This window comes from Centruroides sculpturatus, unplaced genomic scaffold, assembly GCF_000671375.1.
Source record: "Centruroides sculpturatus isolate CEXI.00-Female unplaced genomic scaffold, Cexi_2.0 scaffold857, whole genome shotgun sequence".
Lineage (NCBI taxonomy): Eukaryota > Metazoa > Arthropoda > Arachnida > Scorpiones > Buthidae > Centruroides > Centruroides sculpturatus.
In genome coordinates, this window is record NW_019385135.1 from 55313 (window position 1) to 127401 (window position 72089).

Consider the following 72089-nt stretch of genomic DNA (forward strand, 5'->3'; position numbering starts at 1 on the left):
CAAAATCCAACTCCTAGGTCCTCGTCCTGGAAAGTGGAAACGTCACTCCATGTTTTCGAGTGGCGGCTAAAGGAGCTCTGGTACACTGGATATAGACAATAGTTTTCTTAATCTCCTCTGCGCATTTTTGTGAAGAGAAATATAAAAGATATTTACAAATTGGTAAAACCTATACGGATAGTTTTTTAAAGATATTTCCATTGAAAAGCACGGATGTTGTGTTTGAACTGTTTCATAAGGATGAAAGAATCATCTCATTACCAATAATTTCGACTTTGGAGTAGAGTTGATTCCTTAGATGGTTCATTTCTTTATTTTTATAGTAAATAGGAAAGACGAATCTCTTTATTGTTTACTATAACTACGCTCAAAGTAACTTGTAACACTGCAGACTTGTGTAGTGTAAATTTGTATTTTTTGTTTCCTTTCACCAGAACTTATTAACTCATGAGCATATCCATACGTGACCTAAGACCTATCTCTTGAATAGCCTCATATCGGTATTTTACTTCTATATCTGTAGCTGTATACTCTTGAAATTGTCCCGGAGGCATCGTATCTAGATAAAATCATTTTAAAAATATTTTGCGTTTGTAAATACAGTAGTTGTAGGTTTTATTCCAACAAGGCTAAATATAAATAAATTTTATAATTCCACAACGAAGTAATTAAACTTTCAGGTATTTGAGATTTTTATAATAATTTTTTATATTACTAGCAGATGAGCCTGACGTTGCTTGTTTATCATTTCGATTATTTTCTTATTGTAAATGGTATTTTCATACAAGAAAATGGCAAATGTTTATGTTTTAATACTGTAAACAAACTAGTGCCTTCTGGCACTCTTCATCCTAACTGCTCTATATTCCAGGCAGAACTCTGTGCCATTTACATGGCTGTTCAATGGCGTGAAGCCAATCTTACTGGAAGTAGAGTTACAATTTGCTCTGATAGTGCTTCAGCAATCAACGCACTTAGGAATCCCAACAACCTTAACCCTCTGGTTAGGAAGATTCTAAACCATATACCTTGTGCTCAGAACTCTTATTCCTTCGAATGGGTGAGAGGTCATAAGGGTGTGCTAGGTAATGAACGTGCAGATCTACTTGCCATGGAGGCTGCAACGATCGGTACCTCTAGCCCTTTCAAGTATTCAGTGCTATCTGCCCCTTTTCTTAAGCTCCAACATTGGAGTAGTTCCAATGTTGGAGCTTAAACTACAGCTTGGATCTCTGGCAGCAGAGATGAGATAGCTACAATGGCCTTGCCAGGAACTTTTTCCCATCTATTCATGACAACCTTTTTCACCACTGGGTTAGTCCGGACTTTGAAACCACTCAATTCTTCACTGGGCATGGGAGATTCGGGGCCTACTTGCAGAGGTTTGGCAAATCTGCAACGGATATCTATACCATCTGTAATTGCCGTGATGGAGTTGACCACTATATATACATATGTCCAATGACCGAGGATGCTAGGCATGAGCTTGCCCTTGTTCTTAGTCACAGGGGTATTAATTGGCCTTGTAAACTTCATGTCCTTCTTAAGGATAGTGACACCTACAAAGCATTCAAAAAATTGATTCATAAGTATCACATACGCTCCGTCATTCATTAAGTTGGTCAAGTATGTCATAGGCACTATCTTCATTTGCTCCCTGCACATTATTGTACACATATTCGTTCTGCTGCAACATATATCTATATAATGTTTATTATTACTATTAGTATTGTTTATTTTATACTATTGTGCATGTTATTCTACTGTCAAGTTATGTATCATATCGGTTGATTTGTATCGGTCATCTCACCATCTGTTCATACTTCTTCTCTATTCTCCATGCTGTTTGTACGTTATCTCTTTGTTATTACGTATGTATTTACCTGTGCTTTGATATATATCTGTATTTCACCCGATTATGCTCTGGCAGTAAATAAAGATAAAGATGTAGAAATGCCTTATAGAGCCGTATTTATCTATACTAATATTATAAAGAGGTAATGTTTTTTATAATATACGTGTCGATATAAACCCCACTGAAGGGAGATGGTTAGGTTTAATGCTTACAGTAAAGAACTCTGCTTCTATTTATACTATTTTAGATGCGGGTTTTTGCGTTTTTGATTGCGTTTTAATAGGGTACGTCAAGAGAATGTACACTAAGAAGAAATTTCTCGAAAAATCCCCCCACGGGGAAGTGTTATAAATTTATAATAGATACATTTTGAGCCACAACAACGCGTGGCGGGGGTCTGTAGTAATGAATATTTTGTTTGTTAGAAATCAAAGAATGCGTTCAAGTGATTAATTAATAAATATTTTATTATGTTTATTCTGTTCACTTGTTAATATAGAAATAAAAGTATTTTTACTATAATATTGTGTAATTTTAAAAATTTTAAATAGATATTTCCAATTTTCTATATAACTAAATACATATTATACGCATTTAATATATTTAACAGCATTCTTTAAGTATTTACGTAACTTTTAATAACAAATTACAAATAACAGAATGTCACATTTTACATTCTTCTACTTAAATTATGAGTTAATACTTGTATCAAGCGACTGTTCCATATCTGTTATTTCATTTAAAATATTGTCGGTTTGCTTCTATATTTATATTGTCGGAAATTCGTTTCCGTATGGCACGTTAAGTAATTGAAATAGTTTGGACATTAATAACGATATAGACAACAGTTCGAATGAAATAATAGACTAGAGTAAGTACTGTGTTATATAAATAATATAGTTGCTTATGTTCTATAACAATACAACAAAATTTAAATCGTTTCCATTCACAATGGGAGACGAATGCTTATATTGTTCTCTCTTACCTTCGATATCTTTATCCTACGTATTTGGAGACTTATACTTCGAGCCTTGTCAATGCAGGCCACAAAGCAACAACAAGACAAAGCTTTTGCGAATTTATTTTCTAATCGCGCAAGGTATTTATATAGGGCACTTCATTCTCTTAGCTATTCAGCTTTTCCCCACAGATAACAAAACAATCGGATGTAGTGCCACACATAAACTGACCGAAAAACAGAGCATGCCTTTTGTTAGATCCCTGCTTATGTCATGTGCATTTTTTAGTGCTGCCGTTCACAACGCTGGGAAAAAACAGAAAATAATGCTTAATCTAAAGCTCTCTAGTTACGCAGGCGAAAGAGAAAAATTATTGAGTTTTCAGAAAGTAGTCCACCTTTGTGTGGGTAGCGCATTTTTCGTAATGGCTACCATTATGACGATTACCATTTCGGTGTTGTCCAGTGTGAAAATCGAAGAAATCAGCGGTTATTGGCGTAGTGTAATCTGCAGCGTTTTTCTAAACACATGCGTCATATACGAATGCGGTCTCGTATTAGTTTCGTTTGCAACTGCATGCGTAATGTGTTTTGCCGTCAAAGAAAGATTCGATGCGATTTCATTCGATTTACAATTCGCAAAAGTTGATTGGAACAAGCGAAAAATAGATAATTTAATAGCCAAACATGCGGAACTTTGCGATTTCATAGATTACCTTAATGACAAGATTAGTGAAATTCTTCTTTTCTTATACGGGGTGGGCATTACGATTGTGTCGATTTGCTTCTATTCTATTTTATTCCGAGTACTTAACAGTAAGCTTCATATAATGATGATAGGTATTACAATTTTATTAAGTGTAAGCATGTGTATTATTTCGTTTGCCGTTTCGAGAGTGGCATCATCTGTAAGTATCCGTTTTAATTTGTATATTAAATTACTCGTGTTTGAGGCAACGAAATACTTTAAAACAAATAATTTCATAACACTATTGCGTAGGCCTACGACTCATTCCAAGAAATTAGAAGATTGGGAGCTTGTTCTCGACGTTTGCAAGATAAATTAAAGGTAAGAATATTCAGCATCGTTATACAAAAGACTATTCACGTTAACGAGAATATATTTCAACAGATGTTGAATTTCATGAAGAAATTTCGTGAAGAAGAAATTGGACTCGATTGTGGAGGTTGTTTTATAATGTCGAAAGAATGTCCCGTTCAGGTAAACGTAATTAATCGCATTCATACGAAGGGCTGTCCAGAGTTTAAAGGAGTACAAAGTACAATACATAAAAGAAATCGCAGGTAAAAAACATTGTGTAGGATTTTCACTTGCTCCAGGCACAGGGTACTTTTCTCTTTTAGTCCTCTTTCCATCTGGACGTTCATTTTTTTATGATTACTATTATAAGATTTTTGATTATTTTATAACTTTTATTTTATTGATAATTATTGTTTTCTTTTTTTCAGGTGTTCCAAAATCTTTACGGTATATTCGACATGCTATTACAAATCCGTGATATTTTAGCTGGAAAAACGGATAAATGTAACATTTCCAGTTATAATGTAACAACAACTGAATCCTCCATCAATCCTTAACATTTTATCTCTAAAATTCCTTACAATTTTAGTGTTTAAGCAAAAATAAAGTGAAGAACGTCTAATTCTAATCTTATATGTCTTTGATTTAAATGAAAATGTAAATTCAACTTATAAACTGTTTGTAGAGAGTATTTTACTTGTCATATTTGTTAAAATTCATCAATTTATAATGTATTTTCACACTTTGTACATGTTCAAGAACACGTGTAAATTTATTATTAAAATTGTTAATAATTTAATGTAGTTGGGCTACAATTTGAAATAAAATGTACACATAAATTCCGACTGTCGTCTGTGTGTTTGCCCGTCCTTTCGTAATCTCGAGAACAGTATTAGATGACGTCACTGGTTTCGATTTCCTGCACATCTTTTCAAATCAGTTCCATCAACATTGAATCCGTGGAGAGCCAGCATCCCCTGTTGGCATTTTCTCAAGCCATAAAGGCCCAAAATGGGTGTCCGGGTGAGGAAGAAGAGAGGCCCGACATATTTCGACGTAATGGGTGACGTTTTTGTCGGAATGTCCAACGTTCGAAACTAAGGAATTGTTCGATATTTTATTGTTGGTCGCCATCTTTAAGCGGAATTGTTGCGGAACGTCAATTTTCTTCATTTATACTTGAGAGATTATTTGTGTAAAACTCATTTACAGAAAAACCTGTGTAAAATGGAATATCTTTTCCGCTTTGGCAGACTTCCGTATTCTACAGGTTCAGGTTTCCGTTTTAGACAGGTTATTTAAACTAGCATCCCCGTCGCGGCCTGCCCGCTCTTATACAGTAAACATATAGAACTTAGAAAATTTGAACTAATTGTTCATTAATTATTTTTGAGTGATTAATGTGTAGTATTGCAGTACTGTAACATTGCAGTATTGCAGACAAAAATCCGTTGCAGTTTTATTTAATTAATAAAAAATCTGTAGGTTTGATTAATGGTAAACATTCCAGGGATCATAAAGATGCTACAGTTAAAATTTGGTAACGATTGGTTCAGTAGTTTTCACGGTTAGTGGTCACAAACGAAAAATACGTTCTCTCTTTATATAGTAGTATATAGATTATAAAAATTAAGATTTTTGGACTCAGGTAAACTGGAAATATCGATAAATGCAAGGAAAAAAAATATATTAGGGTTTTTCCTTTTGTACGGATGTTAGCGAGTGTGCGGGGCAAGATTTTCTTTACTTTTATTAAAGCTTAATAATTCCTGTGTTTTTGTCGAAAATTTCTGACATTTCGCATAGAGGTTTGTTTATTATGGGAATTGATGCTGTTAAATTTTGGTGTTAAAAGGTTGAGAGGGTGGGGAAATAATAGGGGTCGTGTGTATCTGCTATACAGTCAGATATTTGCAATTTTTTATAAAACTCTTCCCTACCCTGAAAATTAAGGTTTTTGTCATTTTATAATAGTTAAAACTGAATTTTTGAAAATAAAATATCATAACAGATGACGCTTCCAAATGATGCCGGCAAAGTTAAGCAACTGGTTTCTGAATCTTTTAGGTCAGATGTGTCAAACTCATTTAAATAACGAACCATTAATGCGACTGATAAGATTCACGCGGGTCACATCACATTTACAAATTTTCTTAAAATTATAATTTCAAGTGAGAATGCAGGAATACAGCCAAGAGAGGGCAATTAAAACACGTTATGTAGTTCTATAAATTCAACTCAACAATATATAATTGCTATAGTATTGCTTTTGTTTAAATATTTATTTTATTTAATGTGCATATTTATAAAACTAAAATGAATTGTTTTCACCAAAAACTTGCCAGCGCTATCTTCCACCTCCTAGTTTTGTAATATCTGGATTCAAAGACTGAGAACAATCTTTATTATGATAGAAAGATGTTTATCAGTTAATCTTTATCTGTATGCCGTTTTATTTAATTTCAGAGCGCGGGGGCCAAGGGCCATGAAAAATCACATCGGAGGCAGCAAGTTTAACAACCCTGTTTTAGGTAACCATACGTAACGTGTTTACTCCATTCTAATGCACACATTTTGTTTTTTCTCTAAACAGCTGGGAAGCTCGCTAGAGCCATTAAGACACTAAAAAGTTAAAGAGGACGTTCTTTCGCTTCTTTGAAGACCGCGTAGACCGAGAACATAAAACAAGTATGGGCCTTCTTCTCCGATCCATTAAAGGGTGTCCAGGGCGAGAAGTCTGGCGCCAACCAATAACCTATCTTCACACATACAATCACTCTTATCCGAAGATCAATTTCGAAATCTTTCATTCCAATTTCATGGTAGTTGGTGCTAAGTTTTTATTAATTCTAATTAAGATATATTATCACTACTAATACATAATATCACTTTGAAAATATTTTTTATTCTTGTTTATTTTCAAAGTGTTAGTTATAGAGTGGATCACAGAGAATCATATCAGCAGCCTTTTCCCCAATCATGTAAGTTGGAGTGACTAAGTGCCCAGTTATCACAAATGGCATTATGGAAGCATCCGCTACTCTTAGTCCTTTTACACCTTTAACTCTGAAAGAAAGATAAACAATAGTCTATAATGTTAGTTTTCAAACATTTCGGCATTTAGTAAATAAATAAAAACTCATTTTAAACTTATAACTGTACATAAGACATCATACGAGTGTAAATTGAACTGTATAGCTGGGATTCAATTACCTAGAGTAAAGCAATAAAAATTTTATCGTTGCTCTGAGGTTCATTCTACCTTCATTATAACGAGTACACTAACCCATCCCAAAAAACTCGTGTTTCTTTTGTAAATTGCTTAATTTTTATTCCATCGAAATCGTGGATCCTATCGAGCATTTTCCTGCGAGATGCTTATACTATGCATGTGTATTTTTACGCGATTATTTTTTATACGGCGTTCTGTGTAATGTATTTACCGTGCAAGAAGAGGAACAGGTGTACGTTTTTGGTAGTAAAAATAACCGGAAGGAGACCCAACAGGCTGCGTCGGCAAGATTTCTAGTTTTGCCGATACCATATAATATATTGTATCGGCAATGCGGCTATGCGCATTCCTTCGTGGTCTTGCGATTTCACTTTTGAGGAGTGTAGTAGACACAAAATTTTCAATTTCGGTGATCGGTTTTTTTTTTTTATGTGTAAAGGCGAAACTAATATATATATGGATTCCCACAACTACTACATTCTCAAAATATTTATTAATACAGATTCACAAATATACTAATTATCAAATATTGTAGATATACAACACCAGCAAATTTGCCAAAATCAACGACACTAACAGCATCTAAAACGGGAGGGCGTGCTTGTAGCGCATGAAGACGAAACCACATAAATCGTAACGTTATACTTATTTCATAATGACAGCTGTTTTTGAAGAGCATCAATAGATTCAAACGTTAATTAAGCATACATTTTTTGCACTTAATAAAAATATCTGTGTTGTTATAAATAATTACATGGATATTTTTATAACACATAATATATTTCTGCTGAAATACTGCACAAAAATTTTAGATAAATTTAGTATAACTTCCTATATAACGCAACCGGAAGAAGCCAGCATCCCGTACAAATTACGATGGATTTGTTATTTGATTTAGAATCTATTATAATCCGATTTATGAAACAGATAACGTTATAATGAAAGACCTTAATACCGTAAAATTAAGTAACAAGTTTTATAATTTTTAATTATATGTTAAACTAGCAGACCCCGCCACGCCTTGTTGTGGCTCAAAATGTATCTATTATAAATGTATAACACTTCCCCCGTGGGGGGAAATTTTTCGAAAAATTTTTTCTTAGTTTACATTCTCTTGACGTACCCTATTAAAACGCAATCAAAAGCGCAAAAACCCGCATCTAAAATAGTATAATAGAAGCCAAGTTTTTCACAGTAAGCCTTNGATAATTGAAAAGTCGGATAACCGAAAAGTATGAAAAAATCCATTATTAGTGTAGTATATTATTATATCCCATGTAATTAGTATATTAGTATATCGCTATTAACCTACTTCGCGTTGAATTTTCATCGATGTTAAGCCTAACAAAAATTTTTTAAAATAATAATCGTCGCTATTGTATCGTTAAAAATTAGAAAATTAAACCTCGTTTAATTAAATACTGGCTCCCTTTCATGGTCGATCCAGTGTTGCCAGCTAAAACACGTAAAAATAATATTAAACTACCCAATACATAGCCAAATATTGTAGCGATCACATCACTAGCGGACATTTGAAATTTGCCGACTAGGACGGTCGGTTAACCGAGGTGTCGGTTAATCGGTGGTCGGATAATCAAGGCTGTACTGTATTTGAAATAAATTTGTCGCCTCCTCGTTAAAATAACATTGTCGGAAAAAGAATCAAATATCGACAGAAACTTATAACTTTCCTCCTTAATATAAATATTTAACCCTCGAACAATGACATTCCTCTGCTGCAAGACAAAAAGTTTATAGTTAAAGTCCGAATTCGTCATTCTGTTTTGGTCCCGGGAACAACTTTAATCTCCACACTTGCAGGACCAACTCTACCTCTCACAATAGGGGATCACCTGACTAATTTCCCCAGCCCGAAGCTATAAAAGCTACTTCTTTCCCCCTCCTCGGGGGATCTCACATCTACGGTCTGAAAGGATTAAGTCTCCGAGAATTTTTACTTTGTGCGTCGAACTCTGTGGCTACGTTGAATCTACTAGAGGTATGAAACAGTTAATGTATACTCTCTCTCCGCGAGTTAGGAGCTAGGGACCTAAATTCATTTCCTCCCGATGTTAGATTTTGTATTCTTTAAATTTTTTCTTTTCGTTAATCTAATAAATCGTTATTTCCATTGTTAAATGGTGTCATTTAAACCATGGTGTCATTTAAATGGTGTCATTTAACAATGGTGTCATTTTAAATGACACCATTTAACAATGGTGTCATTTAAAATGCCTACGCCTCGTCGACGACCCCTCTCACCTACTCCACTCGACCTGACAAAAGGTATCCCGACCCTTCGGGACCGCATTCGAAATTTTGCCATCTTGACAAGTGAGCAGGTTTAACGACCTGTCGCCGAAAAGGGAGAGTCGACGGTTCCCGACCTCCCCGGCAGTTCACAATATCATACGATTGTAACTTGAACTGTGATTCAATTTCCTGGAGTAAGCGACTAAAAATTTATCGTTGCTCTGAGGCTCATTCGACCTACATTGTAACGAGTACAGTAACCCATCTCAAAAAACCCGTGTTTCTTTTGTAAATTATTTAGTTTTTATTCCATCGAAGTCGTAGATCCTATCGAGGATTATCCTGCGAGATGCTTATACTGTGCATGTACATTTTTACGCGATTATTTTTACACGGCAATCTGTGTAATGTATTTACCGTGCAAGAAGATGATCAGGTGTACGTTTTCGGTAGTANGTACGAGTCACTTAGATTTTACAAATATGTGAGCCGTTCACAGCCCGGCACACGTATTTGTAAAATCTAAGTGACTCGTACAACATGTAATTCAGATAAAACGGAAAAATCAATGATCTTATAGGGGGGTCGACTGTAATAGAAGTGAAGTTCTTCACAGTAAGCCTTAATCCTGTCCCTCTCCCCCCGAAGGGAATATCGAAAAATCCCTTCTTTGTGTACATTCTGTTGACGTACCATATTAAAATGCAATCAAAAATGCAAAAAACCGCATCTAAAATAGTATAAATAGAAGCAGAGTTCTTTACGGTAAGCCTTCCCCGTAAGGCTTACCGTAAAGAACTGTCCATCACCCATGTTTAACGGAATAATATACAGCCTATGTCCATCCTGAAGTTCCATTCTAAATATTGGTGAAAAAATTTTTGAAATCGGATGAGTAGTTTTGGAGATTACCTGCTGCATACAAACTAACATACATACAAACATTACCTCTTTATTATATTAGTATAGATAATGGATCTCTGTATATTCATAAAGTATTCGAAGAGAACTTACTTGAGCGTTGGATCAACCACAGTTGTAGGATCTTTATAACTTCCCATTTTACACGTTCCGCAATAATGGTATATTGTAAATGGTAGTGTTGTTGCTATACAAGCGAGATATTCGTCACTGTATTTCTGATAACCTTCGCAACCGGGAACAGGAAGTTGATAAACTCCATATTTCTTCAATGCTTCAGAATTTGCTATCTTCAGGCAGTACCTCAAAGCTAAAATTTCAGGTATTAAATTTATTTATCTTAAATAATTTAACACGTTATTAAATTATAGGCTATAAAACCTTCATTACAAGAAAATTGTATTAATCTTACCTTCGACCATAACTTTTAAGTCGTGAGGATTCGAATAAAATTTGAAATCAATAATAGGATCATCACAAGGATTACGAGATCTGATAGTAACATATCCTCTACTTCTTGGACGTGTTGGATATGGAAAACACGATATTGTGTCAGTCATTGTATATGGTGCGAACATTTCCATATACACCTGAGTAAAAAAAATGTATGATTTTAGTATCTTGAATATTAATTAATTAAGAAATCATTTATTAAATACATGTGCATCCAGTCGTCTCAAGTATATAGCAATAATTGTGACTTAATGAATACTCTCATATTTACGACTCTAAGTTAAATACTTTTGCTCTGCCAAATGGCACTACAGAGTACGAAGAGACTGTCACTGAGATGTCTAAAGGATTAAAATCAGACCGAGTTATATGCTCGGGCTCTGGTAGTATAACCCAAAGAGGATAAGATTTCCTCTCCTTCCTTGCTCTCGAATCAAACTCTGTAAGGCTGACATACAGTTTTGTACAGCTTTAAGCTGTTTCAAACGGACTCAACCAAGAACTGAGTCATACTTAATTTCTCTGGCTGCGGGGACCTTTCCCTAAAGGGCCTAATCAGCGTGTGGCTGAGTTAGAGGTCTAATGACATTCACGTATTCACAAAACACATTGTAGCAGTTATGTACTAGTGAACACTTCCGTTTTAACAGAATTCATCGTAAACAGTATTGCTAAGTAGAATTTTAAGTGTTTCCTACAATTCCCTAGACAATATACTACGAAAGAACTATATATGCCTATTGTCTGATGCAACTTTGTCATATGCTTACCAAAATTTGGCTTTGAAAACAAGGAATGTTCATTGTTTTCAAGGCCAAGCCCCGATTACAAGCAGCACCACCTTGTAAGAGCGCTGATCCGATGTAAAACAGGTTTGAAGTTTCCTGCATAATGTATGATGGCTTGTGCTCCCTCTGTTTTTATAGTCTGCGTGCACCGCTGAAATATAGTGTATAAACAAATGCAATCAATCTAGTGCATTTGTTTAAACACTAAAATCTTCAAGCATAAATATGAAATAAACTTACTTCCTCCTTTAGGTTAAACACGTTTTTTAAAACTGCGCCTTTATCAGATGCTGCTGATAAAGGAAACAACAATAATTCAATATCTGGCCAATCAGGATTGTTATTATATTTAGAATTTACAAATCCAATCGTGTCAGTTCCTCCCAAAGATGTCAGTGGACCTGAAATAAGATAATAAATATTTGAATGTATTCAGAATCAATTTTAACGATTTTTATTTTAATTTTACCTGTGCCATTAACTAAGAATTCATTATAATCCAGCACGGTGATCCGTTGTGCAGAATAAGTAAAAGTGTTTGCTCCAAATGCCATACCAGAAGTGGATGGCTGTTCTTGAAGATTTCTTCCAACTGGTAAATCCGCTACAATAGGAATCTAAAAATTTATATTGCTCTTTATATTTTTATGTAAACAAGAGAAAAATTAAGAATAAAATATTTATTACATTGAACTTCCGTAATGTATTCTTTGGCCCAATTCCTGATAGCATTAAGAGTTTAGGTGAGTTAAATACCCCAGCACATATAATCACTTCTTTATTGGCATAAGCTTCGTGCAACTGTCCACGGTGCTCGAACTTAACTCCGTAAGCTTGTTTATTCCGGATCAATATCTATAAATATAAACACCTATTCACTCTCCTTTAAACCATAGTGTAAGATAATGTAAGTTACCTTGTGAACAAATGCTGAAGTTAAGATCCAAAGATTTCTTCGACCTCGTGCAGGATTAATATATGCTTTAACCGCACTCCAGCGTGCTCCTCTATTAACAGTTCCTTGAGGAGGTTGAAACACTGAAACATTTTTTATGTCATAAATTTTGTAAATATGAATTAAAATAAGGCATATAATGCCTCCTATTTCAGAATCTTCGTCAAATTTAATAATATAGCCAACATTTTGAAAATACAATAGACGTTACTTCCATCAAATAAATATTTTATGTTTTTCCGAAAATTATTTTGTTTCTTCTACGAATAAAATCTTACAGATTTCTATTGTACGTACGCTTTCGATTTTTACACTTCAAAAGTGGTAGTATTTAAATATAAAACTAAAAATACAATAAAATATTTCAAACAGTATTTATTACGAAATGCTGTACCTGTTTGATTCTTTGCATTAAAGTCTCCAGGAGTATATCCAATTTCTATGGCTGCTTCTAAATAACCTTTCGTTATTGGTGCATGGAAAGGTGGTGTCTGCACAATAACGTTTCCACCAACACCGTGATATACTGTATTGTACTGTACATTATTGTCATTAAATCGCTATACGATTTATAAACATAATTTAGCACAATTGAAGAAAGATTTACCATTGCAATATTCTCGATTGTTTTCCAGTTTTAGAAAATAAGGATAGACACTTTTCCAATCCCAACCTATGGCACCATGTCTTGCCCAATTGTCGTAATCTCCACGCACAAATAAGTTAAAATTTAAAACTGTGGTTCCCCCAAGCGCTTTACCTTCCACAGTTAACAGTTGCTGGAAGAGAATAAATTTGAATGAATATTTAGGTGTATATGCACCCCTGGAAATTTATTATTATTGATTACTTACTCTGTTTTTAAGACCTTGAGCTATGGTTTTACTGGGTACACTTTTAAATTGCCAACTGTAATTTGTAAAAGCTAAATTTACAGGAATAAGTGGAATCTCAGAGGTTAGAGGAGCCATATCTCCTGCTTCTAACACAAGAACTGTAATATGCGGTGGTTCGGAAAGTCTATTGGCTAAAACTGATCCTGCTGTTCCTGCGCCAACTGCAATAAATAAATAGCCGGCGTATAATCATATAGTAATAGAATAATATAAATTGTATTTTATCCAATAAAATCAAATATATAAGAGATTTTAGCACATTTTCAATACGTTTGTCAGTTAATTAATTATTTTATATTTTGATTAAAAATAAAACAAAGTAATAATAAATAGGTTTCGTTTATGAAAGTCATTCAAATAAGTTCTTTATTACCTGTAAAATGTTTGTGAAATTAGCACAAAGTTTTCCGAAGGCAGAAATTAACTATAAATAAGAAAATATTCCTGTAATTTGAAACAGAATTGGCCCACCAGTGGCCAAGCGGTTTCGTTTCCGTTTCCTAAACACTGGGAGTTTGGTTGTGGGTTCGTGCCTTGGCAAGATGTAGAGTTTTCCGGGTTTTCTCCATGTCTGTAACGTCTGAATAGAGGCTAGTTACCTTTAAAAGACCTCCCGGGAGGCAGGTCGACCATAACTTAACAAAACAAACAAACAAATAGAAACCAAAGTGACTAAAACTTACCAGAATTGCCACCATATTTAAAGACTAAGCGCGCATTCTGTGGTTCTGATCTTTTCGACAATTTTAAAAATTTTTAATATTTTCTTTAAATTTAATTTATAATTCCCATTAAATTTGTAAATAGATAAATTGAATATGGCGGAAGACATTGGTAAGTGCGTTTCGAAACACTATGAGAACTTTATATTATAAATAGGCGAATAATATCCCCGAATGCTCGAATAATAGAAAGTATTAATACTAAGAATATTATCAATATTTCGCTACACATACAAACATCGCCTCTTCAGTCAGAGTTGCCGGATAGATAGAGTCAATTACAATAAAACCTGGAATTCCGAACGCTTCTGATTAGGAACAATTCGGTTTACGAACAAAATTTTGTACGCCATATTTGCTCCGGTTGCCGTCCACAGATGGTCAACAGAATTTAGAACAAATTACTAATAAAAACCGCGTTAACAACGTGGCCAGCGTTAGTTGTTAAAACCAAATAATTTACTGTGTCTCTATGTTCTATAGGTTGGCCACGTGGTTAAATCGTTGGATGAAAAAGCCGTTTGTTCCCGGTCTTAGCACCTCTGGTTTAATTTGCCACAAGAAAAGTAATGTGACGACATCCATACATGTTGCGCCATCCATTATCAGATTTTATTTTAAATTTTTTATATAATTAATTCTTATAAATTAGCAAAAAGCTTAATTTTCAGGATAGGGATGAGTTTCATTTAAAAAAAAAATGTAAATGTTAATAACGAGTAAAATCGTTATTAATTCCGACACACGACTCCCTCTATCTCCCCACCCCGTCGACCTTTAATTATAACATTTCATAGCATTAATGTTCCGTTATATACAAGTTACCACGCCAAATTTCTTTAATTATTCTGTACTCCATCCTGAGATATTAAGTAAAATAGAGGCCAACAGTAAAAACATGGCAAAGAATCTTAAACGACTCTCTGGATACTCCAAAAAGACGTTAAGACGACCAGAAAGTGAAATAATTATTCTTTTTTAAAATTAGAAAAAAAGAGTAAATGCTAATAACGTGTAAAATAATAGTTAAGTCTGACTCCACACGAGATATGACACTCAACCTGTTGTATCCCCCTTTTCAATTGGTTTATAATCTCCAAAATGTAATGGCATCAATGCCCATATACAGAAAGATTGCTGCCAAAACCTTAAAACTTATGGAGATGCAAAACCACCTGAAAAGCAGTAAAATTTTCACCGATTACAATACAGTAGACCCCCTATAATACGGATTCCTATAATTACGATTCCTATAAGACAGCGAAAAAATTGCGACGGTATCCGTAAAAAAAATAAAAAAAACTCCTATAATTACGTAAAACGTCATCGGGCAGCCGAACTACTTTCCGCGCCGTCAAGCGCCATGCTACGGAGAAATTACTATCGTCTGTACAGTATTATATATAAATCATATATAAATTAGGTACTGTACATATAATTATATATTAATTATATATAAATTAGGTATTGTATATATAAATATATAATAATTTAATTTATTGTAACTTTATTATAATTATATATATATATATATTTTCCGTAGATTTTAATTTAATTTTCTTTGGATTAGCGGTTCAAACGGAAGAAGTCGAATACGCAAAGTTATACGGAGTACCCTTGAAACATCCTTTAGAAATAAACAAGGAATCAGTATCTTCCGAAAAGGAGGAGAATTTTTCCAGACAGGCGGAAGAAAAGAAATATATAGAAGTGGATATCGAAGACAATAAAATAAATAAAGACATCAATAACGAGATCGATAAGAAGGAATACAGGAGGTACGCATTCGATTTTTTCAATATAAATATAGGGTGTCAGGCTTAGAGGTGTATTTTATCTTGATATTTCTGAGGAATACCATACCATACCTGGCAAATTAGGTACACGTTTACGAAGGATCGAGTTATTTGGACCTGCTGCAACTTACGCTATTCCTCGACTTCCTCTTGGCACCCAATAAGATGTGGCTTCTCTTTTGCGATTTAATAAAACAGTTTCTGAACGAAGTTTCCCAGAAGATAGATTGGTTCTTACCCCGCTGGTGGGATTGATCGGAGACACAGAATTTGCCACTGTTGGTGCACACATTGAAGTGTGTTTAGATGTTAAAAATCTGCCCAGGTTTTTCATTAAATTACAATCAATTTTCTCTCTCTCTTATTAAACCTCTAAGCCAACACCATGTATTCTAGTAAATTAGCCATATAATGTAATAACACTCTTTGCTCCACGTACAGTATATCCGAATCTCACAGAAACGGAGATGTAAACGTGAATTCCAATATGAAAAATAGTATTTCGACGTCTTCCTTAATAATAGAAAATTACGATCATCAAAACGTCAACATCGTCAGCGACCATAATATAAATAATTTTCCGGAATCTCCCCAACACGTTTTTCAGGCCAAGGTTAAGACGTTAGTCGATCATTCTGGCAAACCATCCCCTACGAATAACGATGCCTGCGATAACAAGGAGCAGCAATACAGTCCAGCTTCGCCCAGACGTTCTCAGATGTCTCACAGCGATTCCGAACCCGACGGGATTATTTCCGTCAGTGACAGTTACAGGTCTCACGATTCGGAAAGTTCCGAGTATATTAAAAGATGCAGAAGTCCTAATTTTCAAGTAGCAGACGTTAGGCGAATGGGAGGAAATTCTCTTCAGAAGAGCGATAAAATATGGAACGCTCGATACTTATCGAAAGGNGGCTCTATGCCTTCATAAAGGACGTACTTTTCCTTTGTTTAAGGGTATTTGGGCAGTTTATTCTCTGTTATATTCTGTACAAGTAAATACTGTACAAGTACAGTACAGTATTTTCTGAGGAAATACTCGTACTTATTTTTTTTAACCCCATTCCCGATAACTCGGCATTTTCACAAACTCGGCCACCCTTCGGTCCACATTAGGTCGAGTTTTCGAGGTTCTACTGTATTAACTTTAAAATTGAAGAGGTTGATTCACTAGTGCAGGTGTCACGCTGTAATTTTCGTCGTAAAATTGTGAAATTATACACATGGCAACAAAAATTATGTTTATATTTTTTATGTCCGTAATTTCTCTTATTTCTAACAATGTAAAAACACTTGTGAATTGATTTTTTTTTGTTTATTAAAGTAAACAAGCAAGCGTGCTACAGCTTCAACCACATCGTTGCTTTCCAGTAGGCGAGATCGTGGTCAAACACTTGCCTGGTTTAATGTAAAAAACACAAAATAGATATATTTATTTTTTTTAAGAGAATAAAACATAACTAAGAATCATTTATTTAATAACTGAGAAACATATTTATTAGACAATCTAAAAATATTTAAAAGTGAGACATCTGACTTTGTTTTACAGAACTAAGTGTATCAAAATTGATCTCCATTGATGTTGTCGCTACACGCAAACAGTTTTTCAAATGAACATCAGTAATTCGTGTTCTCACTTGTGATTTGATGTACTTCATGCGACTAAAAAGTTGTTCACCCGCAACACGACTCCCGGCGGGCCTCATGTTGGCCACCCCTACTCTAAACAAAGACGGCCGGATGGTCGAGCGATCAAGGTGGTAGCCTACCGCTCTGGGGGACTCGGGATCAAATCCGGAAGGGGAATCACCAGGAATTTTTCGGTGGTTGATCCGTTCGGATGTGTCGGGCCAGTCTCTCACCACCCGGTCGTCCCATTGTGGGCCTGGCCGAACCCATAATGGGCCTGCTATGAGAGTCCCTCTTATGCCTCTTATAGCATGTATAAAAGATTTATGGTTGCAAGAAAAGGCACGCGAGAGATAGTCGCTTGTTATCGCGAGCGCCATCTCCCGCGACTTTTCCCCGTAACGAACACTGTACACAATCGCTGGCGTAAAGTTTAAAACACAACTCCATGTATTTTAATTCAGGAAATGTTTATTGCAAAGTAAGAACCTTTCTTGCATGTCGATAGTTTGCTTTGATTTGATGGGATGTGGCAACGTAAAGCATGGATGATGATGCGCCAAGGGGTACCCCTACCAGAAAAAAAAACCACTGTACACTAGCAGTTGGTCACGGGCTCGTGCCTGATTAACAGGTGGAGTATTATGTGTTTTTTTCATCTCTCTGATATCTGAATATGGCCCAGTTTCCCATCAAAAAAGTACTTCCCGAAAGCACCCCACCTTAACAGATCGCCCAGTATTATGTTGCCGTATACTATCAAACCAAATTAATCCGGAGAAGACTTCCTATGGAAAACTGACCCCTATATTTATGTACTATACACGCGAAGTAAACTCAACTCCTCTCCTGACGCCACGTTGGTGAAGCGCGAACCCGCGACCCTCTACCAGTGTTCATTGATTTTATCCACTCAGCTACTGATGAGTACCCCCCCTCAGGCTTGAGATTCGAAAATGAAACAATAAAACATAATAACTGACTAATATATTAAATATTAAATTTATAAAAATTATATAGTAAAGTGCGAACTCGAAAATGATTTTAAAACATTGCCTAGTTTTATAAAAGCCTCTTCAAATGCGTAAACACACAAATGTTCGTTGGATGTTTGACAGTTTAATTACTAACAGCTGCATAATTTCCACGTGAATTTAAAGCATAGAGAGAATAATGTGGCGTAGAACACAATTATTAAAAATTATTTTAAATAGAAAATAGAAAATTCTTTAAATTTTATTTACATTCGAGGGAGTTTCATGATTCGCAACTTAAAATTCCCAAACAAATCAACAGACCCATATTTAATAATGTATTTTTAACAGTAAGCTTCAAATAATAAGGTCTAAATAAGAATATTTTAAAATTTAATCGTCGATATGAATAATTAAAATTAGAACACAAGTGGCTTAAATTTTCTATTCAAATTATTTTAATTTTTACACCTGTACAGCTTTAAAACCGTTTAATAACGGTTTTAAGACACGTAACTAAAGGTAAATATTACTTTAAATACATACTAGGTAGATAAAAGGTAACAGGAAACCTACTTTACCTTATGGAATAAAGGTAAAGTAAGGCTTGGAAGTCTTAGATCCAGACCCTCCCCCTGTTTCTAAACGTATGTGTATGCGTGTGTTCATAAAAGTAAAGTCTCTGTTCTAATTTAGTTTACTATTTATATTCATAAGTGTGCCAGAAACACAAAAGACGGTTAACTGGCTTTTAGGCCACCTGTGTTTCCACCTTAATACATTTCATTGGAGAAAAATATTAATGTGGGCCTAAATTACATAGTAATTAGTAGACGTAGCAGAACTGTTCTTATAATAAAATTTAGATCGATGGAAACAACTGTTAAAATAAATCACGAATCGAGTTTTTAAATACTATTAATTTTTCGGGGGTGGTTTGTTTCTTATATATCGATCCCAGCTCCTCACTGCCCGATCGCACCATCGTGGGCCTGACTGAATACGCGATAGGAATGAAAAAAAGGCCTCTTAGTGCCCACTGAGTGAAGAGTTTGGAAAGAAACTATCTATTATTTGTTTAAGTAAAATTGTTTATATACAATTTAGAGAGAAGAGAAAGTATTTTCACACGTATAAGTTTTATCGTTTAGTTCGGTGTTTTCTATTGTTTTCGTCTATGCAAATGTATGACGTCGCACATCCCACACCTCACAACTGTTCCATCTGTGGCTACCTGATCTTATGAGAATTCTTTTGTAATATCTCTTAATTTACTGCCTGTCACTTTAGATTTTTGTATTATAACCCCATATAAATGCCCCTAAAAGTCGCAGTGAATGCAAAAATTGCCCAAGTCCCGAGAAGTTCAAAAAATTGGGTGCTATACCCAAAAATCTCTCTCCCTAGTCATAATGCATGTCTGAAAGTGGAATAATTTTCAGTAGAAATATTTGCAGGTTCGAATCTAGTATAATAATTAAGTAAAATAAAAAAACAAAATATGTTTAACAAACTGAAGTATACGTGGATCTGTTTAATTGGCAATCGCATTAATCTGTGAAAGTTGCAGTAGGTGGGTGAATGTGATTGACAGCCAAGTGTTGTTAAGCCAATAAAATTACCCGATTGAACACAAGTTTACTGTATATAAGAACGACAAAACGTTGTGTATAGTCACTGTAAGGGTAAGTGAAGAAACTTAAGAAGAGATGAATATGTTCTTGCTTGTAGGCACCATTATCAGTAAGTCGATGTTCTCTTTTTGAGAAATATCTACAAATTAGCCTGATTTTAATTCTTTAAACATCTGCTGTAGTTTGTACATTCATTTAAAGCTTCGAAAACTGCTATGATATAGTAATTTTCTTATAATTATTGTTTAAAAACTAAGTAAAGAACCCATTACCTTTGATGAATTATCGATGATTTCTTTTTTCTTTTCTTTTCAGTTGTTTTGTTAGAAAACAACGAAGTCGTTGGTCGTAGATCTATCAATCATATGCTAAAGTTAACTAGAGAAAATGGCAAATTAACATTAGGAAACAGTCCAATTGGCAGAATAAATCAACGACAAGATCGTCCTTCAACACCCTCGGGCCCACCATTCGGGGCTCCACCAATTGGGCGCCCACCATTCGGGGTTCCACCATTCGAGGCTCCACCGGCCGTGGTTCCACCGGCAGTGGTTCCACCAGTTTTACCTCCAGCAGAGCGTTTAAATGGGAAAAGAGCAGAAGTGAAGAAATCCCTTTAAAAATATTTATAGCGGATAAATAATATACAATTACCTGAAAAATTTGCACTAATAAAGGTTAATTAATATCAATATTTAATCTAGAAATATTTTCTATATAGTTTTATTTGTAAGTTGTTATATTTTTATATATAATATTTTAAAAAAATTCATTATTTTACAGGTATAAAGTTTACACTGCACTAAATAAGAGTATATTCTGCATTAATTCTTATATTATTGTAAACAATTATAAATTTTAATAAGTTTAAAAGTTTGTAATATTATGCTTTGATGAGAATAAAAAAGAAAAAACTTATGAAAATATTCCGTAGTATTTTCGTATACGTGTGAATTACCACATATTAAATGGGCACACATAATCTATATATGACATTGAATAAAGGAGTTTAAACACTGCACTTCCAGATAGAAGAGCTCACATTTAATTAAGGAGCAGAATTTTAATATAGGCCTATTCATTACTATAAAAGATTATATTATATTATTATTGTACCTGTTAACAGTTGGATTGCCTCCAAGGGGGTGAGGGTGTGTTTCCTTCCTCTCCCTCTCCGTATTGCAGAATTGCTGTCCTTTGCACAACACTCATAACGATAATAAACGTAACTTTAAAAGCTCTACAACAGGAATTGTAGCTCTGGGGGTTGAGGCCCAATCCAAATCTACACAAATTTTTATGAATTGTGAGGTTCCTAAACTCGAATCGAAATTTCGATTCAATATAAAAATTTTAAGTGGGGAACTTCAAGTTAAATCGGACCAAGAACACGTGTCGGTGCGGTAGACTCGATAGAAAGGAAAACACTTGTTCTAAAACAAAACGCGACGCGGTGATAAATGACGGAGGGAATGTCCACCGGGTGAGAAGTTTTGTCGTGGTGCTCGTATACAAGAGTCGAAGTGTAAACAATCAAGGAAAAAACGGGAGGACTAATGACCAAAAGGACACCTGTTAGGTCATGTGAGGCCTAAACTATTTGGGGGGATAAACGGACGCAAAACATCTAGCAAATCGGTCAAGACAAGTGTCCGAGAAAGACTATAACAACGTAAATTACGAGTGCGGGTGTCAAGATCTCGTCAACACCTCCCGGGCCTTACCCGACCCGAATTGGCTTCGGTCTCGCTTAAAGACAGAAGAATGACCAATCGGGTTGAGGGAAAGGGGACACAAGACTTATCAAAAATGGGAAATTCGAGGAGAAATCGTATAAAACCCCGAATCAATGGAAGAAGGGGGGGAGTTCTCCGCCTGCCGTGAAGTCCTCCTAGAAGAGTCAACCCATCGCCTGTTCCACCGCAACCCGACGAACTCTCCCTCACCAAAGCCCCGGGCCATACAACTTCGGACATCATCCTTCATCCTATCACCGACATCGGGAGCTCCCCAACTCAGAACGATCTACATCGTATTTTGCATTGTTGTTATGTAAGTTATTTTTAATGTTATAACAAATTACTTCTTGTAAGACACTTCTCATCTTTGCCTCTGCCGCCGCCACCCACATACGATCAGTCCCTAGGTTTTTCCTGACACGCAATTAACTTATTGACCCTAAAAGTCGGCGCCTTACAAATGCAATATATGTGGTGTCTCATCCCCTACCACCTAGGCCACACCCGTGATGAATCCATAAGGGACATACGGGTGTAAAATTTTATGGAATAGAGTTACTATGTATATTAAACATCAATTTCTCAAGTACTTTTGGCAATTAAACTGCTCACATACGTGCTAGACATTAAACTGGGCATCCAAATATAAGTGAGAGGCTACACTAGACTTTGAACTCAAGCTAGTTCACCGCGGTTTTTCCAGATAAAAAAAATATGATTGCCTAAAAATACTTACCTAAATTAGTGAGCTCCAATAATAGTGACTTTTATTAGAGTTGAGTGAAATTGGAGTTCATTATACAGTAAAGTAGTAAGCATATTTTAATTCCTTAAAGTAATATTTAATAATATAATAATGTTTAAACAAATATAGAATTATTTTGTAAAATTTTTGTTAGTTTGAAAAAAAAATAGTTGAGCAAAATGTTCTTTTAGAAGTCAGTTTACATTTTTTAAGGATATGTTCTGCCAAGAACTGAAGATGAAGATAAGTGTCTAAAAATATAAGATATACCAAAAGATAGTTTATAATATCAAGCTTTATATCATGGTTTTGAATTGGCGTACAAGCTTACACTTTTTATGTTGTTACATCTCTTGCTAGGGAAAAGAGCCATGTTATATCTTCAACCCATCAAGAAGGACAAGGAGATGATCAATTTAGACCAAGAATAGATTAGTAACATCTATCTTTCCTGTTGTCATACATGGATTACTTCACTCTTTGTATCATTTAATATATTTGTATTATGTTTCCTTATTATAAATACAATGCAGATGCCCCAGGGATCACATGGATATCCTAAGGCAACTCTTTTCTCTCTCACTTTATTTCCCCTTCAACTTTACTTACATTTTCCTTCTGATTCAACGATACTAGGGCTATGAGTGCGACTCTTTAACCTTTCTAACGATGAATGCAAAAGACACACACTTGGAAAGTTTAAGCAGAAAAAACTGGATTCCTTCGAGCTCTGGGTTTGGAGAAGACTCCTGAGGACAACAAAAACAAACATTTCAATCCTCAAAGCTTGAGATGGATGTTTCTTGAGGCCTTGCTTATAAAGCAGAGAGTGGTCTTTTAAGGTCATTCGACACATGATGGACTAGAACAAAAAAAAATCATGCTTGGAAAGACAGAGAAAGTGCAGGAAGGGTCAACAAAGAATCAGACAAATAGAGCAGAGAAAGAACTGACCTTGCACGAACTGACAAACATTGTACAGGATAGAATGGAGACATCTAATCCATTGAATCACCAGGAGTTGGTATTGACTCAATGGCACCTAACAACAACTCAACTCATCTCCTTAAAAAATGAATTCAAAGTCATGATACTTTTTATTTATGAAACTTTCTGACTACTTAAAAAAAAAAATTTATCTGACTAATTACTTTCTGCAATGTTCCTTTCATAACATTGTTGGAATAGCTGCAAAAATATGAGGAAAGAGAGAATATAAAAATGTTATATATATATATATATATTTTTTGTATTTGTTACTTAAAATTTTTTTAAATTAAAGAACAGATACAAAAAAAAAAATTAACATGAGAACAGAGAGAGATATGTTCAAAGTGTAACAAATAATAATGCTAGTGTTATTTTACATCTACTATATATTTTTCATTATCCAAGCTAAGATCCAGTGAATCTGATGTTATCATTTGATTAAGAGGGATATTCTTATGTAGAAGGAAAATGTACATATTAAATAAAGCATGAAAATCAAACTCACATCTACAAACATGTTGTATTAATTAAATTATTTGTTCAGTCCTTTTATTTTTTTTAAGAATTTTTCATGTTACCATAGAAACAATTTATTTTAATGTTCTATGTTTACACATCAAAAGACTTTAAGGAGACATGAGTTAAAAAGTTTCCTTTTAAAGCTTATTTATGTACAATGTTCTTACATATATTCTATTCAACAGAAAGTTAACTTTGCACAAGTAAACTTTCTGCATTACAAGCATGAGTATGTAGTTTCATTACCCTTGAAAAATCTCATATTAGACTTACGCTCTTTGCTTTCAGCTATCAACACTTAAACAGTTTCTTTATTATCCCAACATGGTCTTACTGAAGTTCTGCCAACTGCAAACTCTGATTCAAATAGTGAAGTTAGGTGGCATATATTTTCCTTCAGCTACTGATACTTTTTGCATGTGGGTATTTCTCCTTCCTCAACTCTAATCATGACCTAATCCGGCAGATATTGATACATCATTGTTTGTTTGCTGGCTATTTCTATCTCAACTCCAACAGTAACTTCTACCTTATACTTAAAACTGACTTTATCCATTTCAAATATTGTATAGTTAAGAAGACTTTCATTCATATCTGTTTCAGATTATGGATATATTAGAACCATATAAACACCCCTTTCATACTTTCCAGCATAAACTTTACACACAGAACAAACTTATTTGGCCCAACTTACAGACTTGCCTCAAGTTAGAAGCCATTTCAAAGACAAAAAAACTATACTAAGTTCTAAATTTCATAAATTAAATTATAATAAATCTTAATCGCACAGAATCGGACTGTTTGTGATATCTTATCATTTGTTAGAAATAAGGTTAGAGAGTAAAGATTGCCAAGCTTGGGACATGTTAAGGCTTTCTTTATTGTTAATGCAAAACCCTTCGATTGCTGCCTTACAGAATGTTAATGACTTGTATTATTCTTAAGTTCTGTACATCAAATATTTTTTTATCAATTTGGCTTCTCCAAACAACAGGACACTCCAGGTTTACTCATATATTTGGCTAAGGGAGTGATGTAATTGTCTTTAAGGACGTCATATTTGTGTTCTTTTAATCTAATCTCTGTTCATCTATTAGTTGATCTATTAGGTATCTGCTGAATCTAGAATTGTCTGTAGGTGTGGTTACATCTCAGGACCTTTTCCTTATTTATTTGATCTTTTCCATTTGTTAACGCAAAGATGATCGCAAGTGTGATCAAATGTAGTTGCAGGATCAAGAAGTGAAGAAGCATGATTTTTCCAGATTTCTGCATGTCTAAGAGAGTAGCAACAAAGGACATATCATGTTCTAAATTTTGTAATATGTATTAAAAGTTTTATGATTACTTCTGTCTCTTCATTATCCAGTTTGTACAGTACTGAAAAGTCGCAAACCCTCAACACCTAAAAATAAAAACTATATTACTAATAACCTAATTTATTGCATTTAAGGGTCAAAATAATTCCAATAGTCATTCTAGTGTTAATCTGTTATCTTCTACTCAATAATTAATTAAATTATTTCTTAAAAAAGTAATGTATAAAACAACAAAAGTTAATCAAGCACCATCTTTATATTAAGTTTTATTTAATACCATTTATCAATTTTAGAGTGAATATATTTAGACAAAAATATTACATTTAAAAGATTTTATTTAATTAAACAATTTTGACTTAAAAAGTTTTTTTATATTAGCTTTCTTTTAATTATAAAATATACTTATTCTCTGTTATTAAAATGGCGTGCATCTGTACCTAAATTGAAAAATTAAAGAATTAATTACCATAATAAAGTATGAAAAATATTAAATAATGTTCAAATTAAGTTACTTTTTTCTTTTCAAAATTTCTTCCATAGAATTTCCCAAATTTTCTTCCATCATGCATAGANTGTGTTTAACACTTAAAGTATAACTGCAATACTGGCATACTGGCTATCGTCACCCTTCAAAAGGTATTGATGAGTCAACTGAGTATGTCCAATTCTCAAACGAGTAATAATAACTTCAGATCTCCTGTTATAAAATTTCTTTTAAATGTCTTTTAGGAATTATGTCATTATACTCACTTTTGACATTTCCATAATATCTCCTTTTACTTCAAACCATGTTAAACAACATCTCAAAACCTTCTGAATGATCATAATATTGGCTGTTTCCTCTTCATACTGTTCACTTAATTTACTGATATAATTTTCTCTCTAAAAATTAGTTATATATATAAACACACTTAACATTTCCTTTAAATACAGTAATAATAAACATTATAAGAACTATGTAAAATCTTAATACTTAACTCCAAATACACTCAAATCCAGTAAGTTGTTTTCGTTCTATCTTAAGAAGATGACCTTTAAACAGGGTCAAAAACATTAGCTCAGTTATTAAATTGTTTTCGTTACTGGTTTTCGTCTTTGGAGTTAATCATGATTTTAAATATTTTTGTTTTGATTTCAGTATTTCTTTATGATTAAAAACAAAAAAGCTCTTTCCAATTGGAACTAATTAAACATATTTTTCTCTTTTGTAATGAGAGATGCCCACATTAGACTGTGTTAACAAGCACACCCCTGTAGATTAGTAACTAATGCTGTGGATAAAGATTTTGTTTATACATAAGCATAACTGCATTTGTCATATTCAAATCTTTTCCCTGTTCTTATATGATGTTTTCTTAATTTATTTATAAAGGTATATGGGCCCAGAGAGTCTCTGATTATACTAATGGATGTAGACACATCATCATCCACATGAAAATGGATAGTAAGAAATAAAAAATGGAAAACAGAAAAGTTGGAAATGAAACAACAGAGGATTAAATTATAAACAATTTTAGAACAAATGCATACACGGTCACATTTGGATTTGAAGAGATATTCTAATATGAATGGCACAGATGCATGCATCTTTACTGGTATATTCTATATCTGTGAGGCATGGGATTTACACCAATAAACCAGAAGACAACTAGATGCCTTTGAAAGAAAATGTGATAGGTAGCTACTCAGAGTAGATTAGCATGACAGAGTTGCAAATGATGAAGTCTGAAAATGAATCCAACTAGTGAAAACACTATTCCAACAGGTCATTCAAAGGAAACTTGGCCTTTTTGGTCACATCTGTAGAATGAGTGACAAGAAAGTAATTAAAACTATAACACTTAGAATCATGGAAGAGACAAATAAAAGACACAGGCCATACAGGGAATGGATGGATATGTAAAAGAATGGTGCAAGAATAGTATTCAGGAGCTGGTTCACTGTGCCCTAGACAGAGAGGGATGGAAAAGAATGGTGAAAATGGCATCAGGTTCCAAGAGGCACTACTCTCATGGACAGTGATAATGATGATGATGATTCTAATAGGGTAGGAAATTCAAACTGAACTTGATTTTTTTTTATTTAAGCTGTGAAGATGGATAGAGAAATCTAAAAGCATTCACTCCTTTACAGGAAAAAAGTATTTTAATGATTCCTATATGCAGAAAGATAATGTTTTGAACGACAAGAAATTGAAAATTTCTATTTTATTATTTCATAGATTCTCCCTATTACTAAATACTACTAAATTAATAGTAAATTAACATTAAAATATCAGAATCTATTGTTAAAAGAGTAATTGAAGTTAATCATATTACTATACCCATCTTGGATTCAGCCAGACCAACAATGAGATGATCAGCTGGTTAGAGACAGGGACAGTATATCTAGGATAAAATTCCTACAGTTGTTCAACCACCCTAATTCAATTAAGAGTCTCTCAGAGAAGTAAGCTGACGTCAATCTTCTTGGCTGATTGGTCATCTTCTACATAAGTTTTTATGATATCCATTTGTTCATCATTAGAAATTTATGATAAGAACTGATTATTAAAACATTAAACGTTTTGCTCATTCAAGTATTATTGTATCATAGTAAAAAATCCAAGTTTTGAACTCAGTCTAATCCCCTATAATTTATCATAAACTGTATGAATTGAGATATTATTTCCTCATCCTTCACCCATCTATTACATCTCAGGTCTATGTATAATGTGTGGAATTATAGCTGGTCATATAAGAAACAGTTTGCTTTAATTCATTGTTTATACTGAATTTTCAAATATACACAACAAAATTGCCTCATGCGATTAATTAAAGATTATTAATACAGGTGTAACTAATAAATAAAAATTGTTCCACTATAAAAATAATTATTTTAAATAAGTTTTGACTTCATTACTTACTAATTTTTGTTTAAGAAGTTTCTGTTGCAGAAATCCTCTTCCAAGTGCCTGTAGTAATATTATTTTAATTGAGGTTTTTCTATTCATTAAGTTCTTCCACCATATTTGCAATTTCCTGCATGTTTTCTTCTATTAAAAAAGTGTTTATTAATAGAATTACTTGCTTAATCGAATTATTTGCTTTTTAAATTTACTCATATTGCTTCATGAGATAATTTAGAGAAAAACGCATACCTTTTTTGCAAGCAAAAAGAAAGAATAATATCTTTTCCTCATCAAGAATCCCTTTCCAGCACTTATGCAAATAACTGCACTTTTATATAAATCATGATAATTTTGTTTTGCCTGTATCATTCTCCACAAAGTCTGAAGCTTTAGACATGCAAAATCCTATCAATTTAGAAAACAAATTATCGTCTATACGTGACATAATATTAATAAAAATACTTTTATAAATGTAATGAAATTCTAATTATTGTTATTTGTTCATGTTTCTATATACAGAATGTTTCAAAACAATGTTATTGTTAATATGGAAGTAACATTCGTAGTGGCAGGTTGTCCTATGGATAGTTCTTCATGTGCAAGAAGCACAGTCGAATTATGAAGTTTTCGAAAAAAGCATAGTCTTGCTGCCTCTTCTGCAGTGACTACACACCTTCTTGTAAGTACAGTTTTCCAAAAAGAATGTGACCATTTTAAGTTATTGTAATTATGTTAATTATTATCCAAAAACATTGTAATGTATATTAAAACGTTGGAAAACTGTCCAAGTTTATCATTTGCCCATTAAAATTTCTCAGTCACATGGCACACATCTGAATCTTCCTAAGCTGGCTATGGCATATCTGTTGTCATTTCTTCCGTGGCAGTATTAATTCTACACTTCCCACAGATTACTCATGTTGTACAATGATGAGGGATTCCAACTTTGCAAACTACAGAATGCAAAATGCCCTGTCTGTTTCCATGGGCATCTGCAAAAAATTTTTGAGGGGGCCAAAGCTTGGAGACAACTAATTACATCAATAAATTTTTATTTAATTATTTAATGTTTTGGTGTTTTTCACAAGTAGATTATTAAATACAAAGAGACAGACAAAGCAACTCATGATCGAGGACATAGGATTACATATCTCAATCACTTTTACTCGATGTCAAAAACATGTTATTTTAATGTTTAAATTTTTAAAAAGATCATAGAAAATTACTGTAAAAACAAATAATTTCTGGTCTTTCAAGAATCAAAAAATTAAAATTATAGGTTTTATTAAACATCAAATCACAAAATTACAAATTTAAAGGATATAAACTAACTAAAATAATATAAATTAAATAATGCTCACTCTTTCGACCATAAGTTTTCTGCGTAACAGAAATTTCTTCGTAGTGATGCTAATATGAGAAATCTTTGCCAATTTCATTTGAAAATCTTTTTTCTCTCTTGTTATTCTCCAAAACTTCTGCAACTTTTTGCTTGCTATTTCCTGTTAAATAATAAAAAAAACTAAATAAAAACTTATAGATAATTTAAAATAATATTTGAAAATAATTTAATTTTAGTAATGATTTAAAATTAAATGAAAATGACTGAGATACTTGATATACGGTATTTTTAATTACTATATTAAATTATTATAGTTATTGCATTAAAATCTGTCTAAAATGGAATGGAATAGTACAAGCCAGTTTCCATTTAAGCAAGTTTCCATTTTACACAGGGTTTTGATTTTATTAATGCAAAAAAAAAAAAAAAATCTGAAAAACAGTACAGACCATATTTAAAACCAAATCTCAGAATCTTCCATCTTTCCTTCTTTAATATAAGTGTAATATGGATCAGACATGTGATGCAGAGGAAAAATATAGATAAAATTCCAATATTCATGTGTTTCAATTACTTGTGAGTTGTGCTTTGTAGTACAGTGGAACCTCGGTATAAGACCTTAATCCGTTCCCGAAGTTTGGACTTATACCGAGTAGGACGTATACCGAACCAACCTTTCCCATAAGAAATAATGTAAAAATGATTAATCCATTCTACATTTTACATTATATNAAAAATTTTAAGTGGGGAACTTCAAGTTAAATCGGACCAAGAACACGTGTCGGTGCGGTAGACTCGATAGAAAGGAAAACACTTGTTCTAAAACAGACGCGATGGGGTGATAAATAATGGAGGGGATGTCTACCAGGTGAGAATGTAATCTATATATATATACAGTGGAACCTCGGTATAAGACGTTAATCCGTTCCCGAAGTTTGGACTTATACCGAGTAGGACGTATACCGAACCAACCTTTCCCATAAGAAATAATGTAAAAATGATTAATCCATTCTACATTTTACATTATATGTAATTTTACATTATATGTAATAATTGTTATTCCTTGAGTCAATAATGTAGTACTGGATTTTGACTAGTTCTAAGAATATTATTAAGTAGCACTGGTTGTTTCTTCTTTTATCTGGTTAATATGAGTGAATGGAAAAGTATATGATCTTAATAAAGCAAAAACAATGAGAGCTCTCATAAATAAACTGACAACGATATCTTCCCACAAATTGTGATTTAAACATTAGTTGCTTTTATGCTAAAAGAATTCCGCTTTTCTTCTTGAAGAATATTCTTCGAGATTTTCTCGAAACTCATCTTGACACTCAAGAAACAATTATAAAACATCAAATATAATAAATCTTTTTTTATTTGTACAGAATTTAGAGCAAAATTAATATATTCTTAATAATATTTAACTTTTAAATTAACTTGAAAAATAAATAAATAGCTAAAGAGATTAGCAATACTTGATATATCAACATCATTTCTACAAAAACATGAATTTAAAAGGAAAATATTTTAGTCTTCAAATTTCTTTTTTACAATAAATAATTGTATGTAATTTTATCCTTATACAGTAGAGTCTCGAAAACTCGGCACTCGATAACCCGGCAGTCCGGATAACTCGGCCACACCCTGGCAGGGCAAAAAAATCCTTAGTTAATTAATTTTCATTATAGACAGGCTTATGCCTCATAAAGTATTCTGTCTTATCAGGTAAATTACTGTACACAGTGTATTCATTAATTTTCATTTTCATGTAGTAAAGGCTCTATGCCTTCATAAAAGACGTACTTTTCCTTTGTTTAAGGGTATTTGGGCAGTTTATTCTCTGTTGTATTCTCAAGTAAACAATACATACAAGTACAGTACAGTATTTTCTGAGGAAACACTCATACTTATTTTTTTTAACCCCATTCCCGATAACCCGGCATTTTCACAAACTCGGCCAACCTTCGGTCCACATTAGGCCAAGTTTTCGAGACTCTACTGTATAATAATAATAATCTTATTATATTATTATTACCTTTTCCAAATCAGTATGTTCTATTGAGATATTCTCACCAAATGGATGTTGACTGTAAATACTTTCTACTCTCATTTCCTATAAATAACAATTATATAATTTTGAATATAAAACTTATTTATAGAAACATTTAATACAAATAATCTACAGCAGTAAATATGCAAATTGGCTTTTCTTTCTCTGTATAATTTTCTCATATAATTAGATAGATGTATATAAATTAATTTTTTACTCTTTCTACCATGGACACCGAGTGGTGAGAGATGAAGCCCAATATATCTGGGAGAGTCTACACATGAAAAATTCCTGGAATTGCTAACCCAGATTCAATCCCAGATTGCCCAGTGGAATAAGATGATTCTTTAACTACTTCAGCCATCTGGCCACCAAATAAATTAACTTAAAATTAATTACACAGAGGTTTAGGTTTTCAGTTATTATATTTTACTGTAAGTATACACTGCTTTCTATATAAAACATTTATAGTCATTATAGTCGATTGGTTAGTCGGTTTGGGTTTTTTGGTGCAAGTGCCATTTAGGCTAAGTTGCACCATGTCAAATGGTAAAAGTTTTTAATAAATAAAATGAAATAAAATAAATTCACAAAACAACAACACACATAAACAGTACAAATGAACAAACAACAAGGTATATAAAAATAAAAATTAAATATGTTTATAAATACAGTAGAGTATCGATTATCCGACCCCAATCAACCGTCACATCGGTTAACCGACCGCGTTCTAGTAGGCAAATTCAAATGTCTGCTAGTGATGTGGCGCAACAATATTTGGCTATGTCTTGGCTACTTTAATAATATTTTTACGTGTTTTAGCTGGCAACACTGGCTCGACCATAAAAGGGAGCCAGTATTTAAACGAGGTTTAATTTTCTAATTTTTAATGATACAATAGCGACGATTATTATTTTAAAAAATTTTTGTTACGTTTAACATTGATGAACATTCAACGCAAAGTAGGTTAATAGCAATACACTAATATACTAATTACACGGGATATACTAATATACTATACTAATAATGTATTTTTTCATATTTTTTGGTTATCCAACCAACCCCAGTCCTCAATTGAGATGGAAAATCGATGCTCTACTGTATTTGTGACTTTCAGTAAGTTCAATAACTTATCTAGATTTGGCCTCTGGCCCAGAATCTCTGTCAAACTTGCATTTCCAAAACGCTGTCTACGAATCCACTCGAATGCAAAGCAATTGCACAGATTGTGTTTAACACTTAAAGTATAACTGCAATACTGGCATACTGGCTATCGTCACCCTTCAAAAGGTATTGATGAGTCAACTGAGTATGTCCAATTCTCAAACAAGTAAGAATGACCTCAGATCTCTTATCATACTGTTTATTATGTGTCCAATTTTCTATGATAGGTTCCGATCTCGTGTAGTTTATTGTGGACTTGTGAATTCCACATATTTTGCCATATCTCTGCTAGTCGTTTTTTAATGACCAGTGTCAAATCGCTTCCCTCAATAGGCATTGCATGCTGTGGAAGACTTGCTGACTTTGCAGCTGTGTCAGCTTCTTCATTCCCTCTTATACCCACGTGACCTGAAACCCAACAAAATTTTAGACAAAAATTACTTGCAGTAAGATGGCAAATTAGTTTCTGAATTTTGATCACTGTGGAATGAGGACTAGAATCACACGACATCAAAGCCTGAAGTGTACTAACTGAGTCAGTGTATACCACACAGCAACAATGACCTTTCCTGATTACATGTGTTAAGGCTAAATAAATAGCGTGCAGCTCTGCAGTAAAAATGGAAGAATTTAATGTGATTTGTTCTGCCATGATTTCATCCTAGAAGACAAAGGCTGAGCAATCATAATCATCTGATTTAGATTATTATAGTCAAAAACATTTACTTGAATACTGGAGAAAAGTAGAAGAATTACTGCTGACTATAAATGTTTTTTATAGAAAGCATCTTACACTTAGAAAAAAATATAATTAATTTAGAACATTAAATCATTTCAGTTAAAATAGAATTAAAATGAATAATAACAGCTTATCAAAATGAAAATTTTAACAAACATCAAAAAATTAAAATAATTGAAATATTATAACTAACAATAATAAAATGAAAGTACGTAATAAATGGTACAGAATTAAGTCAAATTGAAGTTCTCCTTAAAAGAGAAACTTCCAGATTGAGTGAAGTATATCAGCACTCTTCCTATTAATGCCTCCAACAGTAATGGCTTATAAATTTGCAGAATTTCAGCAACTCTAGCCCTAAACACATCAGGTTCTTCTTAAGATTTCCTGCTATCACTATATTCTTGGTTAGCTTGAAATCACAGAAAACAATCCAGATCTTTGTTGTATGTCACCAAAAGTAATTTCTTTTCACTCTTAGTCAAAGTAGGGGTGTTAAACTTAACCTTCTTATATATTGTGATCAACTTTTCAACCATATTCTTCTGGAAACTGCGTGCAAGAGACACACCTCTAATATAATATAACTCATTGATAGTATCAATGACACTCAAATGACGGGTGAAGACTTTATTAAGACTCTGAAAATGGGTAACCTGTACAAGTTACCCATTTTCAGAGTCTTAGTTCAGAGGCAAAATATCAAATAAACCCTGTTTTAAATCTAATATAGTTAAAAATATATATAAAAATTACTATAACTGTGTATCAAAACTACTTTATCAAGACATTTAAATTTAGAAAACAATAGGATCCTTAGCAGAAATATTAAGGATTTGATTTCTTGAGTTAAACTAGGTTTTTTTTCTTATATTCATCTGAAGTTTTTTAAGCTATTACATTAAATGTATTTTAGATTTTAAAGGTATTTCTAAAATGAAATTTATAAGATGTCCATTATTAGATGGTTAGCCAAGAAAACAACCAATAAAAACAAAATAAAATTAGCTAATTAACACATCAATATTTTAAAATTATCAGAGTTAAATTTTAAAAGTGCTAAAATCCATTGAATATCCTATATATATAAAGACTACATTTATAAAAAAGCTATGTTATAGAACACAATTGGCATTGTAACAATCATATTCTCTAATGCAACATCTCAAATTATACAAATAAATTCAGATACTTTTAAATCAGATGTTTAAGAATGTTTATACAAAAACATATAATTATGATATTGTTATTATTATTAGTAATAACTTTGTTTGATAAATTTCTAATTACTTAATTGACTTTATCAAAATATTATAAAAGAATCAGTCATGCAAAGTAAATAAAAATCACTAATAGTAACTGTAAATTATTAATAATAATAAAATTATTATTAATATAAAATCTTACTGACTTCTCGAGCAAGTACTAGATACTAATGATATGATAAATGTATTTCAGATTGGAATTCTAGTCAATTTCCCTTCAGTAAAGGTACAACCTGTGACAGAATCTACACCAATATTGCGAACTTTTCAAAATATTTGTTACTGTGATTGATTTCAGAGTCCAAAATATTGGTGTAAGATCTATACCTTTACTGTTATAAAAGTTATACTATGTTTTCACTTAATCACCAAATTTATCCAAGCAGGTACCACCAAGTAATCAATGCATTCAATCCATCAGAGAAGAATTTTGCATCAAGACTCTGTAACTTGGACCTGGCACCTATAACTTCCATCTCTTTGGGGCCCTGAAAGAAACATCTTCAAGGGCGACAATTTCCAATTGAGTAGAGAGAACAATAGACAATCATCAAACTGAAAAGTCATGACACGAAATTATTTTCTGATGGAATGGATGCATCGATAATCACCCACTGAACTGAAACAAGTGCTTGGACAAATCCAGTGATTATGTGGAAACATAGTGTTCTCACCTATGCATATTTACTGTCATAATTTCACATTTCTACTAAGAAGGGTATGTTCAGAAATCCACTTGTTACCTTATCTATTAATCCTCCCTTGTAATTAATAAAAGAACAGCTTTATTCACTTACATTATTCTCTGTACATGATTTGAAAAAATCATCATCACCAAAATTATCTCTTGCTTGTAAGATATCATCTTTAAATTCATTATCTGATGATTCAGATAGAGAATTAAATTTAAAATCCTGAATAATTTCTATCCTGGGTTCTGAAAATTCTTCCACTTCTTTCAGTTTTTCATTTTGATTTATGATTGCATTTTCTCCAAATAAAGAAAACACTGGAGAACATTTTTTTAATGGTATTTCCACAAGTGAGCTTCCTTCTGTAGAAGATTCGCTGCTACTGTTCTTTCTATAACTAGATGAAGCACATTCAGACCAACAGCTACTCGGTTGAAGATGTTTCGATTCTTGATTTTCTAAGATTTCAACATTAACGATGTCAATCTGTAATGATACTATTGTTATCACTTCATATACTTTTATTAACATTAAAATTAAATAATGAACTATACTTTTGTTTCCACAAAGTATAATTTTATTCTTTAAATACAAGTTTTATTACATTAAATATTATCTTTATTTTATTAGAATCATTATTCAAGGTGTACAGAAATGGTAAAGTAATCAATACAAAACCTTTTTCACTTGTTTCTAGCCGTTTGTACATGAGTACGAATGTTTTCGACCTTCTTAATAGGCCTTCTTCAGGTACACTGTGATCTGTTAGAGCGTCGATTGATAGAAGTTTAAACGCTGCACTACCAACCGACGCTCTAACAGATCACAGTGTACCTGAAGAAGTCCTATTAAGAAGGCCGAAAACGTTCATACTCGTGTCTAAACGGCTAGAAACAAGTGAGGAAGGTTTTGTATTGATCATCTTAAAATAGTTCTAGCTACAAATGCATAGAAATGGTAAAATAACTTGTTAAGTAGGATATAAGATTATTTTATCACATCCGTCTTGTAGTTTGATCATTTTGCACTTGTTATGTTAACTCGGTGTAGAACAACAAGTTAATGTAACCATATTCAAATATTTCAATATTGATTTCGTGCATAATAAACAGCATTCAAATTAAAATTAAATATTTTCTGCATTACAGATAATTGTTAGAATAAAACAGTGTAAATGCATTCATCTTTATATTAATAAAAATATCTTATTTAAAGCTTTATAATTTAAACATCTATTCCATTATATAATACAGCACTTTCAACAAATTAATTCAAAATAAATTATAAGTTAGAATAAAATATACAAATTTTAGTTAATAATATACAGTATATTTGGCTTGACTTGACTTACATTATTGGTTTTGTTTTCAGATACTTCCAGACATCTAAGATGACTTCCATAATCAGTCGGAACTTGCTCTTTAATTTTCAACTCGTTAACTGGTTCGCCAAATTCTTTTTTGCTGTTTTTATTAACATTACATTCACATCCTACATCTAATGGTAAGTCTTTCACGGACAATCTATATTCGTCGACAACTGTTTGCCACCATTTGGCAATTTCTTCCACATCGTTTTTCTATAAAATTAAATATCACATTATAAATTAAACATATTTTAAGCACAATACAAATAAATAAACCATTCTGTTTTGTTAACAGTGATTTACTTTACATAAATTCTAAGAGTATTCTGCCTCAACAAGTTTCTGTAAGTTAAACAATGAAGTATATTGAATATTTGTTATTTAAATGTAAGTATGAATATTTAAATATCACATTAACATAATCATTTGTATTCATCTGACTTAAATGATAATGTATTGAAAGAGTAAATGAACTATTATCAAAACTAGAGATTTTAGCATTTGTTCTAAATATGTGTATTTAAACTTCTTATAAGTATACTTGTCCACAAATAATTTAAATAAACCAATTAGTAAACAATTTAAACAGTAAATTTAGAAGATTTTCATACCCACAACGACAAAAAATTGTTCATTGAAATTTAAAAACCATGCATTTGGTTTACAATCAGCAAAAAAAAAATCATTGAAAGCTATATTTCTTTTCCTGAAATGGGCCCATAAAAACTATATACATGAACGATTACTATTAATTAAAGAAAATTATTAGCATTTATTAATAATTTTCTTTAATAAAGAAATATATCTTATTGGCATTATGATGCTACAGCCTACTATGCAAAAGCTTCAATTGCTGACAACTGGGTATTTTGGGACATCCTACTCTATAGTTCATTTGACACAGAATTAAACAAAGCAAATAATGATTCCAAAATTATTTCCAACAAATAATTATTTAATTAATATTAGCCTATAAGTATTGAGGAATATTTGAATGAATGTTATGTACATTTCTTTGGTAATTTTGAAACCTTTGTCAATGATTTCCATTCCCATTTTCATCAATAAAATCCTATAAAACTCATTTCCTATATCTTTTATCCTAAATTTAGTCACTTCTACCTATTTTCTTGGGAACAATTTTGATATCATTGTTTTCCTTCTTTAATTCTGTATTGTAAAATCTATATTTTATAAGAGTAAAGATAGAATATTTCAAAATACCCAGTTATAAGTTGGAAAAAGTGGTATTATCTTTTATTCCAAAAGAATTTAATTTCCCAAAGTACCTCAGTAATGCCCAATTGGAAGATTTTAGACATATTTATACAAATAATTTTCAAGTATAAAGCATCAATTAAAATTCAAAATAATAGCAAAATTAGTGTGAGCTTAGTGAATCTGACAAGGTCTGTTTCAAAACACTTTTTGAAAACTTAAATTGAATTTTAATGGCTACAAATTGAAGACCATTAACAGTCATTAACTATTACTTCAATGTAATTTTGATTGAAATATTTTATCAATAAAGCATTTTCTCAATAAATCAACAATTGATCCTGGGTTTTCCAGAATGGTAAGCTAATGCCTTAACCACACTGACCATCTAGTATCTTTATTATCTAAATTATATATTTAAACTATAATTTTACAGAAATGGAGTTCCCAACCTTTTTCTTGCATGATTAGTATTAGTCTTATTTGAAAACTATCTGAAATTCTCAAAAAAAAAAAAAAAAAAAAAAAAAAAAAAAAAAAAAAAAAAAAAAAAAAAAAAAAAAAAAAAAAAAAAAAAAANCAATATGTAAAACTTTTAATATCTGCCCTCTACAGTGAAACTGGTAAGTCCAACTCCATTTGAGATACAACATATGACCTCCCTCTATTTCCTCTCCTTGACCTTTAACTACCAAAATTTAATTGCATCAATGCCCTTTTTATATGAGTTACACACATATACACCAGTGGTGTGTGGTGACATTTGATGATAGGGAAGCTTTGCCAGTCCTGGATAGAATCATTGGAAGTGTTATATGATATTTTGGTGTGTAGCATCCACGAGCTAAACCACGAGGTCGGTGCTCTGTAAAGCGCATTTGCAAATGCATATAATCTGGCTGCTTTACACGATTCAAATATTTTGGCCATGAAAACTGTCCCATATTCGACAATACAGTGCTTCCATTGGGAATATGCATACACGAACTTATATTTGAATATACAATCTTATCATTTTTTTCACATGTATAGAAATTTGTAATAAGTACATAATGTAGTTCTAATATAATATTAATTTTAATTAATTCAAAGTACATTAAAATATGAAAATAACTGCACAATATGTATTTATATTTTAGAAAATACAAGGGAAGCAGCACTTCCACAGCTTCCACAAATGGCACACCACTGATATACACAGAATTTTTTTCATGTTTTGACAGTTTTGGGTTTGGGGTGTTGAAACATTGAGATTTGCAAAAAACCTAGAGGGTCAAATTTAATATGATTTCAACTTCCCTGTGTTGTGTGCTGGGACAGTAAAAGTAAATAGTGACTAGTGGATTTAAACAAGCAATGGTCAACTTTTAAAAATTTCTTACCTGTTTCAAATTTGTAATGGCATTTGTTACAAATGGTAAAGAAAAAGCAAATTTCTGATTCTGCTCATCTTTCGTCTCAATTGCTTGCAACAAATTACCCTTTCTCGAAACTGTTCTCCACCATTCCTCAATTTTTGTAGCTGATACTTCCTGCAGTGACATGAAAGGAACAGTATAAAATATATAAAAATGTATTTTATACAAATAAATAATCACATTTAATAAGAATATTAAATTTTTATGATTTATAACTTCTTCGTGCACACTGGGGTGTATAATAAACGAAAACGTACTTACTCGTGCCTCTAACCGGTGTGTAGAAATACAAAATTTCCATGCAACACAAATACAAAATTTTGTATTTCTACACACCGGTTAGAGGCACGAGTAAGTACGTTTTTGCTTTTTATGATTTAACAAGTGTCATAGAAAAAGAAAATGTACATTCAGTGAAAAATCATAACAAAATTTGTAACTGTATAAATGCTAAAGAAGAGAAAAATAATTCATAAAAATAGAGTCCTTCAAAATGAATTCTACTATTTTAAATTACTGTAATTATGTTAATTATCATCTGAGAGGTATGCAATATACAACCAATTGTTAGAAATGAGTAATTTCCAGGAGTTATAGAATTGTGGCTGCCGTGCAAGGAGTAATGGCAGATTAAAGCATTATTCTAATGCTTTACAGCACATAGAGCATAGAAAGAATTTGAACAGATGTGTTCCATGCAACACATGCATACAAGATGTAGTGTACATTCTATCATTCACATACTGTATAAATCACATTAATTAAAAAGCAATATGATTAGTGTAACAATAAAAGTGACAGGACTTAATTATATGCTTTTGCCATAAGCTACTGTAAACTACATCTAAATCAAAATTTTGCGCAGAAAAACTTGAGATTACAGCTCAAAATTTTGATTTAGATGTTATTAAATGTTACTAAGCATCAACGAGGTCTAACAAGTAGAGACAAAGTGATTCAGGTTTGCACTCGTTGAAACCCATTTTCCGGAGAGGGTCAGTAGTCATCCTGATCAAGTTGAGAAAAGTATGCCAACCGAGGGAGGCCCAAAGGAAAGCTGCTGAGCCAGCTCCAAATTAAACAGCCTCAGATCTTGAAGTTGGATAAAAGACAACTTGACCGAGTGAACAGGACAGAAAAAAAGCAAGGCTTTAGACTATGTTGTTGGTAGGAATCGATAAGTATTGTTGTATATACTGTAAATAGTTGTAAATAGACTTGATCTGAGTTAAATGAATGGTAAGGTGTTCTTTCTGATGGACCACAAATACAGAAATCTGACTGCACAATCTGAAATTTACTCTAAAGCTCTAATACCTTCAAGAGCAAAAAAAAATACATAANTTGCATTCTGTGAAAACGGATAAGATTAGCTATAATGTAATTATCTTAATCTTCACTATCGTTACTTTTTGCCCAGCGAAGCGGGTCCTTGCAGCTAGATTCTAGATTACTTAGAAAAACAGTCTTTTATATATAAAAAAAAAACTACATTACATACAAATAAAAACCCAGCAAAGCGGGTCCTTGCAGCTAGTTAAACATACAATAGTATAAACATATCTCTCTTATTATGAAATTTGTATAAACTTTTCATTACTGCTAATAATTTAAGAATCTTATCTATAAATAAAATAGATTCTATTTGATTCATGTTTAAAGAAAGTGTTATGGATGATTCTTCCGAGAAGAAAATAAAGCACGTTGGTGATCCTTCTGTATTAAATAAAGACCCTTTCCATCTAAAAAATTTTCATTTTCTCTTAAGAAAATAAAATAAAAACATTAGACTAACATAAAATATTAACCTTTTGAGATTCAACATCTTCAATACATTTGATTAAGATATCTTCTGCATTATCTGCATATGTTTCACTATTAACAGTAGATTTTCTCCACCAATCTGCTATGATACCTGTTATCAACAACTGAAAAAAATATTAAACAGAATAAGTTTAATCAATTTACCAATATAACTGAATGATACTTATGAATAAAAGGTTTAAAAGATTAAAAAAAATAAAAAAATTAACTTGAACAATTGAAAGAATCAACAAAAAATAGTACATATGACAAAAATATAATTTATAGTTTAAGAAGGTTTACTATTTGTATTCTAGAACTTTAATGAGCATGTGATGTTTGTATTCAGGACTGTTATAATAATAAAAAACCTTGAATGGCTAAGGTAATAAGGCAGTTTAAAAAGAAAAAGGTTGCCTAGGAAACCATATTCTTTTCATAATTTGCGACTTGCATCCAGAAATGTTATTATGACATTCCCGAAAATGAGCACTGCTAGCTAAAAGCACAATAATGCAAATATTGAAGCTTATTAAACTGCAAGGAAATAACTATACTTTACTTTAATATTGTTTATGAAAGTAAATTACAAATATTTAAAAAAATAAAAATACTAGTTCAAAATACTAGTTACAATATGCAAATAATCAATCTTTTACAACTCTTAGTAAGAAAAATATTAATATTTTTAAATCAGTGTTTGAAGGAAGATTTTTATTATTTCAACACTTTCCACTAAATCACTCAATTAATAAATTAATACCATAAATTGCTCCACTTTAGTTCATAGAGTTTAATATATATATCTGTATATATAGGAGTGCCACTACATTTCACTACTATTGATAGAGTGTTCTTCTTAATATAGACAATACATAAAAATGTGTCCTTTTGCACTCACATGATGAAATTAACAGCTCCACGGCAGAGTTGACCTTTTCTTAGAGGCTATTGNTTTTTATTATTTCAACACTTTCCATTAAATCACTCAATTAATAAATTAATACCATGAATTGCTCTACTTTAGTTCATAGAGTTTAATATATATATCCGTATATATGGGACTGCCACTATTGATAGAGTGTTCTTCTTAATATAGACAATACATAAAAATGTGTCCATTTGCACTCACATGAGGATATTAACAGCTCCACGGCAGAGTTGACCTTTTCTTAGAGGCTATTGGTCCACCTCAATATGTAAAACTTTTAATATCTGCCCTCTACAGTGAAACTGGTAAGTCCAACTCCATTTGAGATACAACATATGACCTCCCTCTATTTCCTCTCCTTGACCTTTAACCACCAAAATTTAATAGCATCAATGCCCTTTTTATATGAGTTACATACATATACACTAGTGGTGTGTGGTGACATTTGATGATAGGGAAGCTATGCCAGTCCTGGATAGAATCATTGGAAACATATGATATTTTGGTGTGTAGCATCCACGAGCTAAACCACATGAGGTCGGTGCTCTGTAAAGCACATGTGCAAATGCGTATAATCTGGCTGCTTTACACGATTAAAATATTTCAGCCATGAAAGCTGTATCATATTCGACAATACAGTGCTTCCATAGGGAATATGCATACATGAACTTATATTTGAATATACAATAGCAATCTTATCATTTTTTCACATGTATAGAAATTTGTAATAAGTACATAATGCAGTTCTAATATAATATTAATTTTAATTAATTCAAAGTACATTAAAATATGAAAATAACTGCACAATATGTATTTATATTTTAGAAAATACAAGGGAAGCAGCACTTCCACAGCTTCCATGGATGGCACGCCACTGATATACACAGAATTTTTTTCATGTTTTGACAGTTTTGAATTTGGGGTGTTGAAACATTGAGATTTGCAAAAAACCTGGAGGGTCAAATTTAATATGATTTCAACTTCCCTGTGTTGTGTGCTGGGATAGTGACTAGTGGATTTAAACAACTAATGGTCAACTTTTAAAAATTTCTTACCTGTTTCAAATTTGTAATGGCATTTGTTACAAATGGTAAAGAAAAAGCAAATTTCTGATTCTGCTCATTTTTCGTCTCAATTGCTTGCAACAAATTATCCTTTCTCGAAACTGTTCTCCACCATTCCTCAATTTTTGTAGCTGATACTTCCTGCAGTGACATGAAAGGAACAGTATAAAATAATTAAAAATGTAGTTTATACAAATAAATAATCACATTTAATACAAATATTAAATTTTTATGATTTAACAAGTGTCATAGGAAAAAAAAATGTAAATTCAGTGAAAAATCATAACAAATTTTGTAACTGTATAAATGCTAAAAAAAAAAAAAAGAGAAAAATAATTCATAAAAATAGTCTTTCAAAATGAATTCTACTATTTTAAATTACTGTAATTATGTTAATTATTATCTGAGAGGTATGCAATATACAACCAATTGTTAGAAATGAGTAATTTGCAGGAGCTATAGAATTGTGGCTGCCATGCAAGGAGTAATGGCAGATTAAAGCATTATTCTAATGCTTCACAGCACATAGAGCATAGAAAGAATTTGAATCAGATGTGTTCCATGCAACACAAGATGTACTGTACATTCTATCATTCACATACTGTATAAATCGCATTAAAAAGCAATATGATTAGTGTAACAATAAAAGTGACAGGACTTAATTATATGCTTTTGCCATAAGCTACTGTAAACTATATCCATATTTCAGTTATAACTTACTGCATATTTGAGAGGTAGACTCAAACAATACATCTAAATCAAAATTTTGAGTGGACAAACTTGAGATTATAGCTCAAAATTTTGATTTAGACATTATTAAATGTTACTAAGCGTCAAAGAGGTCTAACAAGTAGAGACAAAGTGATTCAGGTTTGCACTCATCAAAACCCATTTTCTGGAGAGGGTCAGTAGTCATCCTGATCAAGTTCAGAAAGGTATGCCAACCGAGGGGGCCCAAAAGAAAGCTGCTGAGCCTACTCCAGATTAGACAGCCTCAGATCTTGAAGTTGGATAAAAGGCAACTTGACCAAGTGAACAGGACAGGACAGAATAAAAGCAAGGCTTTAGACTATGTTGTTGGTAGCAATCAATAAGTATTGTTGTATATACAGTGATACCCTGAACTTACGCGATAGGTGGGACTGAGTGATAACTGCATAAGTCAAATTCGTGTAAGTCGGGGTATAATTTTTCAATGTGTGTAAAATCCAAGTTGGATGTATGTAAGCTAATAAATGTTCTTGTTAATCTTATCTCATCTTTTGATTCGTTCGTTGTTACAAGAAGTCACCACATAGAGTCTCTCGAGTCTCCATAGATATAACAAACACAGAAATAAATAACACAAAATAAATTGTAGCTATGTGTCGATTCCGCGCAACATATCCGAACATGTAAGTTGAATGACAGTGTGGAGGGAATGAGTAATCAAGAGTTGCATGGTGCTCAAATAAAAGATGAATCGACGAGATTTGAAAATCGCGTAACTCCGGGTTCGCGTAAGTCAGGGTAGCGTAAGTCAAGGTATCACTGTACTGTAAATAGTTGTAAATAGACTTGATCTGAGTTAAATGAATGGTAAGGTGTTCTTTCTGATGGACCACAAATACAGAAATCAGACTGAACAATCTGAAATTTACTCTAAAGCTCTAATACCTTCAAGAGCAAAAAAAAATACATAATAAATAAAATACTTTCCTTACTGGAACCACACATTAAATAAAAATCAACACCTTTAAACTTCCAGCAAATCGTTTTTTAATATTTTAAAAACGATTTGCTGGAAGTTTAAAGGTGTTGATTTTTATTTAAAAAAAATACAGATTATTTCTTACAAAGTTTCTCATTAGCAATAAAAGGAAGTGCAACAGTTAGCAACGGTGCACTTGATCACTGTCTCCAACCTATGTGACATCAAGAATGAGGCTAACTCACTTTTCTGGGTCAACGTGTTTCTGTTCAGACTTTCACTTACCCATGCACTCTGAACATTCTTTCTGTGGTCAATGCAATTGTAACCCTTGTATATACTTATGTAAAAGGAACTCGTGACAACGACAATTGGAGTTCTTTACTATCCAGTATTCATTCCTCTGGCATGACAACAACAACATTACTCGTGGATATAATCGGTGACCAACTTAAACGATTTCCTTCTCAAGAGGTACAGCTCTATGACCTCCTCAGAAGTAAAAACATACTGAGTGTGGCATTAACAGTTTTTTACTTTTGCTAGTGTTTTCAATGAACTTATGTTCATCATGTTCAGGTGAATGAAAATTTTAAAATCTGTTGGTCATTGTTGATATTTTTTTAAAAATCTTTTAATAAAAACTGACCATCCAAAATGGCATCTTCACTTGTCCTTTTTCACACTGGAAACTAATTACACTGAGGATCAACCTTTTATTTGTGGCTACAATATCAGTAAATTTGGTAAAGGCAAAATGTCCACTGGTAACTGGATAACATTCGGAACACAAACATAGCCCTCAGTACATTTTAGATTAGTTACTAGTTTAAGAAAGGACAAGTGAAGATCCCATTTGGATAGTATACATTTATGTTCTGAATGAACTTTAGTGTCCTGGATTTTTTTTTAACTGTTTTATTTAACATCTCAAAACTGCTTTAATGGAGAAAAAAATGAAATAAATACTAATTACCAAGTGCTTTCAGACTATAACATAAAATATAAATTTAAAAACAGATATAAATAAACATTCTGGAACACTTTAAATACAAAATGACACTATTTAATTAGCATTTATTTCATTTTTACTCCAATAAAGCAGCTTTTGATGTGTTATTTGAAGTTTTTGAAACATTAATGAACCATTTTAATCAATTATATAAAAAGATCAATCAAAAATTATAATAATAAGCAAATGATAAAGCCCAATTAACCATCAAGATAAAACAACACATATTACTCAAGTTATAGCTGTATAATTAATCTAATTCCACCTGATTATTTTATTTATTTTGCTATTTGGACATTATAAATTTAAAACATTTTGTTTCATACAATTTTAATAAATGTTCTTTAATAAAGTATAGTAATAATTAATGCAAAAATTACCTTTTCGTGTAAGCGCGTCAAAATTTTCAGACCTCGAACCCATTTCTGAATCGATTTTGCTGCATTGTAACGTTTTCCTTTCCCGACTGGTTTATCGAAAAATTAAATTAATTATGAAATTTAATACAAATAAAATTAACATTTATTTTTAATATTTCTTTAGAAATTCAATAAATATATTTTATATTTTTACACAAGTGTCCATTATGCATTTTAGCAATTATAATTTAATAATTAAACGATACACAAATGGCAATGGTGAAAAATCTGGCACCAGTTCCTACTTTTTTTTAGTAAATAATTCAAAATTTTGTTGATTAAATTCAATAAAATTACATAACATTAATTCAGGATATTTAATGTATAGAGAAAACTTATACTATGTTCTGTTCCTGTATTAACATAAAGGAAGTCTCTCTCTCTCTCTCTATCTCTCTCTCATAGAAATAAAATTTTAGTCTGCATGGATTTTTATTGTAGAATCATTTAAGAGTTTTAAATTTCGAAGTATAAGGTTAATTTTTTACATCAAAAATTAAATGATTGAACAAGATGAAATTCTTTACCAAGCAAACTTCTGAAACTGTAATATCCAGTAATTCCAACTAATGCTACAGTAGCAATCGCTTGAGCACACACAACGCTTTTTGAATCCATTATTTAAATTTCCAGACTTCAGAAATTTTGCAAATAATCATTATATGAGACAATTAATAATTATTAAAATGTTAACAATACAGTAGTCCTTTGTTGCAGAGATAACAAACAAAAATTAATTTTAAATAATTAAATATCTATCTGTTTAAATTATTATATATAAAATTAATTTTATATATACTACAAAAGATTCAGTAACATTGTTTAAATTTTTTCTATTGAAGTATAACAAATTATTGTTAACCACTCCGCTAGCCACCCATCATCCAAATATTTGTCTTAATTGAAATACTAATTAAGCAAATTTAGTTCTAATTTACAATTGGTAAAAAGTAGAAATATCTATTACTTATATTCTTTTAAAATTACAATTTTTAGTTATTTTAATTTTAATGCTGTAGTAATTATTGATTTGACTGATTTAGCAACACAAGGTACTGTACAAGCCCATTAAGGCTATATAGCCAGTGAGTTTTGATTCTTACACAACATTGAATTGTAGACTTGATCAGCAATGGAACTGGCCAATATCAGTGAGAAATGAGGAACAATGCCTTAATCCTTACCATTAAACTGCATAGACGAGTGGTTAGGGTGGCAGCCTATCACTCAGGGGACCTGGAATTGAATATGAACAAAACACCAGGAATTTTTCAGGAGGTCTATTCAGATATGTTAGAGCCCTACATATCAACATTACATTAGTGACAATAATTTTAAAATATCCATGTCAACTGATTAAAGAAAAGTGAAATTTTAACAATGTTTAATATAGTATTTATGAATTGCCATTCATAAACTTTTAAAAATAAATTTAGAAAAACTGCACTGTAACAATATGCATTATGAGTAGTGTCGTCAGCTTGTCTCCATTACAGACTAGAATAAATCATTAGCTCAATTATACAAAAATATTTTTAATTTAGCTCATTATTATAAATTAGAAAAATCCTATCAAAATTTGAATTGCTTCTTATATAAGTTTCCTACTGCCAACAGTCATCATTAATTAATAAATTTCTGTTCATGATGGCAATAGTAATACTAAAAAGGATAAGATATAAGAAATATTTTTTTCAAAAGACGATGGCAACAAAGTATTCCAAATAATAACAAAATTCTTGAAAAAGATAAAGATAAGTGACCTTAGAAAATAAATAGATCTGTGATAGAAGTTACTTTTATACTTTAATTTGTTTATATAGAGTATAATCACATAAGCAAATGATCTAAAATTAATTTCTACCCAAAAAACATTCATGTATTTTCAGTTATAATATTCTTACAAATTTAACACTGTCTTTAATCATTCTATGTATGTAATCATGTAATAATGTGATAAAATGTTTTCCACTTGATTGTTGTCAAACAATGTTTATTCTTAACTAACTACTACAGATGGAAAGTAGTTAACTACTAGTGACAATTACTGTCCCAATTTAGTAATTAAACTAATACTTAACATGTTTAGTTCCAACTACTCTTCTAATTTACCTTAATGTTTATTCACATAATCTATTATCTTACACAGAACAAACATGTCTGGATTTTTATGTAAACTGATTCAACATTTTAGTCATTTTTGAGCAATTATGTTTTAAATTTTTATATTGCAAATTGGTAGTCAAATTCAAACAAACACAATCAGATATTGCTACATTTTGCACATACACAAAAGAAGATACATGATTATGTAAGCTTTTGTTTTGTTTTCACTTGCACGAAGTTACTACTTATTAGTGAGGTTGAAAACGAAGTTTTAAACACGAAACATGTACGTCAGATGTTCAGCACTGCTTTCCTGTAAGCCTAGAAGTTTGACAATGGTGTTTGGAATGTCGAGCATGATTCCACTGACTATCCAAACACCATTGTCAAACTTCTAGGCTACAGGAAAGCAGTGCTGAACGTCCGAGGTACGTTTCCACGTTTAAAACTTTGGCCTAAACCATGCTATTACTTTACTCTTTATATTAAAACAGTTGGCAGGAATTTTCACAAAAAGTTGAAAATTTAGAAAACAAAAATGTTAAGAGTGTAGCCCATTAGCGGCTGAAACCAGCAAACACTAGTAATTGGTTGCAACCAATTACCAGCAACACTAGTTACCAGTTCATTTCACGCCATAATGTGCTGGCTACACAAAGTTTTAATACACTACCCTCACTAGCAGTACAGGCTTTCCTTCAAAATTGTAACACCCAGATACTGAAATATGTTGGATGTAAAATTTGACAAAACTTGCATTCTGAGACATTAGTGATAGTGATAAGCAGTGCCGTAACTAGGCAGGTGCAACAGGTAAACCCGCACAGGGCACACTTGGAAGGGGGGCCCAAAATGCATGTATTTGTTTTATTATTTTCCCAAATCTAATTAATTAGGGGGCTTAAATGCAAATTCTTGCACCAGGTACAGGTGATAAGGATGGAATGAAAACAGAACTATCAGTTTAATCCACTCTGTTTTGTTTTTCTATTTCCAGATAGTACTTTTATAAAAACAAAGTAACTATATAGTCAACTAGTTACTAAATTACATTATTACCTTGTGTAATATATAACACTGTATTTAGTGACCATCATTATCATCTGCACATATACCTATAAATTCCTATTATATGAAGCAACTATGATACAATCTTATGTCATTGTATTAAAAAGTGAGTCCATCATTTTTTTATAGTAAATTAGTATATTTAATGTGAAAAAAATTGTATAGCATCATACATTTAATCAATCACGTCGAGCCACGTGTGCGTAGCCATGTTTACAATAGCCACCTGGAGGGACTTGATCAGCAATGGAACTGGCCAATATCAGTGAGAAATGAGGAACAATGCCTTAATCCTTACCATTAAACTGCATAGACGAGTGGTTAGGGTGGCAGCCTATCACTCAGGGGACCTGGAATTGAATATGAACAAAACACCAGGAATTTTTCAGGAGGTCTATTCAGATATGTTAGAGCCCTACATATCAACATTACATTAGTGACAATAATTTTAAAATATCCATGTCAACTGATTAAAGAAAAGTGAAATTTTAACAATGTTTAATATAGTATTTATGAATTGCCATTCATAAACTTTTAAAAATAAATTTAGAAAAACTGCACTGTAACAATATGCATTATGAGTAGTGTCGTCAGCTTGTCTCCATTACAGACTAGAATAAATCATTAGCTCAATTATACAAAAATATTTTTAATTTAGCTCATTATTATTATTATGCTCATTAAATTAGCATCATTATTATTATAGGATAAGATATAAGAAATATTTTTTCAAAAGATGATGGCAACAAAGTATTCCAAATAATAACAAAATTCTTGAAAAAGATAAAGATAAGTGACCTTAGAAAATAAATAGATGTGGGATAGAAGTTACTTTTATACCTTAATTTGTTTATATAGAGTATAATCACATAAGCAAATGATCTAAAATTAATTTCTACCCAAAAAACATTCATGTATTTTCAGTTATAATATTCTTACAAATTTAACACTGTCTTTAATCATTCTATGTATGTAATCATGTAATAATGTGATAAAATGTTTTCCACTTGATTGTTGTCAAACAATGTTTATTCTTAACTAACTACTACAGATGGAAAGTAGTTAACTACTAGTGACAATTACTGTCCCAATTTAGTAATTAAACTAATACTTAACATGTTTAGTTCCAACTACTCTTCTAATTTACCTTAATGTTTATTCACATAATCTATTATCTTACACAGAACAAACATGTCTGGATTTTTATGTAAACTGATTCAACATTTTAGTCATTTTTGAGCAATTATGTTTTAAATTTTTATATTGCAAATTGGTAGTCAAATTCAAACAAACACAATCAGATATTGCTACATTTTGCACATACACAAAAGAAGATACATGATTATGTAAGCTTTTGTTTTGTTTTCACTTGCACGAAGTTACTACTTATTAGTGAGGTTGAAAACGAAGTTTTAAACACGAAACATGTACGTCAGATGTTCAGCACTGCTTTCCTGTAAGCCTAGAAGTTTGACAATGGTGTTTGGAATGTCGAGCATGATTCCACTGACTATCCAAACACCATTGTCAAACTTCTAGGCTACAGGAAAGCAGTGCTGAACGTCCGAGGTACGTTTCCACGTTTAAAACTTTGGCCTAAACCATGCTATTACTTTACTCTTTATATTAAAACAGTTGGCAGGAATTTTCACAAAAAGTTGAAAATTTAGAATACAAAAATGTTAAGAGTGTAGCCCATTAGCGGCTGAAACCAGCAAACACNATTATTATTAAGCTTAAAATTATGATTATATCCTTCTAAAACAGTTTTTTTCTGGCAATTTATCCTATTTCTCGGGCATAGCCAGGTGTAGATTTATTACAGCCTAGAGTTAATGCAAGAGGCCCTTCCTCCTTCATCAAAAAGTAATGGGTAATGTGCATAAGCTGAGAATAGAACGAGGCCCTTTGTAACCTTATGCAGGGTGGCAAAGAACAGAGCTGTACGTTGGCTCTGTTCTTGGTTATCTTTCCTCTGTCTATCCTACATAGAGAGAGTATATATTAGTTCTATATATATCCTTTGAGCAAAAGAGCCCTCACAATAGGGGCCCCAAATTAATCTTTTATTTAAAATATATATGTATATATTCCTCAAAACATTTCTCGAAGAAAAATGTCCGAAATCAACACTGTACAGTACGTGGGACCCCCTAATTTAAATTTGCCTGGGCCCTATGAAGCTATAATAGCTCTAGTAGAGAAGGAGCCAACAGACACCGTCGGATTAAGACCTTTCGGGTCCCTAGGCACATAAGTTAGGGCCCTCCTACATAATTTTACATCATAATATAATAAAGTTTAATAGTAGTTATAGAATTATTTACAATTGCAACGGTAAAATTGCTTTATTTTTCCTTAAATTTAGGGCCTCCCGAGACGCGAATTTTCTAGGCGTATGTTTCACGTGCTTAATGAGTAATCAGGCACTAAATTTTGCAGATGAGTTAATAAAATTAAATATTCTACGTAAAAATATAAGATAAATTAATGATTTTCTTCTGTTCCTATGACATTGCGGAGAAAGTTGAGGCCCTACATTATGTCATCTTTCGTAGGCATTAGTATAGATACAACGTAGGCCCATTTAATTACGTGATTTATTACTGAGGGAAACAACTTTTTCGCGGCTAGTATTTTTCTAATAACATCTAATAATAAATGACACATTAAAATGTAATTTCTTTTATGATTTCCTATAATTGAATAATGATGTACCTTTCATCTCTTCCCTTCTTTCACCTAATCAAATTTAATGATTTAGTCCTGAAAATGCTCTGAAACTTAAGTACATTGTCTCACATGTAAAAGTAATCATTTAAGTACACTTGTTTGTACACGTAAACTGATATTTATAATACATTACACCAGTAATTTGTTGTTTTAAAATAAGAATGAAGTGAGAAGATAAATAATGAAATCTGAAGTAAAAAAGAGGATATTTGGAGTACGATGAGGAGTAAAGAGGATGAGGGAAGAAAGAGAAAGGAAGAGCAAAGAGTAAGAAAGTGAAAGAAGAGGAGGAAAGGAGAGGAAGGAGAAAAGAGGATAGAGAAAATGAAGAGGGAGGGAAAAGGGAGTAGAAAAAGGGGAGAAAAGGGAATAAGAAAAATGAGAGGAAAAGAGAAAGGGAAAGAAGAAAAGGGGGAGAAAAGGGAATGAAAAAATGAGAGGAAAGAGACAGGGGAAAAAATGGGGAGAAAAATAAGAGGAAAAGAGAAAGGGGAAGAAAATGGGGAGAAAAATAAGAGGAAAAGAGAAAGGGAAAGAAAATGGGGAGAAAAATAAGAGGAAAAGAGAAAGGGGAAGAAGTAAAAGGGGAAGAAAAGGGAAAGAAAAATGAGAGGAATAAGACAGGGGGAGAAAATAGGGAGAAAAATAAGAGGAAAAGAGAAAGGGGAAAAAGAAAAAGGGGAAGAAAATGAGAGGAAAACAGAAAGTGGAAAAAAAAGGGAGGAGAAAAGAGAAAGGAGGAGAAAGAGAGAAAGAAAAGTATAATAATACAGTATAAGTTATATTCTTTAAATATTTATTATGATTATTATTTTTTTTTATTAGCAGGATAGAGCTCGCTCGAGGGTTGCAAAAAGGATGAGATTAAGAGAATAAAAAAGGGGATAATAATGATCTTAAGTAGATAGATTTTTTATTAAATATATATAATATTCTTCTTTAACTTTGTAAAATTTTTCTCGATATTATAATTTATATTATCTAAATTAATCCTTAGATTACTGCTTAATATTAGTTTCAACGTCGTTTATTAATTAAAAATATTTTAAAAAATGACTCATTAACACTCAAAATAAAGTTAAATTATTGGTAATAAAAAAAATTATTTAAATATATTTTAATACTATTTATTAATTATAAATAAAATTAATTTTGTTAGAAATAAATTATATTTTAAAAATATATATATAGAATTATCAGCAGGATGTTTTTAATGGAAGATATCATCTCAGAATGGGGATGAATCATGTAATTATTGAAATGTCAGCAGCCAGGTGTTGGCTGTTTAACACGATCATAAACTGAGTCGTTTCTATTAATAGACTTGGAGGCTATTAAGCCCATTAGTTCTTCACAAAACGGAGATTATCTTCCCTATCTTTCCTTCATATTATATTAAAAATGATAATACAAATGACTCTCTTAGTATCATTGGTAATGGGCTCACGTTATTGAACGTACTAACATCGAATCGTAATTATTATTAATTATAATGAATTTTTACAAAAATATCCTCAATTTTACACTATTAAATATTATTTAAAACGTCTAAAAATTTAATTAAATTAAAAAATAAGGAGATTTAATGTGGGTGGAAGAGGATACTTTCAACGTTTCTCTTGAGGATAAACAAGAGTTTTTTTTAAGTGTTATAATTTAAAATCGTGCGTTTTTATAGTGTTAAATGATTTATTAATTTATTTTTTACTTAAAAAATAATTTCTAATGTTTATTTTCTCGAGATTTATTTATTTAATTAGAGATTTATCATTATAATTAGCAGCATACATTGAAAGTTCTCTTTACACTTTCATCAGTTTCCTGAACTCTTTTTAATGGTATTTTCTCAATAATTCACTATATAATTCTTCTCCATTATCCAGAAATTAACTGAGTTTAATTTTAAGCTAATTAAACTTAATTAATTAGCTAAAAATTTAGTTTAATTGTTAATAATCTTCAAGCTTATAAATTAAAAAAAATCATCATTGAATATTTTAAGTTAAAATGCTTTAAAAATACATTTTATTTATAGAAAATTGATTAATTATAATTAAAAATTATATTATTTTGCATAAAATAGCTTAAATTTTCATAAATATTCCATTATAATTTGTGAAAGAATGTAAGAGTTGAAAGGTTAATTTTAAAATTATATCACGATCGATACAGGAGAATGTTTAATGTATAATTATAAATTCCAGGTTATAAAATTTAAAAATATATTTTTTTATATATTATTATAATTAAATTATTTTTAAAAATCTTACGTTAAATTTACTATAAAGCATTAAAACAAGCCATTAAAAAAAACGTATAAACCATTGCCAAATTAAAAGTCGATTCAACAAGTAAAAAATAAATCATTTTTTTTAATAAAATTTAATAATTTTTCCGTAAAAATCCATCAGAAATATAAAAAATAATCTCCCCTCTTTCAACTTCATCAAGTTATTGATTGATAAGTCGTGTGTGTGTCTGTCCGAATCACTTTTATTATTTATTCAATATTATATTAAATATAGATATTTCTAGTAATTGTATTTTATTTTTATTCATTATATTAAACGAATTAATATTATAATAAGTTAATTCGATTAATAAATCGCGATTAAATTGAATTTATTTTGTTTAAAGTATTATCGGGTGGGTTTTTTTTCAAATGGTAAATTTTTTACATTTATCTTTATTATCTCGGTTAAAAAATAAGAATTTATTATCCTTTTTAAGTATTGTCCTGAGTCTAGACATTTTACATTAAAATTTATTATGTCTGTGTTTATTTTTTTTAAATGTGGCGTAAACATTTCTCTCCCCCTTCCGTTTATATTAATGTATAAAATTGTTTATGTGATAAATTGAATTTTATATAAATGTATACTGTTGAATCTCGAATAACGGCCACCTGTTAACTACGGCCACTTTTTCAGAAACTTTTCTTTTGAAATACATTGTTGTTTAGAGAATAACCTCTAAACAACGGCCACTTTTTCAGGAACTTGTTTTGAAATGCACACAGAGTAGCCTAACCTTTAAAGAACGGCCACTTATTCGGTACTTTTTAGAAAAAATACATANTTCCGATTTTTAAATTTTTTGTAAAATTTAATTCAAGATCCGAGATGATCCAAATTAAGATTTCAATACTTATACTGTATTTCTCCATTATCTAAGTTACAATTTAGAAATGATAATAAAAATTGTAAACTGTAATAAAAATAATAGTTACTATTGATAAAAATTGAAATTCCATATATAAATTATATGTTACAATTTAAGATTTGGTTATATCAACCCGACACATGGGCGATCTGCCGAAGTGAATGCTTCTTATAAGACCTTTAAGGGTAACTGGCCCCTTCCTATTCAGGCGTAACAGATGTGGAGAAAACCCGAAAAACACCACATACTAGCAAGGCGCGAACCCACAGAAATTCCCAGTGTTCAGAGAAATGAACCGCTTGGCCACTGATGAAACCCGAGCGGCATGACTCCATTGTTAACACGAAAAGTAGGCATGACACTACTAAAATTGAAAGCATTGTGACGAAAAATTGAAGCCAGACATTGCGACCATGTCATAATAAATAATTGCTTTTACTGTTGATAATTCCGTGTTATATGAATTCCATGTTATACGAGTCACTTAGATTTTACACATACCTGTGCCGGGATGTGGACGGCTCACGTATTTGTAAAATCTAAGTGACTCGTATAACATGGAATTCATATAACCCGGAATTATCAACAGCGTTATAGGAGGGTCTACTGTATTGATAATTCATTTTATTAATATTAAAATTAATGACCATTTTTAATAATTTAAAAAAGAAAAACATGTTAATAATTGATTTCAGAGCAATTTTATACCCGATAAACGAAGAATATATTGATTCCATAGTGTTTATTTTATTTTTCTCATAACTTATTGATTTATCAGAAGTACAAATAACGTTTTCCAAATAATGGCTTATAAAAAAAATAATAATTTAAGTGTTTAGTAGGCTCGTAAATTTCCTTCCATAAAAACATTAAAAAACTTTATAGATAAACGTTTAAAAAACTTACTTATTAAATTAATTTATGTATAAAATAATAATAATAATAATTCGCAACCGCAAATTTAATGCATCTACAACTTTATTTTTTAATTTATTTATCTTCTTAATTTTTATGATTTTATTTTATTTTTTCCTTCAATTATATTAATTAATTAATAAAAATTAATTTATTTCAGTAATATGATCCATTTTTCTATTAGAAATTTTAATTAAAAAATTATAAATTCTTATGAATTTAATTAATATTTTAATTTCTTAAAAGCAAAGAGTTGATTAAAATAAATTTTAAATTAATAAATATATAAATTTATTTTATTATTATTATTAAGCTTAAAATTATGATTATGTCCTTCTAAAACAGTTTTTTTCTGGCAATTTATCCTATTTCTCGGGCATAGCCAGGTGTAGATTTATTACAGCCTAGAGTTAATGCAAGAGGCCCTTCCTCCTTCATCAAAAAGTAATGGGTAATGTGCATAAGCTGAGAATAGAACGAGGCCCTTTGTAACCTTATGCAGGGTGGCAAAGAACAGAGCTGTACGTTGGCTCTGTTCTTGGTTATCTTTCCTCTGTCTATCCTACATAGAGAGAGTATATATTAGTTCTATATATATCCTTTGAGCAAAAGAGCCCTCACAATAGGGGCCCCAAATTAATCTTTTATTTAAAATATATATGTATATATTCCTCAAAACATTTCTCGAAGAAAAATGTCCGAAATCAACACTGTACAGTACGTGGGACCCCCTAATTTAAATTTGCCTGGGCCCTATGAAGCTATAATAGCTCTAGTAGAGAAGGAGCCAACAGACACCGTCGGATTAAGACCTTTCGGGTCCCTAGGCACATAAGTTAGGGCCCTCCTATATAATTTTACATCATAATATAATAAAGTTTAATAGTAGTTATAGAATTATTTACAATTGCAACGGTAAAATTGCTTTATTTTTCCTTAAATTTAGGGCCTCCCGAGACGCGAATTTTCTAGGCGTATGTTTCACGTGCTTAATGAGTAATCAGGCACTAAATTTTGCAGATGAGTTAATAAAATTAAATATTCTACGTAAAAATATAAGATAAATTAATGATTTTCTTCTGTTCCTATGACATTGCGGAGAAAGTTGAGGCCCTACATTATGTCATCTTTCGTAGGCATTAGTATAGATACAACGTAGGCCCATTTAATTACGTGATTTATTACTGAGGGAAACAACTTTTTCGCGGCTAGTATTTTTCTAATAACATCTAATAATAAATGACACATTAAAATGTAATTTCTTTTATGATTTCCTATAATTGAATAATGATGTACCTTTCATCTCTTCCCTTCTTTCACCTAATCAAATTTAATGATTTAGTCCTGAAAATGCTCTGAAACTTAAGTACATTGTCTCACATGTAAAAGTAATCATTTAAGTACACTTGTTTGTACACGTAAACTGATATTTATAATACATTACACCAGTAATTTGTTGTTTTAAAATAAGAATGAAGTGAGAAGATAAATAATGAAATCTGAAGTAAAAAAGAGGATATTTGGAGTACGATGAGGAGTAAAGAGGATGAGGGAAGAAAGAGAAAGGAAGAGCAAAGAGTAAGAAAGTGAAAGAAGAGGAGGAAAGGAGAGGAAGGAGAAAAGAGGATAGAGAAAATGAAGAGGGAGGGAAAAGGGAGTAGAAAAAGGGGAGAAAAGGGAATAAGAAAAATGAGAGGAAAAGAGAAAGGGAAAGAAGAAAAGGGGGAGAAAAGGGAATGAAAAAATGAGAGGAAAGAGACAGGGGAAAAAATGGGGAGAAAAATAAGAGGAAAAGAGAAAGGGGAAGAAAATGGGGAGAAAAATAAGAGGAAAAGAGAAAGGGAAAGAAAATGGGGAGAAAAATAAGAGGAAAAGAGAAAGGGGAAGAAGTAAAAGGGGAAGAAAAGGGAAAGAAAAATGAGAGGAATAAGACAGGGGGAGAAAATAGGGAGAAAAATAAGAGGAAAAGAGAAAGGGGAAAAAGAAAAAGGGGAAGAAAATGAGAGGAAAACAGAAAGTGGAAAAAAAAGGGAGGAGAAAAGAGAAAGGAGGAGAAAGAGAGAAAGAAAAGTATAATAATACAGTATAAGTTATATTCTTTAAATATTTATTATGATTATTATTTTTTTTTATTAGCAGGATAGAGCTCGCTCGAGGGTTGCAAAAAGGATGAGATTAAGAGAATAAAAAAGGGGATAATAATGATCTTAAGTAGATAGATTTTTTATTAAATATATATAATATTCTTCTTTAACTTTGTAAAATTTTTCTCGATATTATAATTTATATTATCTAAATTAATCCTTAGATTACTGCTTAATATTAGTTTCAACGTCGTTTATTAATTAAAAATATTTTAAAAAATGACTCATTAACACTCAAAATAAAGTTAAATTATTGGTAATAAAAAAAATTATTTAAATATATTTTAATACTATTTATTAATTATAAATAAAATTAATTTTGTTAGAAATAAATTATATTTTAAAAATATATATATAGAATTATCAGCAGGATGTTTTTAATGGAAGATATCATCTCAGAATGGGGATGAATCATGTAATTATTGAAATGTCAGCAGCCAGGTGTTGGCTGTTTAACACGATCATAAACTGAGTCGTTTCTATTAATAGACTTGGAGGCTATTAAGCCCATTAGTTCTTCACAAAACGGAGATTATCTTCCCTATCTTTCCTTCATATTATATTAAAAATGATAATACAAATGACTCTCTTAGTATCATTGGTAATGGGCTCACGTTATTGAACGTACTAACATCGAATCGTAATTATTATTAATTATAATGAATTTTTACAAAAATATCCTCAATTTTACACTATTAAATATTATTTAAAACGTCTAAAAATTTAATTAAATTAAAAAATAAGGAGATTTAATGTGGGTGGAAGAGGATACTTTCAACGTTTCTCTTGAGGATAAACAAGAGTTTTTTTTAAGTGTTATAATTTAAAATCGTGCGTTTTTATAGTGTTAAATGATTTATTAATTTATTTTTTACTTAAAAAATAATTTCTAATGTTTATTTTCTCGAGATTTATTTATTTAATTAGAGATTTATCATTATAATTAGCAGCATACATTGAAAGTTCTCTTTACACTTTCATCAGTTTCCTGAACTCTTTTTAATGGTATTTTCTCAATAATTCACTATATAATTCTTCTCCATTATCCAGAAATTAACTGAGTTTAATTTTAAGCTAATTAAACTTAATTAATTAGCTAAAAATTTAGTTTAATTGTTAATAATCTTCAAGCTTATAAATTAAAAAAAATCATCATTGAATATTTTAAGTTAAAATGCTTTAAAAATACATTTTATTTATAGAAAATTGATTAATTATAATTAAAAATTATATTATTTTGCATAAAATAGCTTAAATTTTCATAAATATTCCATTATAATTTGTGAAAGAATGTAAGAGTTGAAAGGTTAATTTTAAAATTATATCACGATCGATACAGGAGAATGTTTAATGTATAATTATAAATTCCAGGTTATAAAATTTAAAAATATATTTTTTTATATATTATTATAATTAAATTATTTTTAAAAATCTTACGTTAAATTTACTATAAAGCATTAAAACAAGCCATTAAAAAAAAACGTATAAACCATTGCCAAATTAAAAGTCGATTCAACAAGTAAAAAATAAATCATTTTTTTTAATAAAATTTAATAATTTTTCCGTAAAAATCCATCAGAAATATAAAAAATAATCTCCCCTCTTTCAACTTCATCAAGTTATTGATTGATAAGTCGTGTGTGTGTCTGTCCGAATCACTTTTATTATTTATTCAATATTATATTAAATATAGATATTTCTAGTAATTGTATTTTATTTTTATTCATTATATTAAACGAATTAATATTATAATAAGTTAATTCGATTAATAAATCGCGATTAAATTGAATTTATTTTGTTTAAAGTATTATCGGGTGGGTTTTTTTTCAAATGGTAAATTTTTTACATTTATCTTTATTATCTCGGTTAAAAAATAAGAATTTATTATCCTTTTTAAGTATTGTCCTGAGTCTAGACATTTTACATTAAAATTTATTATGTCTGTGTTTATTTTTTTTAAATGTGGCGTAAACATTTCTCTCCCCCTTCCGTTTATATTAATGTATAAAATTGTTTATGTGATAAATTGAATTTTATATAAATGTATACTGTTGAATCTCGAATAACGGCCACCTGTTAACTACGGCCACTTTTTCAGAAACTTTTCTTTTGAAATACATTGTTGTTTAGAGAATAACCTCTAAACAACGGCCACTTTTTCAGGAACTTGTTTTGAAATGCACACAGAGTAGCCTAACCTTTAAAGAACGGCCACTTATTCGGTACTTTTTAGAAAAAATACATAGAGGAAAACCTCTAAACAACGGCCACTTTTTCAGGAACTTGTTTTGAAATGCATACAGAGTATCCTAACCTCTAAAGAACGGCCACTTTTTCAGGTCTTTTTAGAAAAAATACATAGAGAAAAACCTCTAAACAACTGCCACTTTTTAGGAACTCGTTTTGAAATGCATATAGAGTATCCTAACCTCTAAAGAACGGCCACTTTTTCAGGTCTTTTTAGAAAAAATACATTTAGAATAACCTGCAAACAATGGCCAATTTCTCGGGATTATTTCGTTTTTAAAAGGCACACAGAATAACCTCTAAAGAACGTCCATTTCTAAACGACGATCATTTTTCATGTTCCTATTAGTGCCCGTTGTTCAGCGGTTTGATTTTATATATATATATATAATATTTAAAATTAATTCTTTTTAATTATTGTAGAAAAACATGCTTTAGAAATAAATAATATACAGTATATATATATATATATATTTCCTTTTATAAAATGATATCACGAGTAGTTTCTTAGTAATTTCTCTTTATAGTCTCATTTTCGAGCTATTTTCCTTTTATCGTATCATTTTTTACGTTATTTTTTCTTTATATTAAATAAATTTACTTGAAAGTTAGAAGACAGGCAAATTGTAAAGCTAGTTACTTCTTTATAAAGTGAAACCTGCCTTAAACGAACCAGTCCTAAAACAGAATATAAATCTCCGAACAGAACGATTCACTGTGCAAAATATACCATTATAAGCCCGAACCTGTCTAACGCGGACTTTTCTCGTGAGTGGTCTATCGGGCCTTGTCATCCCCATTGAGGGCCTGGCCGAATTCCCCCAATGAGTACGATAAAACAAAAGGCTCTCCTAGGACCTAAACAACAAAAAAGAATATAAAAATAAAGACTTACTACAAGTGACTTATTCAACGTTTTTTTAGGGAATAAAAAGTAAAATCTGGCAATTTTCCTGTTAATTATAATCCTTAATTAGATTTCTGATTGATTATAATTATGTCGACACTTCTTTTTGTCAACTGAACCTTTAATTTCACTTGAAAGTGAGTTTTTTTTAGTAGTTAAAACGTAATACAGTAAAACCTATTTAGAACGGAACCTCAATAAAACGTAAACCTGCCTAAAGGGGACGAATTCTTCGAAACTCTTCTGTTTTTTTTTAAAACGAAAAAAATCTCAGATTTTACTGTATTTTTAAAATTTTGTAGTGATTAATAAGGCCCTTTTTGATTTATTATAAAAAGTTTTCATTTTAGTATACTTGAAAACTAAGGTAATTTACTGTAAATTTTCAAAAATTATTATGCATTCGGTATTAGTATAATACAGCATTCGTGATTTAATTAAGTAGATCTGTAATAAAGGAATAAAAGCCCCAAATGTATTTGCTTGTATAATAAAGTTGGCACAGTAAATTAATGATGTGTTTCCCGTGTGTTTAGTTCTCTTCATCGAAATTTATGTTTATGTCTAAACATTATGTTTTTATTGCTATATTTCCAATATTATTTTTTGTTTCTTTGTCCCAATGGAATTTATGGTGTATGAATGAAATTTCTCTTTTGTATGAATGAAATTTCTCTGTGTTTGTTCCTTTGTCTAAAAGAAATTTCTGTTTTTGTTCCTTTGTCTGAATGAAATTTCTCTGTGTTTGTTCCTTTGTGTCAATGGAAATTTTGTTTTCTTCTTTTGTCTCAATGGAAATTCCGTTTTGTTCCTTTATATCAATGGAAATTTTGTTTTCTTCCTTTGTCTCAATGGAAATTCTGTTTTGTTTCTTTGTCTCAATGGAAATTTTGTTTTCTTCCTTTGTCTCAATNAGGCATATAACAGATACATAGAAAAAAACAATTAATTATACAATGTTTATTAATTCAAAAAGAATTTTTCTAAGTGAACATCAAAGGAGCCACATCTTCTCTTCTTGTCGCTCTCAGAATATCAAACATGCACTCGATTTCTCTCTAAACATCTCATTTCAATTTCTAGATTATCCTTATTGCGTGCACTCTGTCCTATACGGAGCCTCACAGAAAGAAATTAAGGAGGTGACATCGGGAGATCTTTGTGTTCGATAAAGAAAAGTGGGACAACATACGCTTGGAGGTCGGTACGAACCAGACATTGAATGTCGGGCTATCTTGCTCGTATTTTTCGGAAAACACGAGTGTTTCCTGATCTCCAAATACGACAATTACCGTGTAATAACATTTTATAAAAAGAAATACAACTTTCTAACCTATCGAACATTCGAAAGACTTCAGAAGACGGTTGATGGATGGTGCAGATAACGATCTTCCCTTTAGAAGCCATTTCATATAATATACTGACTACGTTGTGTGCCATAAATGAATCGAGACCAGTAGTTGGCTCGTCACAGAACAGTAATGCTGGGTCTGTTAAGATCTAAAATATATCGATTTATTTAGATTTAACTTAAATAAATATCGTTATTAAATATAATATAAATTGTTTTACTTCAGTTGCGAAGGTTAAACGTTTCCTTTCGCCTCCGGATAAACTTTTCTTGAATCCAGGTTGTCCTATAATTGTATTCTCGCAATTTTTAAGTCCTAACTAAATACATAAACTTCCATTTAAAAACTGGATATAAATATTAAAAGTTTATAACACAGAAATTCACCTCTTTTAAAATTTCTTCAATTCTCTGTAATCGTTCTTTCCTGGTTGTTCTATGATCCATTCGTAATTTTGCCTAAAAAAATTTTAATTATAATATAATACGGAATTTATATCTGATAGAAAATTATGTTATTTAATTAATAAATAAATAAACAACTATTTTATATATATATCCTACCTGAAAAATTAAATGTTCTCTGACGGTTAAACCTGGTAGAAACAAGTCATCTTGCTGCACGTAAGCCGAAATTGCCCTTATGTAGCTAAGAAGTAATAATACAAATTATATTAATGTTTGCCTAATAAAGTAATTTATTTATGAGAGGAAAAAGTATGGGTTTTAGCCTATATTCGACTACAATTAAGAGCAGAGTTTGATCCTTCCAAACATATTAGACTGTGATAAGGAAGATGGAGATGAGTGGGAAGAGGATGAGGGATGGGATGAAATGTTAGAAAAATGATATTTCTGGCTTTTTAAAAATGCAAAATTTGCAATAAAAATAATACATGACAATGAAAGCAGTTTTATTGTCTTTTTTAAATTGTTTTCTTTGTTATTTTTAGAAAATTGTGCCTTTTCTCAAATAACAACAATAAAATCGCTTTCATTCACATGTTATTTTTTTGCAAATTTCGCATTTTTAGAGCCAGAAATATTATTTTTCTAACATTACAAATAGAAAAATATTAATTAAAATTGTTTTATCTATATATTTTCTGGAGAAAAAACTGCAACTTAAGGCCTCACGTTATGAATCTATATAGTAGCTTAAGGCCCCACTTTTTGAGTCTATATAGTAGCTTAAGGCCCCACGTTTTGAATCTATATAGTAGCTTAAGGCCCCACTTTTTCAGTCTATATATTAGCTTAAGGCCCCACTTTTTGAGTTTATATAGTAGCTTAAGGTCCCACTTATTAAACCTATATAGTAGCTTAAGGCCCCACGTTTTGAATCTATATAGTAGCTTAAGGCCCCACTTTTTCAGTCTATATATTAGCTTAAGGCCCCACTTTTTGAGTTTATATAGTAGCTTAAGGCCTCACTTATCAATCTATATAGCTTAGGTCCTCACGTTTTGAGTCTATATAGCTTAAGTTCTAACGCTGTGTTTACATCCTCACTTTATGGCTCAATAAAGCTTAGGGCCTCATATTTTCACACAATTGGTGGCGGGCAAACTCTTGTTACATATTATAATTTACACCCACAACAAATCTGCCTGAAAATCCTCATTAAATTATTATTTTTCACCAAAAAACAATAAATAAACCCACGCAAACAACAATAAGAATACTATTAAAAAAATACATTTTTTAATGATTAAAATTTAATTGTAATTAAAATTAATTACAATTAAACTCTGATGACAAATTCTCAATAATATACCAACATTTTAAAATAATAATAATAATAGAGGGAGGAAATCCCATTAAAAAATGCACATTTTTTTATTGTTAAAACTTAATTATAATTAAATTTAATTATATTTAAATTTAATTATAATTAAACTAAGTTAATAAGTATAGGAGTAAGCAAGCTTTAAGTAAAAATAATCCAACTGAAGCTTTAACACATGTTCGTGGAATGTGGAAAAACACACCGTTTAAAATTGGATGTGATGCAATGTCAAAATGTTATCTATGCTTATATTTAGCATAACACTCGAAATCCCCCAAAAATAGAACCAAAAATTAGGTTTAAAATAATTTTTATTATATTCTCAATAACATATAATTTGAAAAGCATTAAATATTATCAACATATACATTAAAATGTGCCCATTTTTATAAAATAGGGCATCATTTATCATTATTATTTTTGATTTTTCTAAATATAGATGAATATATGTATATATATATATATCTATATATTATTTATTTAAATAATTATATACGGTAAAACCTGCTTAAGCCGGACAGAATATATCCTGATTCGATATATTTCAGTGTTTTTTTTTTTTTTTTTTTTTTTTGCAGAATAAACACAAATAAGTACAATATCATAAAAATGTAAAACATAAAAACAATTATTCAAGATTTGGTTCAATGTCACGACTGGGTGAATTCATAGATACTTGGCAATTTTCATCATCAACTTTTTATTTCAGAACTTTATTTGTCAAGACGTGTTTTGTGCATTAGCCCTCCTCAGTCTTGGAAAAACATATATGACAACTGAAAATACATCTATGTTATTCCAAGATATAATGCTGACCGAAGAGGGGCTAAGACACAAAACGCGTCTCAACGAATAAAATTTTGACCATATTGTGACCATAGGGTCGGCACCTCTTTGGCGCCCTGTCAGGATGACACCACCGAGTCTCTAGGGGACTCGGAAATCGCGACGTTAAGTCTAAAGATTTGCGAGCGGTAGCGGGTGAGCGATTGGATTCGGAGTAGAGGTGAGGAGAGAGACGAGGAAGTGACTTACTCGGACTCCATATTTTCTAACAAATAACAATTTTAATAATAAACAAAGAAAATACAGAGATATCGGGCATATTATCGGACTTAATTATACTATTCCGTTCGAGAGAGAGAGTTTACAACCGAGTCGCGGGTTGATAAATACNTAATTATTTTCCTACGTCACACTAATTTTGCGTGTTTTTTTCTCTTCTCTCTCTCTTTTTTTTTAATAATAAAATGATGTAATTTAAATACTGTGATAGGTTTTATGTCTTACTAATTTGTGTATTTTTTTTTTACTATATTTTATACTGTTCTACGTAGTTTCTTTAATGTACTATTAATCTATAATACTATTATAGATATTGTTGTGGTGCTGCAAAAATTAATGAAGTTTTAGAGGTTAAAATGAGGTTGTAATTTAAAGTTGTTTGTACTATAGAAAAGCTTATAGTGTATTAAAAAATACATAAGATATTCGAGTAGAAAGTAAAGAAAAAATGGGAGATATTATTACACAAAACAATTGCACGCTCCCTATATAAAAAAAAAAAAATGCCTCTTTAAGTACAACTCGACCCCCCTATAACACGGTTGATTTTTCCGTTTTATATGAATTCAACGTTATACGAGTCACTTAGATTTTACAAATACGTGTGCCGGGCTGTGAACAGCTCACGTATTTGTAAAATTTAAGTGACTCGTACAATATGGAATTCATATAAAACGGAAAATCAACAGTGTTATAGGGGTGTCGACTTACTGTTGAATCCCGATTAAACGCCTTATCCGGAGCGAGTTGTATGTACTGGAATAGTATTTTTGCCAATAAAGACAATGCACAGCTCGGAGGGGTGCGCGTTATACTCGGAACTGGGGTGTAGAAAATTTTAAAGAAGAATTTATTCGGATGATTTCACACGGCGATAAAATATTTTAAAAATATATTAAAGAATTTTTAATTGTAATCGTCATAAATGCTTTAATATTCTTGTACTTTATGGTTACTTTGTTCCGTGTTATCAGAGTTTCTGATGAGGCAAGATACGAATTAACATAGATAATTGGATACATACATAAATACAATAAAATGGCGTATTAAAAAGTGTACTTTAGTGCTCTTGGATTCAACTGTACTAATTCAAGAGCTCAGTTAGAACGTATTGAATATCAAATTAAACGTTTCAAAATTCAAAAAAAGTCACCAAAACTGAAGAAAAATTTGTATAAATGAATGAAGAATCGCTAAAACTTCATTAATTTCCAGCAATCTAATAACCATTAATACCTTTCTAACATTACCTAAGCATAATTAAACGTGTTAATAAGCAATTTAGCCTAATAAATGCATTAATTTCTTTAATTATTTAATTAAAGAATATCCAAAAATCGGCAGGATTTAATGATATTTAAAGACGGCAATTAGGCTTTATGGGATTATTATTATTTATTATTTTATTTTTTTTTTTTAAATTAGGCACAAGCCGGCGCAAGGATCACAGAATGAAATTAATGGCTTCTTTATTTTTTTTTTGTGTGTTGGATAGACATTAAAAATGGAGAATAAGCACATGTATTTTCTCTGTTCCTCATCCTTCCCACCATTAGAATCTATACAACAAAGTTTAGAACATGTTAACAGATATAGTAACTTATATAGGCCTATATATGTGTGTGTAACGAGTACACCTTTAACCATTCGTTTGACATTCCACTTGATATATTTGAGCAATCGAATATTGCAATTATTTTTAGTACAACTGTACATTTTACTATACATAATCATAAGAGAATACTTATATTTTTTTTTAAGTACAAACAAACTCTTGGTATATATACCTACACAACAGAGCTGGGGGGATGCTTTACTCATACATAACATACAATACGAGGATTATACATTATAAATGATTATAAAAATATCTTAAAAGGTATGTACAATACGTAAAGATGTTGATATGTTTAATATAAAATATATTTGAATGAATTAAATATTATTATTTTTGATTTTTTCGTGTCTGTATTAAACGCATTCCATTTAATTTTCGCCGCACGAAACTGAAACTATGGGCTAAATTTACATGTTTATTACGTGTTAAATTAATAAATTATCTTATATATTTATTAATTAATGCTTAAATTATTCAAATAAAACGTAATTTTTGGTATAAATTTATAGATTATTGCATTTTTCGATCGCCGGAAACGTCGCTCTTACACGTATAAATTTATGTAAATTTAACATTAACAATTGAAAATTATAATTGTTTACTATTATATCAAACTTTTCTCACTTGTTTAATTATTTATCCATCGATCTATAACTAAAAATTAATAATTTATAAGGTATATTTTTTAAGAACAAAGACAATTTATACACATACTCAAGTTGAGCCTTATGATTGTCTATATTAAATTATACAAACAGATAACAGAAATTTATAACTTTTATATATATATATATATATGTGTGTATAGATATATGTATAATATATAATATATTAATTATTGCAAACTTCACATTATAATAATGAAATATCCCACCTTTTAAACACTTGAAAGCACGTATTTACATGATTTTTTTAGAAGAAAAAAATTCAAACAAATTGATCAATTTAATATGCAATTGTTATACTAAATTATTATTATACTGTACATTTTTTATCGTTTTTATATATATATTTTTTTACATACAATCTGCATTTTATATCGTCTACGTTCCTGAGACTAAATTGTTTTTTTTTAGAGTTTCCTAGCCTTTATTTTCCATTATATTCGTTACTAAAGTCTATAGTAGCCTTTAATGATTGATAGAGATAGAGACCAAAGCAAAATATCATTTCTTATAGTTAAAGAAGGAACTGAATTGCATGCTTCACTCTCGCAAAAACACATAGTGCCTTTACCTTCGCTTTCTTTCATGCAAACGTGATCGACAAGAAACAGGTTGATTTGTAAATTTGATGTACAGGTCCTCCTGATTGCTTCCTGTTCTGTAAGAGAAAATTGTTTAAATATTTTAAAAATTTTTACTTTTAAAAATTACCATTAAATGTTTGATTTTATTTACATTAAAGTCTCTAAAATCCCTCCAAAAGAATTGGAATTTTTTGGAGGAATTTTAGAGTAAATCCAAAAATAAAGAGAAAATAAAGAAATAAAGAAATCCAAGTATAAAATAAAGAAATCCAAAAATATAGAAAGAAAAATATAGAAATCCAAAATCCAAAAATAAAGAAAAAAATCCAAAAATAAAGAAATAAAGAAATCCAAATACAGTGGTACCTCAGGATACGAAATTAATCCGTTCCGAAACTGAGATCGTATCATGAAAATGTCGTAAGGTGGATCATCTTTTCCCATACGATTACATGTAAAACCAAATAATTCGTTCCAACGCGAAAAACATACTCAAATTAAAGCCAAGTAATACATTTAAAAAAATAACTGTAGTAAGAAAAACAAATNTAAAAAGAAAAATATAGAAATCCAAAATCCAAAATTAAAGGGAGAAAAAAAAAAAACAGAATCCAGACAGGGAAAATTAACAGTAGACAAATGTAAACAAAGTTGCGTGATGATTTTTGTAGAAACAGTCACGAAAATACAATAAATTAAACATGAATTCCATAATAATTACACAAAGTAATTTAATTTTCTAGTAAAAGAATTGCTACTTTTTCAATAATAATAAAAAAACACGATTTATTCAATACACGAAAATGTTATTTTGATAATTAAAAAAGTTTAATGTATTACGTGTATAATTAATTGAGTTAATATTATATAATTTTAAGGGAAAAATTAAAAAAAAAATAATAATAAAAATAAAATGAAAGTTGAAAGAACTCGATTCACTTGTGGCATTTTGTATTCATAATTTATTCATTTTACTTCTTGAATTATTAAGTGAAAACTATCGTAAAGTTTATTAATCATCCGCAAGTTGTTTTTTTAATAAGATTTTTATATATATATTTCTTAAGTTTATTAATATTTTTATGATTATTATTTTATGAAAATGGAGTCTTAATATAGAGATTAGAGTATAAAATAGGGTCTTAGTAGAATGATTGGGCTGTAAATTGCGGTCTTGATATGACGATGGGGCTGTAAATTGGGGTCTTACTGTAAAAATTGGGCTATAAAATGGGGCTTAATATAAACGATAGACTATACAATGGGGTCTTAATATAAAGAGCGACCTAGAAATTGTGGTCTCAACATAATGATCGGGCTATAAATTGGGGTCTTCATATAAAGGATAAACTGTAAAATAAAGTCTTAGTACAAAAATTGGGCTGTAAATTGCGATCTTGACATGACGATCAGGATATAAATTGGGATCTTAATGTAAAAATTGGGCTATAAAATAAGGCTTAATATAAACGATGAACAGTAAAATGGGGTCTTAATATAAATGGTGGGCAGTAAAATGGGGTCTTAATATAAAGAGCGACCTAGAAATTGTGGTCTAAACATAAAAATCGAGCTATAAATTGGAGTTCTAACATAAAGAGCGAGCGATAAATTGGGGTCTTAGTAGAAAGATTGGGCTGTATATTGCGATCTTGACATGACGATCAGGCTATAAAGAGGGGTCTTAATGTAAAAAGTGGGCTATAAAATGGGGCTTAATATAAAGGATGAACTGTAAAATGGGGTCTTAATATAAATGGTGGGCTGTAAAATGGGATCTTAATATAAAGAGCGAGCTAGAAATTGTGGTCTCAACATAAAGATCGGGATATAAATTGAGGTCTTAATATAAAGGATGAACTGTAAAAATGGAGTCTTAATTAATATAATGAGCGAGCTAAAAATGGGTCTTAATATAAAGAGCGATATACGAATTGGAGTCTCAACAGAAAGCTCAGGCTACAAGTTGCGTATTTAACTCCGAGTAAGCAAAAAATTCGATTGAAATTTTTACGAATTTATACGACTTCAGTTAAAAAAATAAAAAAATTACTATTTATAATTAATTTTCAGTAGGAGTATTTTGGCACTGCTATGTTATATAAATAAACACACATACACTATTTAAGGTTAAATTAGTGATTTCTGATTACTTCTACAGCTTCCATTTATACAAAAATTGAGAATTTATAACTATAAATTCCAAAATTTACTTTCTTAAACACGTAATAAATCATTAATCCAGCATTTTTGAGGATTTATTTTAAGATATTTAACGTTAAAACTCGTTGTACTGAATCGATCCTAGGCTGAGTTCATTAAGAAAATTTACTGACAAGCGTAAAAATTTTAGAAAAATAAAACAATTCGCTGCTCCAGAACTAAAAAAATAATATAAAAAAAATGAAAATAATAAATGTTAAATCTGTAGATAAGCATTTACAGCAACTCTGTAAGGATATGAATGGATATAAAAAATAAATAATACAGTATATAAATGTAATGGCGTGTAAAAAAACAACTTGTTTATATTTTTTTAAGAAATTTTACACGTCAAAATTAAATTGAAATCATTTAAAGCCTATAAAATCACAATATAAAGGCTATAAAATCATTGTTATAACGATAGAATCCTCCAAAAAATCTACTAAATCGTGACTCAATTGGTTACACGTTACGTGCAGCTGCTTCGTAACAGGTTATGGGTTCGGACCATTATATTTTTTAATCTAAAAAACTCAATTTATAACTAGAAAACTATATAAATTGCTTATTTATCACGTTATATACTTCATATTAACTTGTTTACAGCCATTTTTTTAAATGATTTAACCCAAATTTCTGGTTTTTAACACTGAAAAAATTCGATCTTTTTTTTTTAAAAAAATTAATGGTTCAACTACTTATGAGTCATTAATTTAAAAGTTATTTTAAGGTTAATTAATTATTAAAACAATAACTCAGAAGCTTGAATGGATCTTAATTACAAATCTTACACCCCAAAGCTGTAATTCCTCTTACTCATTGATTATCGATAGTTTCTCTTCTTATACTCTTTCTTATCTAACGTATATGAACCATTTTATTAACGTTACTACAAATATTTTTCAATTTTAAAAAGTATTTTTCGATCCGAAAAGTCGTTTTTCGTCTGATGATTTTGGGATGCGGAAGAGGAATATCTTCGATTTTCAGATCGGAAGAGGAGCAGCATCTTTAGTATTATTTCCGGTTTCTTGGGGGATGAAG

General features: G+C 30.9%; 5 protein-coding genes and 1 long non-coding RNA gene across 6 annotated transcripts in view; 2 read left to right on the forward strand and 4 right to left on the reverse strand.

Moving 5' to 3' along the window:
* Window positions 1-6730: 6730 nt before the first annotated feature.
* LOC111635256 (glucose dehydrogenase [FAD, quinone]-like) lies at window positions 6731-13986 on the reverse strand. Its single transcript, XM_023380167.1, has 11 exons — window positions 13953-13986; window positions 13312-13514; window positions 13065-13236; window positions 12852-12983; window positions 12419-12540; window positions 12190-12357; window positions 11972-12119; window positions 11743-11903; window positions 10674-10851; window positions 10355-10571; window positions 6731-6921 (listed from the first exon to the last, which is right to left on the reverse strand). The coding sequence occupies exons 1-11, from the start codon at window positions 13984-13986 to the stop codon at window positions 6783-6785; spliced, it is 1674 nt and encodes a 557-aa protein (XP_023235935.1). The 3' UTR covers window positions 6731-6782.
* Window positions 13987-14171: 185 nt separating this feature from the next.
* On the forward strand, window positions 14172-16802 carry LOC111635257. The gene is made up of 3 exons (XM_023380168.1): window positions 14172-14187; window positions 15646-15853; window positions 16313-16802. Exons 1-3 carry the CDS (start codon window positions 14172-14174, stop codon window positions 16800-16802), a joined length of 714 nt encoding a protein of 237 aa, XP_023235936.1.
* A 3269-nt stretch (window positions 16803-20071) lies between these two features.
* LOC111635271 lies at window positions 20072-21166 on the forward strand. The gene is made up of 3 exons (XR_002758350.1): window positions 20072-20217; window positions 20424-20785; window positions 20892-21166. It is a non-coding gene; the product is annotated as an uncharacterized LOC111635271 (long non-coding RNA).
* A 4986-nt stretch (window positions 21167-26152) lies between these two features.
* Window positions 26153-47197, reverse strand: LOC111635259. Its single transcript, XM_023380169.1, has 11 exons — window positions 47014-47197; window positions 46448-46533; window positions 43357-43506; window positions 41376-41495; window positions 36917-37144; window positions 35671-36051; window positions 31691-31768; window positions 29672-29812; window positions 28560-28715; window positions 28326-28454; window positions 26153-26302 (listed from the first exon to the last, which is right to left on the reverse strand). The coding sequence occupies exons 1-11, from the start codon at window positions 47102-47104 to the stop codon at window positions 26153-26155; spliced, it is 1710 nt and encodes a 569-aa protein (XP_023235937.1). The 5' UTR covers window positions 47105-47197.
* Window positions 47198-62803: 15606 nt separating this feature from the next.
* On the reverse strand, window positions 62804-63913 carry LOC111635275 (protein white-like). The gene is made up of 4 exons (XM_023380187.1): window positions 63684-63913; window positions 63507-63578; window positions 63341-63439; window positions 62804-63268 (listed from the first exon to the last, which is right to left on the reverse strand). Exons 2-4 carry the CDS (start codon window positions 63564-63566, stop codon window positions 62999-63001), a joined length of 429 nt encoding a protein of 142 aa, XP_023235955.1. The 5' UTR covers window positions 63567-63578; window positions 63684-63913; the 3' UTR covers window positions 62804-62998.
* Window positions 63914-68639: 4726 nt separating this feature from the next.
* Window positions 68640-72089, reverse strand: part of LOC111635260 — a 13246-nt gene continuing 9796 nt past the window's right edge. The window contains exon 7 of the mRNA XM_023380170.1: window positions 68640-68914. Within this exon, the coding sequence (XP_023235938.1) occupies window positions 68703-68914 (212 nt within the window). The 3' untranslated portion in view covers window positions 68640-68702. The remainder of the gene's footprint in view (window positions 68915-72089) is intronic.

What these genes read in the sequence shown, in the direction of transcription:
- LOC111635256 (XM_023380167.1), bottom strand. Translation starts at nt 13,986, where the DNA reads ATGGTCGACCTGCCTCCCGGGAGGTCTTTTAAAG. An exon ending in TGTTTAACCTAAAGGAGGAA is followed by an intron (nt 10,852 to 11,742) that starts GTAAGTTTATTT and finishes TTTTTTACTCAG; the next exon opens with GTGTATATGGAAATGTTCGC. An exon ending in CTTAAAAGTTATGGTCGAAG is followed by an intron (nt 10,572 to 10,673) that starts GTAAGATTAATA and finishes CTGAAATTTTAG; the next exon opens with CTTTGAGGTACTGCCTGAAG.
- LOC111635259 (XM_023380169.1), bottom strand. Translation starts at nt 47,104, where the DNA reads ATGGATTCAAAAAGCGTTGTGTGTGCTCAAGCGATTGCTACTGTAGCA. An exon ending in TGACGCGCTTACACGAAAAG is followed by an intron (nt 43,507 to 46,447) that starts GTAATTTTTGCA and finishes ATGTCACTGCAG; the next exon opens with GAAGTATCAGCTACAAAAAT. An exon ending in CTGAAAACAAAACCAATAAT is followed by an intron (nt 36,052 to 36,916) that starts GTAAGTCAAGTC and finishes GTATCATTACAG; the next exon opens with ATTGACATCGTTAATGTTGA.
- LOC111635275 (XM_023380187.1), bottom strand. Translation starts at nt 63,566, where the DNA reads ATGGATCATAGAACAACCAGGAAAGAACGATTACAGAGAATTGAAGAA. An exon ending in TTGAAGAAATTTTAAAAGAG is followed by an intron (nt 63,440 to 63,506) that starts GTGAATTTCTGT and finishes TTATGTATTTAG; the next exon opens with TTAGGACTTAAAAATTGCGA. An exon ending in GTTTAACCTTCGCAACTGAA is followed by an intron (nt 63,269 to 63,340) that starts GTAAAACAATTT and finishes GATATATTTTAG; the next exon opens with ATCTTAACAGACCCAGCATT.